The sequence below is a fragment of the Rutidosis leptorrhynchoides genome, chromosome 5 (genome assembly GCF_046630445.1).
Source record: "Rutidosis leptorrhynchoides isolate AG116_Rl617_1_P2 chromosome 5, CSIRO_AGI_Rlap_v1, whole genome shotgun sequence".
Taxonomy (NCBI): domain Eukaryota; kingdom Viridiplantae; phylum Streptophyta; class Magnoliopsida; order Asterales; family Asteraceae; genus Rutidosis; species Rutidosis leptorrhynchoides.
In genome coordinates this window covers 374207470-374279558 of record NC_092337.1, presented here as the reverse complement: position 1 = coordinate 374279558, position 72089 = coordinate 374207470, and the positions used below count along the sequence as shown (strand labels likewise).

At 35.9% G+C, this 72089-nt stretch overlaps 4 protein-coding genes across 4 annotated transcripts; 3 read left to right on the top strand and 1 right to left on the bottom strand.

The window, feature by feature from the left end:
* Window positions 1-27781: 27781 nt before the first annotated feature.
* Window positions 27782-29283, bottom strand: LOC139849749 (F-box/FBD/LRR-repeat protein At1g13570-like). Its single transcript, XM_071839375.1, has 4 exons — window positions 28684-29283; window positions 28500-28607; window positions 28241-28411; window positions 27782-28105 (listed from the first exon to the last, which is right to left on the bottom strand). The coding sequence occupies exons 1-4, from the start codon at window positions 29281-29283 to the stop codon at window positions 27782-27784; spliced, it is 1203 nt and encodes a 400-aa protein (XP_071695476.1).
* A 4594-nt stretch (window positions 29284-33877) lies between these two features.
* Window positions 33878-41914, top strand: LOC139849748 (uncharacterized). Its single transcript, XM_071839374.1, has 2 exons — window positions 33878-33937; window positions 41357-41914. Exons 1-2 carry the CDS (start codon window positions 33878-33880, stop codon window positions 41912-41914), a joined length of 618 nt encoding a protein of 205 aa, XP_071695475.1.
* Window positions 41915-42001: 87 nt separating this feature from the next.
* LOC139849747 (uncharacterized) lies at window positions 42002-44187 on the top strand. The gene is made up of 2 exons (XM_071839373.1): window positions 42002-42985; window positions 44089-44187. The coding sequence occupies exons 1-2, from the start codon at window positions 42002-42004 to the stop codon at window positions 44185-44187; spliced, it is 1083 nt and encodes a 360-aa protein (XP_071695474.1).
* A 5893-nt stretch (window positions 44188-50080) lies between these two features.
* Window positions 50081-50890, top strand: LOC139849746 (uncharacterized mitochondrial protein AtMg00810-like). Its single transcript, XM_071839372.1, has one exon. The coding sequence runs from the start codon at window positions 50081-50083 to the stop codon at window positions 50888-50890; it is 810 nt and encodes a 269-aa protein (XP_071695473.1).
* The last annotated feature ends 21199 nt before the right edge of the window (window positions 50891-72089 follow it).

Here is a 72089-nt window from a genome sequence, read left to right as displayed (position 1 = left end):
TGAGTCTGGACTTCGACCGTGTTTTCTTTAAAAATGATTGCTTAACATTTTTGTTGGAAACTATATATTATCAACATGTATATATTATGTGATATATTAATCTCTTAACATGTTTGATATTGTGTGATAGATGTCTACCTCTAGCACAAATCCCATTGACTCACCTAATAATAACGAAGAGTCGAATATATATTGGACTGATTCACAAGTTCCCGAAGAAGAACCGGAAGAAGAATCAGAACCGGAAGAAGAATCAGAACCGGAAGAGGAGTAACCGGAGGAGGAAATAGAAACGGTGGGGGAAATAATAAAATGGTTAAGTAAAAGAATATCCTCAACCAACCGACCAAGGTTAATTATGGTCAATGGTGTTTCCGCCAAGGAAGCAAAATATTGGGAGGATTACCAATTCTCCGATGAATCGGATTCCGACGAGAATTCCGATGATGTTATAGAAATTACCTCAACTGAATTTAAAAAGGTAAAAGAAAATAATAAGGGAAAGGGCATAAAAATAGAGAAATCTAATTCCAACCCCGATAAACTTTATATGTATCGTCAACCCCCGAAGCCCTTAAGTTGTAACAATGACCCGGGAACCTCTAAACCACCAGGTTTTTCTAAACCGTTGTGGAAAACGACAGCTCGTATTAGGGGAACATCATATATCCCTAGAAACTTGGCAAAACGAACCAAAACCGAAGAAGAAGAAACGAGCGAGTCGGAATAAGATAGTTGTATTCGTGTGGTGTTATATATGTAATATAGTGTGCTTATGCTTTATGATATATGTAAAAATTGATTGTATTAATAAGTATTTTTTTTATGAATCTAACTCTTGTCTATTTTACAGTATGAAAACACAAAATGGATAGACAACCCGATATTTTAAGAGACCTACCCGGAGACATGATTGATGAAATCCTGTCTAGAGTCGGTCAGAATTCTTCGGCACAACTATTTACAGCGAAATCAGTTTGTAAGACATTCGAAGAACGTTCCAAGAATGTCTTGGTTTATAAGAGACTTTCGTTTGAAAGATGGGGGATATCACATTGGGAAACCCATAAGTTACGATGTGTTTACTTTGACGCATATATTGCGGGGAACCCAAATGCTATTTTTCGCAACGGGTTAAGAAATTATTTTGACTCAATGTATCCGAATATAGGACTTCATGATTTAGAAAAAGCGGCTAACATGCAACATAAAGAAGCATGCTATGCTTACGGGTTAGTAATGTTCGCTTCTCACCAAAGTGAGAAAAAGAACATCGGGCTACAACTATTAAACAAAACGTTCCCACAAGTGACGGAGTCGGTAATTGGGGTAAGAAATGAGGTTTTTAGGTTATTACGAGACTGTTGGTCATTACGTAACCCTCGTCCCTTTGACGACGTTACAACACGCTGTCTTATCAACGGCCATAACGGTTATGTTCCACAAGACCAAGGATGGGAAGTAGTCCTAGTAAAACCAGAATGCATGACTTGTTTCTGGACGTATGAATTACGTGTCTTTATTACCTTTGCTGAACGACTTGTGTACTAGCTAGAATTATCTTCACAACTATCTTGTATCAAAGTTATTGTGTGCTATATTTCATGCTTTATGTAAAATAAGCGGTATTGTAAGTTTGTAAAATATTGTATAAAAGTTTGAACGCGAAATATTATTATAATCAGTTTTTCATATAGAATTGTAGTAGTTGAATTGTATATTAGCTACTAAGTATGAACTTAACGGGTAGGTACTACCCGAATTTAAACTTATAAAATGCTAATATGAAGAAAAAGCTTTTATAAATGAGTTCATATTATGCTACGAAATACTATTAACTACTCTTAATATTCTGTATGATTAACTTGTTCCATTTGACTATTTTGAAGGAAATGGCACCGACTACTCGACACACCGTGAATATGAATGAAGAGGAATTCCGTACTTTTCTAGCTTCAAACATAGCCGCAGTACAGGCTGCGCTACATACCAACAATAACCTTGGATCTAGCAGTACAGAAAATCGTGTAGGATGCACCTACAAAGAATTCACTGCCTGCAAACCTTTGGAATTTGATGGAACCGAAGGACCGATCGGATTGAAACGGTGGACCGAGAAGGTCGAATCAGTGTTTGCCATAAGTAAGTGTACTGAAGAGGACAAAGTGAAGTATGCTACGTATACCTTCACAGGTTCTGCGTTAACATGGTGGAATACCTATCTAGAGCAAGTGGGACAAGATGATGCGTACGCACTACCGTGGTCAGCATTCAAGCACTTGATGAACGAGAAGTACCGTCCCAGAACCGAGGTCAATAAGCTCAAGACAGAACTTAGAGGGTTACGAACCCAAGGATTTGATATTACCACGTACGAAAGACGATTCACAGAATTGTGCCTATTGTGTCCGGGAGCATTCGAAGATGAGGAAGAGAAGATCGAAGCGTTTGTGAAAGGATTACCGGAAAGAATCCAAGAAGATATAAGTTCACACGAGCCCGCCACCATACAACAGGCATGTAGAATGGCTCACAAACTAGTGAACCAGATTGAAGAAAGAATTAAAGAACAGACTGCTGAAGAGGCCAATGTGAAGCAAGTCAAAAGAAAGAGGGAGGAAAACGGTGATAAGAATCACCAATACAACAACAACAACAATTACAACAATAATCGCAACAATTATCCCAACAATCGCAACATCAATCTCAACTACAACAAACGGTCCAACAACAACAACAACCACAACAACAACAACAACAACAACAACAACAGCAACTACAACAATCATCCCAACAATAATAACAACCGCAACAACAACAACAACAATCAGAAGCAGCTATGCCAAAGGTGTGAAAAGTATCACTCGGGGTTCTGCACCAAATTTTACAACAAGTGTAAAAGAAATGGTCATAGCGCGGTGAAGTATGAGGTCTACGGATCAGGGGTTAACAGAACGAAAGAAACAAATGGTGTCGGAATGAGTAATGGCGGAGTAAGTAGTGTCGGAGCAAGTTATGCCAATGTAGTTTGTTATAAATGTGGAAAACTGGGCCACATTATTAGAAATTGCCCGAACCAGGAGAACACGAATGGACAAGGCTGCGGAAGAGTTTTCAATATTAATGCGGCAGAGGCACGGGAAGACCGGAGCTTGTAACGGGTACGTTTCTTATTGACAATAAATCTGCTTACGTTTTATTTGATTCGGGTGCGGATAGAAGCTATATGAGTAGAGATTTTTGTGCTAAATTAAGTTGTCCATTGACGCCGTTGGATAGTAAATTTTTACTCTAATTAGCAAACGGTAAATTAATTTCAGCAGATAATATATGCCGGAATCGAGAAATTAAACTGGGTAGCGAAATATTTAAGATTGATTTGATACCAGTAGAGTTAGGGAGTTTTGATGTAATAGTTGGCATGGACTGGCTGAAGAAGGTGAAAGCAGAGATCGTATGTTATAAAAATACAATTCGCATTGTACGAGAAAAAGGAGAACCCTTAATGGTGTACAGAGAAAAGGGCAACACGAAGCTACATCTTATTAGTAGTTTGAAGGCATAAAAACTAATAAGAAAAGGTTGCTATGCTGTTCTAGCACACGTCGAGAAAGTACAAACTGAAGAAAAGAGCATCAATGATGTTCCCGTCGCAAAAGAATTTCCCGATGTATTTCCGAAAGAATTACCGGGATTACCCCCACATCGATCCGTTGAATTTCAAATAGATCTTGTACCAGGAGCTGCACCAATAGCTCGTGCTCCTTACAGACTCGCACCCAGCGAGATGAAAGAATTGCAAAGCCAATTACAAGAACTTTTAGAGCGTAGTTTCATTCGACCAAGCACATCACCGTGGGGAGCTCCTGTTTTGTTTGTCAAGAAGAAAGATGGTACATTCAGGTTGTGTATCGACTACCGAGAGTTGAACAAACTTACCATCAAGAACCGCTATCCACTACCAAGAATCGACGACTTATTTGATCAACTACAAGGCTCGTCTGTTTATTCAAAGATTGACTTACGTTCCGGGTATCATCAAATGCGGGTGAAAGAAGATGATATTCCAAAGACTGCTTTCAGAACATGTTACGGTCATTACGAGTTTACGGTCATGCCGTTTGGTTTAACTAATGCACCAGCTGTGTTCATGGACCTTATGAACCGAGTGTGTGGACCATACCTTGACAAGTTTGTCATTGTTTTCATTGATGACATACTTATTTACTCAAAGAATGCCCAAGAACACGGTGAACATTTGAGAAAGGTGTTAGAAGTATTGAGGAAGGAAGAATTGTACGCTAAATTTTCAAAGTGTGCATTTTGGTTGGAAGAAGTTCAATTCCTCGGTCACATAGTGAACAAAGAAGGTATTAAGGTGGATCCGACAAAGATAGAAACTGTTGAAAAGTGGGAAACCCCGAAAACTCCGAAACACATACGCCAGTTTTTAGGACTAGCTGGTTACTACAGAAGGTTCATCCAAGACTTTTCCAGAATAGCAAAACCCTTGACTGCTTTAACGCATAAAGGGAAGAAATTTGAATGGAAGGATGAACAAGAGAAAGCGTTTCAGTTATTAAAGAAAAAGCTAACTACGGCACCTATATTGTCATTGCCTGAAGGGAATGATGATTTTGTGATTTATTGTGATGCATCAAAGCAAGGTCTCGGTTGTGTATTAATGCAACGAACGAAGGTGATTGCTTATGCGTCTAGACAATTGAAGATTCACGAACAAAATTATACGACGCATGATTTGGAATTAGGCGCAGTTGTTTTTGCATTAAAGACTTGGAGGCACTACTTATATGGGGTCAAAAGTATTATATATACCGACCACAAAAGTCTTCAGCACATATTTAATCAGAAACAACTGAATATGAGGCAGCGTATGTGGATTGAATTATTGAATGATTATGACTTTGAGATTCATTACCACCCGGGGAAGGCAAATGTGGTAGCCGATGCCTTGAGCAGGAAGGACAGAGAACCCATTCGAGTAAAATCTATTAATATAATGATTCACAATAACCTTACTACTCAAATAAAGGAGGCGCAACAAGGAGTTTTAAAAGAGAGAAATTTAAAGGATGAAATACCCAAAGGATCGGAGAAGCATCTTAATATTCGGGAAGACGGAACCCGGTATAGGGCTGAAAGAATTTGGGTACCAAAATTTAGAGATATGAGAGAAATGGTACTTAGAGAAGCTCATAAAACCATATACTCAATACATCCTGGAACGGAGAAGATGTACAAGGATCTTAAGAAACATTTTTGGTGGCCAGGTATGAAAGCCGATATTGCTAAATATGTAGGAGAATGTTTGATGTGTTCTAAGGTCAAAGCTGAACATCAGAAACCATCAGGTCTACTACAACAACCTGAAATCTCGGAATGGAAATGGGAAAATATTACCATGGATTTCATTACTAAATTGCCAAGGACTGCAAGTGGTTATGATACTATTTGGGTAATAGTTGATCGTCTCACCAAGTCAGCACACTTCCTGCCAATAAGAGAAGATGACAAGATGGAGAAGTTAGCACGACTGTATTTGAAGGAAGTCGTCTCCAGACATGGAATACTAATCTCTATTATCTCTGATAGGGATGGCAGATTTATTTCAAGATTCTGGCAGACATTACAGCAAGCATTAGGAACTCGTCTAGACATGAGTACTGCCTATCATTCACAAACTAATGGGCAGAGCGAAAGGACGATACAAATGCTTGAAGACATGCTACGAGCATGTGTTATTGATTTTGGAAACAGTTGGGATCGACATATACCGTTAGCAGAATTTTCCTACAACAACAGCTACCATTCAAGCATTGAGATGGCGCCGTTTGAAGCACTTTATGGTAGAAAGTGCAGGTCTCCGATTTGTTGGAGTGAAGTGGGGGATAGACAGATTACGGGTCCGGAGATAATACAAGAAACTACCGACAAGATCATCCAAATTCAACAAAGATTGAAAACCGCCCAGAGTCGACAAAAGAGCTACGCGGACAGTAAAAGAAAAGATATAGAGTTTGAAATTGGAGAAATGGTCATGCTTAAGGTTTCACCTTGGAAAGGCGTTGTTCGATTTGGTAAACTGGGGAAACTAAATCCAAGGTACATTGGACCATTCAAGATTATAGATTGTGTCGGACCAGTAGCTTACCAACTGGAGCTACCTCAACAACTCGCGGCTGTACATAACACTTTCCACGTCTCAAATTTGAAGAAATGTTTTACTAAAGAAGATCTCACTATTCCATTGGACGAAATCCAAATTAATGAAAAACTTCAATTCATTGAAGAACCCGTCGAAATAATGGATCGTGAGGTTAAGAGACTTAAACAAAACAAGATACCGATTGTTAAGGTTCGATGGAATGCTCGCAGAGGACCCGAGTTCACCTGGGAGTGTGAAGATCAGATGAAGAAGAAATACCCGCATTTATTTCCAGAAGATACGTCAACACCTCCAACTGCTTAAAATTTCGGGACGAAATTTATTTAACGGGTAAGTACTGTAGTGACCCGAACTTTTCCATGTTTATATATATATTAAATGAAATTGTTATTTACATGATTAAGTGTTTCCAACATGTTAAGCAATCAAACTTGTTAAGACTTGATTAATTGAAATAGGTTTCATATAGACAATTGACCACCCAAGTTGACCGGTGATTCATGAACGTTAAAACTTGTAAAAACTATACGATGACATATATATGGTTATATATATAGTTAAAATGATTTTATTATAAGTATGTATGATTTTATTATAAGTATGTATCTCATTAGGTATTTTAACAATGAGTTATATACATAAAAATGAGACTATTAATTTAAGAAACTCGAAAACGATATATATAACGATTATCGTTATAACAACGTCTTACTAGGTACATATGAATCATATTAAGATATTGATACACTTGGTTAATTATGTTAAATGATAATTAAATATATTATTAAGTGTATTAACAATGAAATACATATGTAAAAATAAGACTACTAACTTAATGATTTCGAAACGAGACATATATGTAACGATTATCGTTGTAACGACATTTAACTGTATATATATCATACTAAGATATATTATATATCATAATATCATGATAATATAACAATTTAACATCTCATTTGTTATAATAAACAATGGGTTAACAACATTCAACAAGATCGTTAACCTAAAGGTTTCAAAACAACATTTACATGTAACGACTAACGATGACTTAACGACTCAGTTAAAATGTATATACATGTAGTGTTTTAATATGTATTCATACACTTTTGAAAGACTTCAAGACACTTATCAAAATACTTCTACTTAACAAAAATGCTTACAATTACATCCTCGTTCAGTTTCATCAACAATTCTACTCGTATGCACCCGTATTCGTACTCGTACAATACACAGCTTTTAGATGTATGTACTATTGGTATATACACTCCAATGATCAGCTCTTAGCAGCCCATGTGAGTCACCTAACACATGTGGGAACCATCATTTGGCAACTAGCATGAAATATCTCATAAAATTACAAAAATATGAGTAATCATTCATGACTTATTTACATGAAAACAAAATTACATATCCTTTATATCTAATCCATACACCAACGACCAAAAACACATACAAACACTTTCATTCTTCAATTTTCTTCATCTAATTGATCTCTCTCAAGTTCTATCTTCAAGTTCTAAGTGTTCTTCATAAATTCCAAAAGTTCTAGTTTCATAAAATCAAGAATACTTTCAAGATTGCAAGTTTACTTCCAAGTTTTCTAGATCCATTCCAAGTACTCATCCAAGATCAAGAAACCTTTGTTACTTACAGTAGGTTATCTTTCTAATACAAGAACTTTCAAGCCATCCAAGGATCCTTTGAAGCTAGATCTATTTTTCTCATTTCCAGTAGGTTTATCCAAGGAACTTGAGGTAGTAATGATGTTCATAACATCATTCGATTCATACATATAAAGCTATCTTATTCGAAGGTTTAAACTTGTAATCACTAGAACATAGTTTAGTTAATTCTAAACTTGTTCGCAAATAAAAGTTAATCCTTCTAACTTGACTTTTAAAATCAACTAAAAACACGTTCTATATCTATATGATATGCTAACTTAATGATTTAAAACCTGGAAACACGAAAAACACCGTAAAACCGGATTTACGCCGTCGTAGTAACACCGCGGGCTGTTTTCGGTTAGTTAATTAAAAACTATGATAAACCTTGATTTAAAAGTTGTTATTCTAGGAAAATGATTTTTATTATGAACATGAAACTATATCCAAAAATTATGGTTAAACTCAAAGTGGAAGTATGTTTTCTAAAATGGTCATCTAGACGTCGTTCTTTCGACTGAAATGACTACCTTTACAAAAATGACTTGTAACTTATTTTTCCGACTATAAACCTATACTTTTTCTGTTTAGATTCATAAAATATAGTTCAATATGAAACCATAGCAATTTTATTCACTCAAAACGGATTTAAAATGAAGAAGTTATGGGTAAAACAAGATTGGATAATTTTTCTCATTTTAGCTACGTGAAAATTGGTAACAAATCTATTCCAACCATAACTTAATCAACTTGTATTGTATATTATGTAATCTTGAGATACCATAGACATGTATACAATGTTTCGACCTATCATGTCGACACATCTATATATATTTCGGAACAACCATAGACACTCTATATGTGAATGTTGGAGTTAGCTATACAGGGTTGAGGTTGATTCCAAAATATATATAGTTTGAGTTGTGATCAATACTGAGATACGTATACACTGGGTCGTGGATTGATTCAAGATAATATTTATTGATTTATTTCTGTACATCTAACTGTGGACAACTAGTTGTAGGTTACTAACGAGGACAGCTGACTTAATAAACTTAAAACATCAAAATATATTAAAAGTATTGTAAATATATTTTGAACATACTTTGATATATATGTATATATTGTTATAGGTTCGTGAATCAACCAGTGGCCAAGTCTTACTTCCCGACGAAGTAAAAATATGTGAAAGTTAGTTATAGTCCCACTTTTAAAATCTAATATTTTTGGGATGAGAATACATGCAGGTTTTATAAATGATTTACAAAATAGACACAAGTACGTGAAACTACATTCTATGGTTGAATTATCAAAATCGAATATGCCCCTTTTTATTAAGTCTGGTAATCTAAGAATTTGGGAACAGACACCCTAATTGACGCGAATCCTAAAGATAGATCTATTGGGCCTAACAAACTCCATCCAAAGTACCGGATGCTTTAGTACTTCGAAATTTATATCATATCCGAAGGGTGTCCCGGAATGATGGGGATATTCTGATATATGCATCTTGTTAATGTCGGTTACCAGGTGTTCACCATATGAATGATTTTTATCTCTATGTATGGGATGTGTATTGAAATTATGAAATCTTGTGGTCTATTATTATGATTTGATATATATAGGTTAAACCTATAACTCACCAACATTTTTGTTGACGTTTTAAGCATGTTTATTCTCAGGTGATTATTAAGAGCTTCCGCTGTCGCATACTTAAATAAGGACGAGATTTGGAGTCCATGCTTGTATGATATTGTGTAAAAACTGCATTCAAGAAACTTATTTTGTTGTAACATATTTGTATTGTAAACCATTATGTAATGGTCGTGTGTAAACAGGATATTTTAGATTATCATTATTTGATAATCTACGTAAAGCTTTTTAAACCTTTATTGATGAAATAAAGGTTATGGTTTGTTTTAAAATGAATGCAGTCTTTGAAAAACGTCTCATATAGAGGTCAAAACCTCGCAACGAAATCAATTAATATGGAACGTTTTGAATCAATAAGAACGGGACATTTCAGTTGGTATCCGAGCGTTGGTCTTAGAGAACCAGAATTTTGCATTAGTGTGTCTTATCTAGTTTGTTAGGATGCATTAGTGAGTCTGGACTTCGACCGTGTTTACTTGAAAAATGATTGCTTAACAAATTTTGTTGGAAACTATATATTTTTAACATGTGAATATTATGTGATATATTAATCTCTTAACGCGTTTGATATTATGTGATAGATGTCTACCTCTAGAACAAGTCCCATTAACTCACCTAATAATAATGAAGAGTCAAATGTAAATTGGAATGATTCGTGGACTGATTCACAAGTTCCCGAAGAGGAACCGGAAGAAGAGTCGGAACCGGAAGAAGAATCGGAACCGGATGAAGAAATAGAACCGGTGGGGGAAATAATAAAACGGTTAAGTAAAAGAAAATCCTCAACCAACCGACCAAGGTTAATTATGGTCAATGGTGTTTCCGCCAAGGAAGCAAAATATTGGGAGGATTACCAATTCTCCGATGAATCGGATTCCGACGAGAATTCCGATGATGTTATAGAAATTACCCCAACTGAATTTAAAAAGGCAAAAGAAAATAATAAGGGAAAGGGCATAAAAATAGAGAAATCTAATTCCAACCCCGATGAACTTTATATGTATCGTCAACCCCCGAAGTCCTTAAGTTGTAACAATGACCCGGGAACCTCTAAACCACCAGGTTTTTCTAAACCAATGTGGATAACGACGGCTCGTATTAGGGGAACATTGTAGTGACCCGAACTTTTCCATGTTTATATATATTAATTGAGATTGATATTTACATGATTAAATGTTTCCAACATGTTAAGCAATTAAACTTGTTAAGACTTGATTAATTGAAATAGGTTTCATATAGACAATTGACCACCCAAGTTGACCGGTGATTCACGAACGTTAAAACTTGTAAAAACTATATGATGACATATATATGGCTATATATATAGTTAACATTATATTATGATAATTAAACATATCATTAAGTATATTAACAATGAACTACATATGTAAAAACAAGACTACTAACTTAATGATTTTGAAACGAGACATATATGTAACGATTATCGTTGTAACGACATTTAATGTATATATATCATATTAAGAGATATTCGTACATCATAATATCATGATAATATAATAATTTAAAATCTCTTTTGATATTATAAACATTGGGTTAACAACATTTAAACAAGATCGTTAACCTAAAGGTTTCAAAACAACATTTACATGTAACAACTAACGATGACTTAACGACTCAGTTAAAATGTATATACATGTAGTGTTTTAATATGTATTTATACACTTTTTAAAGACTTCAATACACTTATCAAAATACTTCTACTTAACAAAAATGCTTACAATTACATCCTCGTTCAGTTTCATCAACAATTCTACTCGTATGCACCCGTATTCATACTCGTACAATACACAGCTTTTAGATGTATGTACTATTGGTATATACACTCCAATGATCAGCTCTTAGCAGCCCATTTGAGTCACCTAACACATGTGGGAACCATCATTTGGCAACTAGCATGAAATATCTCATAAAATTACAAAAATATGAGTAATCATTCATGACTTATTTACATGAAAACAAAATTACATATCCTTTATATCTAATCCATACACCAACGACCAAAAACACCTAAAAACACTTTCATTCTTCAATTTTATTCATCTAATTGATCTCTCTCAAGTTCTATCTTCAAGTTCTAAGTGTTCTTCATAAATTCCAAAAGTTCTAGTTTCATAAAATCAAGAATACTTTCAAGTTTGCTAGCTCACTTCCAATCTTGTAAGGTGATCATCCAACCTCAAGAAATCTTTGTTTCTTACAGTAGGTTATCATTCTAATACAAGGTAATAATCATATTCAAACTTTGGTTCAATTTCTATAACTATAACAATCTTATTTCAAGTGATGATCTTACTTGAACTTGTTTTCGTGTCATGATTCTGCTTCAAGAATTTCGAGCCATCCAAGGATCCATTGAAGCTAGATCCATTTTTATCTCTTCCAGTAGGTTTATCCAAGGAAATTAAGGTAGTAATGATGTTCATAACATCATTCGATTCATACATATAAAGCTATCTTATTCGAAGGTTTAAACTTGTAATCACTAGAACATAGTTTAGTTAATTCTAAACTTGTTCGCAAACAAAAGTTAATCCTTCTAACTTGACTTTTAAAATCAACTAAACAGATGTTCTATATATATATGATATGCTAACTTAATGATTTAAAACCTGGAAACACGAAAAACACCGTAAAACCGGATTTAAGCCGTCGTAGTAACACCGCGGGCTGTTTTGGGTTAGTTAATTAAAAACTATGATAAAATTTGATTTAAAAGTTGTTATTCTGAGAAAATAATTTTTATTATAAACATGAAACTATATCCAAAAATTATGGTTAAACTCAAAGTGGAAGTATGTTTTCTAAAATGGTCATCTAGACGTCGTTCTTTCGACTGAAATGACTACCTTTACAAAAACGACTTGTAACTTATTTTTCCAACTATAAACCTATACTTTTTCTGTTTAGATTCATAAAATATAGTTCAATATGAAACCATAGCAATTTGATTCACTCAAAACGGATTTAAAATGAAGAAGTTATGGGTAAAACAAGATTGGATAATTTTTCTCATTTTAGCTACGTGAAAATTGGTAACAAATCTATTCCAACCATAACTTAATCAACTTGTATTGTATATTATGTAATCTTGAGATACCATAGACACGTATACAATGTTTCGACCTATCATGTCGACACATCTATATATATTTCGGAACAACCATAGACACTCTATATGTGAATGTTGGAGTTAGCTATACAGGGTTGAGGTTGATTCCAAAATATATATAGTTTGAGTTGTGATCAATACTGAGATACGTATACACTGGGTCGTGGATTGATTCAAGATAATATTTATCGATTTATTTCTGTACATCTAACTGTGGATAACTAGTTGTAGGTTACTAACGAGGACAGCTGACTTAATAAACTTAATAAATCAAAATATATTAAAAGTGTTGTAAATATATTTTGAACATACTTTGATATATATGTATATATTGTTATAGGTTCGTGAATCAACCAGTGGCCAAGTCTTACTTCCCGACGAAGTAAAAATCTGTGAAAGTGAGTTATAGTCCCACTTTTTAAAATCTAATATTTTTGGGATGAGAATACATGCAGGTTTTATAAATGATTTACAAAATAGACACGAGTACGTGAAACTACATTCTATGGTTGAATTATCGAAATCGAATATGCCCCTTCTTATTAAGTCTGGTAATCTAAGAATTAGGGAACAGACACCCTAATTGACTCGAATCCTAAAGATAGATCTATTGGGCCTAACAAACCCCATCCAAAGTACCGGATGCTTTAGTACTTCGAAATTTATATCATATCCGAAGGGTGTCCCGGAATGATGGGGATATTCTTATTTATGCATCTTGTTAATGTCGGTTACCAGGTGTTCACCATATGAATGATTTTTATCTCTATGTATGGGATGTGTATTGAAATAAGAAATCTTGTGGTCTATTATTATGATTTGATATATATAGGTTAAACCTATAACTCACCAACATTTTTGTTGACGTTTTAAGCATGTTTATTCTCAGGTGATTATTAAGAGCTTCCGCTGTCGCATACTTAAATAAGGACGAGATTTGGAGTCCATGCTTGTATGATATTGTGTAAAAACTGCATTCAAGAAACTTATTTTGTTGTAACATATTTGTATTGTAAACCATTATGTAATGGTCGTGTGTAAACAGGATATTTTAGATTATCATTATTTGATAATCTACGTAAAGCTTTTTAAAACCTTTATCTATGAAATAAAGGTTATGGTTTGTTTTAAAAATGAATGCAGTCTTTGAAAAACGTCTCATATAGAGGTCAAAACCTCGCAACGAAATCAATTAATATGGAACGTTTTTAATCAATAAGAACGGGACATTTCAGTTGGTATCCGAGCGTTGGTCTTAGGGAACCAGAATTTTGCATTAGTGTGTCTTATCGAGTTTGTTAGGATGCATTAGTGAGTCTGGACTTCGACCGTGTTTACTTGAAAAATGATTGCTTAACAAATTTTGTTGGAAACTACATATTTTTAACATGTGAATATTATGTGATATATTAATCTCTTAACGCGTTTGATATTATGTGATAGATGTCTACCTCTAGAACAAGTCCCATTGACTCACCTAATAATAATGAAGAGTCAAATGTAAATTGGAATGATTCGTGGACTGATTCACAAGTTCCCGAAGAGGAACCGGAAGAAGAGTCGGAACCGGAAGAAGAATCGGAACCGGAAGAAGAATCGGAACCGGATGAAGAAATAGAACCGGTGGGGGAAATAATAAAACGGTTAAGTAAAAGAAAATCCTCAACCAACCGACCAAGGTTAATTATGGTCAATGGTGTTTCCGCCAAGGAAGCAAAATATTGGGAGGATTACCAATTCTCCGATGAATCGGATTCCGACGAGAATTCCGATGATGTTATAGAAATTACCCCAACTGAATTTAAAAAGGCAAAAGAAAATAATAAGGGAAAGGGCATAAAAATAGAGAAATCTAATTCCAACCCCGATGAACCCCCGAAGTCCTTAAGTTCGTCAACCCCCGAAGTCCTTAAGTTGTAACAATGACCCGGGAACCTCTAAACCACCAGGTTTTTCTAAACCAATGTGGACAACGACGGCTCGTATTAGGGGAACATCATATATCCCTAGAAACTTGGTAAAACGAACCAAAACTGAAGAAGAAGAAACGAGCGAGTCGGAATAAGATAGTTGTATTCGTGTGGTGTAATATATGTAATATAGTGTGCTTATGCTTTATGATATATGTAAAAATTGCTTGTATTAATAAGTATTTTTTTTTTGAATCTAACTCTTGTCTATTTTACAGTTTAAAAACACAAAATGGATAGACAACCCAATATTTTAAGAGACCTACCCGGAGACATGATTGATGAAATCTTGTCTAGAGTCGGCCAGAATTCCTCGGCATAACTATTTAAGGCGAGATCAGTTTGTAAGACATTCGAAGAACGTTCCAAGAATGTCTTGGTTTATAAGAGACTTTCGTTTGAAAGATGGGGGATATCACATTGGGAAACCCATAAGTTACGATGTGTTTACTTTGACACATATATTGCGGGGAACCCAAATGCTATTTTACGCAACGGGTTAAGAAATTATTTTGACTCAATGTATCCGAATATAGGACTTCGTGATTTAGAAAAAGCGGCTAACATGCAACATAAAGAAGCATGCTATGCTTACGGGTTAGTAATGTTCGCTTCTCACCAAAGTGAGAAAAAGAACATCGGGCTACAACTATTAAACAAAATGTTCCCACAAGTGACGGAGTCGGTAATTGGGGTAAGAAATGAGATTTTTAGGTTATTACGGGACTGTTGGACATTACGTAACCCTCATCCCTTTGACGACGTTACAACACGCTGTCTTATCAACGGCCATAACGGTTATGTTCCACAAGACCAAAGATGGGAAGTAATCCTAGTAAAACCAGAATGCATGACTTGTTTCTGGACGTATGAATTACGTGTCTTTATTGCCTTTGCTGAACGACTTGTGTACTAGCTAGAATTATCTTCACAAATATCTTGTATCAAAGTTATTGTGTGCTATATTTCATGCTTTATGTAAAATAAGCGGTATTGTAAGTTTGTAAAATATTGTATAAAAGCTTGAACGCGAAATATTATTACAATCAGTTTTTCATATAGAATTGTAGTAGTTGAATTGTATATTAGCTACTAAGTATGAACTTAACGGGTAGGTACTACCCGAATTTAAACTTATAAAACGCTAATATGAAGAAAAAGCTTTTATAAATGAGTTCATATTATGCTACGAAATACTATTAACTACTCTTAACATTCTGTATGATTAACTTGTTCCATTTGACTATTTTGAAGGAAATGGCACCGACTACTCGACACACCGTGAATATGAATGAAGAGGAATTCCGTACTTTTCTAGCTTCAAACATAGCCGCAGTACAGGCTGCGCTACATACCAACAATAACCTTGGATCTAGCAGTACAGGAAATTGTGTAGGATGCACCTACAAAGAATTCACTGCCTGCAAACCTTTGGAATTTGATGGAACCGAAGGACCGATCGGATTGAAACGGTGGACCGAGAAGGTCGAATCGGTGTTTGCCATAAGTAAGTGTACTGAAGAGGACAAAGTGAAGTACGCTACGCATACCTTCACAGGTTCTGCGTTAACATGGTGGAATACCTATCTAGAGCAAGTGGGACAAGATGATGCGTACGCACTACCTTGGTCAGCATTCAAGCACTTGATGAACGAGAAGTACCGTCCCAGAACCGAGGTCAATAAGCTCAAGACAGAACTTAGAGGGTTACGAACCCAAGGATTTGATATTACCACATACGAAAGACGATTCACAGAATTGTGCTTATTGTGTCCGGGAGCATTCGAAGATGAGGAAGAGAAGATTGACGCGTTTGTGAAAGGATTACCGGAAAGAATCCAAGAAGATATAAGTTCACACGAGCCCGCCTCCATACAACAGGCATGTAGAATGGCTCACAAACTAGTGAACCAGATTGAAGAAAGAATTAAAGAACAGACTGCTGAAGAGGCCAATGTGAAGCAAGTCAAAAGAAAGTGGGAGGAAAACGGTGATAAGAATCACCAATACAACAACAACAGCAATTACAACAATAATCGCAACAATTATCCCAACAATCGCAACATCAATCGCAACTACAATAAACGGCCCAACAACAACAACAACAACAACAGCAACTACAACAATAATCCCAACAACAATAATAACCGCAACAACAACAACAATCAGAAGCAGCTATGCCAAAGGTGTGACAAGTATCACTCGGGGTTCTGCACCAAATTTTGCAATAAGTGTAAAAGAAATGGTCATAGCGCGGTGAAGTGTGAGGTCTACGGACCAGGGGTTAATAGAACAAAAGGAACAAATGGTGTCGGAACGAGTAATGGCGGAGCAAGTAGTGTCGGAGCAAGTTATGCCAATGTAGTTTGTTATAAATGTGGAAAACCGGGCCACATTATTAGAAATTGCCCGAACCAGGAGAACACGAATGGACAAGGCCGCGGAAGAGTTTTCAATATTAATGCGGCAGAGGCACAAGAAGACCCGGAGCTTGTTACGGGTACGTTTCTTATTGACAATAAATCTGCTTACGTTTTATTTAATTCGGGTGCGGATAGAAGCTATATGAGTAGAGATTTTTGTGCTAAATTAAGTTGTCCATTGACGCCTTTGGATAGTAAATTTTTACTCGAATTAGCAAATGGTAAATTAATTTTAGCAGTTAACATATGTCGGAATCGAGAAATTAAACTGGTTAGCGAAACATTTAAGATTGATTTGATACCAGTAGAGTTAGGGAGTTTTGATGTGATAATCGGTATGGACTGGTTGAAAGAAGTGAAAGCAGAGATCGTTTGTTACAAAAATGCAATTCGCATTATACGAGAAAAAGGAAAACCCTTAATGGTGTACGGAGAAAAGGGCAACACGAAGCTACATCTTATTAGTAATTTGAAGGCACAAAAACTAATAAGAAAAGGTTGCTATGCTGTTCTAGCACACGTCGAGAAAGTACAAACTGAAGAAAAGAGCATTAATGATGTTCCCATTGCAAAAGAATTTCCCGATGTATTTCCGAAAGAATTACCGGGATTACCCCCACATCGATCCGTTGAATTTCAAATAGATCTTGTACCAGGAGCTGCACCAATAGCTCGTGCTCCTTACAGACTCGCACCCAGCGAGATGAAAGAACTGCAAAGCCAATTACAAGAACTTTTAGAGCGTGGTTTCATTCGACCAAGCACATCACCGTGGGGAGCTCCTGTTTTGTTTGTCAAGAAGAAAGATGGTACATTCAGGTTGTGTATCGACTACCGAGAGTTGAACAAACTTACCATCAAGAACCGCTACCCACTACCGAGAATCGACGACTTATTTGATCAACTACAAGGCTCATCTGTTTATTCAAAGATTGACTTACGTTCCGGGTATCATCAAATGCGGGTGAAAGAAGATGATATTCCAAAAACTGCTTTCAGAACACGTTACGGTCATTACGAGTTTATGGTCATGCCGTTTGGTTAACTAATGCACCAGCTGTGTTCATGGACCTTATGAACCGAGTGTGTGGACCATACCTTGACAAGTTTGTCATTGTTTTCATTGATGACATACTTATTTACTCAAAGAATGACCAAGAACACGGTGAACATTTGAGAAAGGTGTTAGAAGTATTGAGGAAGGAAGAATTGTACGCTAAGTTTTCAAAGTGTGCATTTTGGTTGGAAGAAGTTCAATTCCTCGGTCACATAGTGAACAAAGAAGGTATTAAGGTGGATCCGGCAAAGATAGAAACTGTTGAAAAGTGGGAAACCCCGAAAACTCCGAAACACATACGCCAGTTTTTAGGACTAGCTGGTTACTACAGAAGGTTCATCCAAGACTTTTCCAGAATAGCAAAACCCTTGACTGCATTAACGCATAAAGGGAAGAAATTTGAATGGAATGATGAACAAGAGAAAGCGTTTCAGTTATTGAAGAAAAAGCTAACTACGGCACCTATATTGTCATTGCCTGAAGGGAATGATGATTTTGTGATTTATTGTGATGCATCAAAGCAAGGTCTTGGTTGTGTATTAATGCAACGAACGAAGGTGATTGCTTATGCGTCTAGACAATTGAAGATTCACGAACAAAATTATACGACGCATGATTTGGAATTAGGCGCGGTTGTTTTTGCATTAAAGACTTGGAGGCACTACTTATATGGGGTCAAAAGTATTATATATACCGACCACAAAAGTCTTCAACACATATTTAATCAGAAACAACTGAATATGAGGCAGCGTAGGTGGATTGAATTATTGAATGATTACGACTTTGAGATTCGTTACCACCCGGGGAAGGCAAATGTGGTAGCCGATGCCTTGAGCAGGAAGGACAGAGAACCCATTCGAGTAAAATCTATGAATATAATGATTCATAATAACCTTACTACTCAAATAAAGGAGGCGCAACAAGGAGTTTTAAAAGAGGTAAATTTAAAGGATGAAATACCCAAAGGATCGGAGAAGCATCTTAATATTCGAGAAGACGGAACCCGGTATAGGGCTGAAAGGATTTGGGTACCAAAATTTGGAGATATGAGAGAAATGGTACTTAGAGAAGCTCATAAAACCAGATACTCAATACATCCTGGAACGGGGAAGATGTACAAGGATCTCAAGAAATATTTTTGGTGGCCGGGTATGAAAGCTGATGTTGCTAAATACGTGGGAGAATGTTTGACGTGTTCTAAGGTCAAAGCTGAGCATCAGAAACCATCAGGTCTACTTCAACAACCCAAAATCCCGGAATGGAAATGGGAAAACATTACCATGGATTTCATCACTAAATTGCCAAGGACTGCAAGTGGTTTTGATACTATTTGGATAATAGTTTATCGTCTCACCAAATCAGCACACTTCCTGCCAATAAGAGAAGATGACAAGATGGAGAAGTTAGCACGACTGTATTTGAAGGAAGTCGTCTCCAGACATGGAATACCAATCTCTATTATCTCTGATAGGGATGGCAGATTTATTTCAAGATTCTGGCAGACATTACAGCAAGCATTAGGAACTCGTCTAGACATGAGTACTGCCTATCATCCACAAACTGATGGGCAGAGTGAAAGGACGATACAAACGCTTGAAGACATGCTACGAGCATGTGTTATTGATTTCGGAAACAGTTGGGATCGACATCTACCGTTAGCAGAATTTTCCTACAACAACAGCTACCATTCAAGCATTGAGATGGCGCCGTTTGAAGCACTTTATGGTAGAAAGTGCAGGTCTCCGATTTGTTGGAGTGAAGTGGGGGATAGACAGATTACGGGTCCGGAGATTATACAAGAAACTACCGAGAAGATCATCCAAATTCAACAACGGTTGAAAACCGCCCAAAGTCGACAAAAGAGCTACGCTGACATTAAAAGAAAAGATATAGAATTTGAAATTGGAGAGATGGTCATGCTTAAAGTTGCACCTTGGAAAGGCGTTGTTCGATTTGGTAAACGAGGGAAATTAAATCCAAGGTATATTGGACCATTCAAGATTATTGATCGTGTCGGACCAGTAGCTTACCGACTTGAGTTACCTCAACAACTCGCGGCTGTACATAACACTTTCCACATCTCGAATTTGAAGAAATGTTTTGCTAAAGAAGATCTCACTATTCCGTTAGATGAAATCCAAATCAACGAAAAACTTCAATTCATCGAAGAACCCGTCGAAATAATGGATCGTGAGGTTAAAAGACTTAAGCAAAACAAGATACCAATTGTTAAGGTTCGATGGAATGCTCGTAGAGGACCCGAGTTCACCTGGGAGCGTGAAGATCAGATGAAGAAGAAATACCCGCATCTATTTCCAGAAGATTCGTCAACACCTTCAACAGCTTAAAATTTCGGGACGAAATTTATTTAACGGGTAGGTACTGTAGTGACCCGAACTTTTCCATGTTTATATATATTAATTGAGATTGATATTTACATGATTAAATGTTTCCAACATGTTAAGCAATTAAACTTGTTAAGACTTGATTAATTGAAATAGGTTTCATATAGACAATTGACCACCCAAGTTGACCGGTGATTCACGAACGTTAAAACTTGTAAAAACTATATGATGACATATATATGGTTATATATATAGTTAACATTATATATGGATATATATATAGTTAACATGATACTATGATAAGTAAACATATCATTAAGTATATTAACAATGAACTACATATGTAAAAACAAGACTACTAACTTAATGATTTTTAAACGAGACATATATGTAACGATTATCGTTGTAAAGACATTTAATGTATATATATCATATTAAGAGATATTCATACATGATAATATCATGATAATATAATAATTTAAAATCTCATTTGATATTATAAACATTGGGTTAACAACATTTAACAAGATCGTTAACCTAAAGGTTTCAAAACAACACTTACATGTAACGACTAACGATGACTTAACGACTCAGTTAAAATGTATATACATGTAGTGTTTTAATATGTATTTATACACTTTTGAAAGACTTCAATACATTTATCAAAATACTTCTACTTAACAAAAATGCTTACAATTACATCCTCGTTCAGTTTCATCAACAATTCTACTCGTATGCACCCGTATTCGTACTCGTACAATACACAGCTTTTAGATGTATGTACTATTGGTATATACACTCCAATGATCAGCTCTTAGCAGCCCATGTGAGTCACCTAACACATGTGGGAACCATCATTTGGCAACTAGCATGAAATATCTCATAAAATTACAAAAATATGAGTAATCATTCATGACTTATTTACATGAAAACAAAATTACATATCCTTTATATCTAATCCATACACCAACGACCAAAAACACCTACAAACACTTTCATTCTTCAATTTTATTCATCTAATTGATCTCTCTCAAGTTCTATCTTCAAGTTCTAAGTGTTCTTCATAAATTCCAAAAGTTCTAGTTTCATAAAATCAAGAATACTTCCAAGATTGCAAGTTTACTTCCAAGTTTTCTAGATCCATTCCAAGTACTCATCCAAGATCAAGAAACCTTTGTTACTTACAGTAGGTTATCTTTCTAATACAAGAACTTTCAAGCCATCCAAGGATCCTTTGAAGCTAGATCTATTTTTCTCATTTCCAGTAGGTTTATCCAAGGAACTTGAGGTAGTAATGATGTTCATAACATCATTCGATTCATACATATAAAGCTATCTTATTCGAAGGTTTAAACTTGTAATCACTAGAACATAGTTTAGTTAATTCTAAACTTGTTCGCAAATAAAAGTTAATCCTTCTAACTTGACTTTTAAAATCAACTAAAAACACGTTCTATATCTATATGATATGCTAACTTAATGATTTAAAACCTGGAAACACGAAAAACACCGTAAAACCGGATTTACGCCGTCGTAGTAACACCGCGGGCTGTTTTGGGTTAGTTAATTAAAAACTATGATAAACCTTGATTTAAAAGTTGTTATTCTAGGAAAATGATTTTTATTATGAACATGAAACTATATCCAAAAATTATGGTTAAACTCAAAGTGGAAGTATGTTTTCTAAAATGGTCATCTAGACGTCGTTCTTTCGACTGAAATGACTACCTTTACAAAAATGACTTGTAACTTATTTTTCCGACTATAAACCTATACTTTTTCTGTTTAGATTCATAAAATAGAGTTCAATATGAAACCATAGCAATTTGATTCACTCAAAACGGATTTAAAATGAAGAAGTTATGGGTAAAACAAGATTGGATAATTTTTCTCATTTTAGCTACGTGAAAATTGGTAACAAATCTATTCCAACCATAACTTAATCAACTTGTATTGTATATTATGTAATCTTGAGATACCATAGACACGTATACAATGTTTCGACCTATCATGTCGACACATCTATATATATTTCGGAACAACCATAGACACTCTATATGTGAATGTTGGAGTTAGCTATACAGGGTTGAGGTTGATTCCAAAATATATATAGTTTGAGTTGTGATCAATACTGAGATACGTATACACTGGGTCGTGGATTGATTCAAGATAATATTTATTGATTTATTTCTGTACATCTAACTGTGGACAACTAGTTGTAGGTTACTAACGAGGACAGCTGACTTAATAAACTTAAAACATCAAAATATATTAAAAGTATTGTAAATATATTTTGAACATACTTTGATATATATGTATATATTGTTATAGGTTCGTGAATCAACCAGTGGCCAAGTCTTACTTCCCGACGAAGTAAAAATCTGTGAAAGTGAGTTATAGTCTCACTTTTAAAATCTAATATTTTTGGGATGAGAATACATGCAGGTTTTATAAATGATTTACAAAATAGACACAAGTACGTGAAACTACATTCTATGGTTGAATTATCAAAATCGAATATGCCCCTTTTTATTAAGTCTGGTAATCTAAGAATTTGGGAACAGACACCCTAATTGACGCGAATCCTAAAGATAGATCTATTGGGCCTAACAAACCCCATCCAAAGTACCGGATGCTTTAGTACTTCGAAATTTATATCATATCCGAAGGGTGTCCCGGAATGATGGGGATATTCTTATATATGCATCTTGTTAATGTCGGTTACCAGGTGTTCACCATATGAATGATTTTTATCTCTATGTATGGGATGTGTATTGAAATATGAAATCTTGTGGTCTATTATTATGATTTGATATATATAGGTTAAACCTATAACTCACCAACATTTTTGTTGACGTTTTAAGCATGTTTATTCTCAGGTGATTATTAAGAGCTTCCGCTGTCGCATACTTAAATAAGGACGAGATTTGGAGTCCATGCTTGTATGATATTGTGTAAAAACTGCATTCAAGAAACTTATTTTGTTGTAACATATTTGTATTGTAAACCATTATGTAATGGTCGTGTGTAAACAGGATATTTTAGATTATCATTATTTGATAATCTACGTAAAGCTTTTTAAACCTTTATTGATGAAATAAAGGTTATGGTTTGTTTTAAAATGAATGCAGTCTTTGAAAAACGTCTCATATAGAGGTCAAAACCTCGCAACGAAATCAATTAATATGGAACGTTTTTAATCAATAAGAACGGGACATTTCAACACTTATGCATTTTCAAAATTTACATCAGAATCGGAGTTAGGCAAGTTCAGTCCCTGAAATCCAGAGTCAGAATCAGATTGTGCAGAAGGTCGCGGCGCGACAGAGTGTCAAGGCAACCACCAGACCACGTTATATGTCGCGGCGCGACGGTTGAGGGCCGCGGCGCGGCAATACTGACGAACTGGTTCCTGTTTTTGCAATATTAAAGGAAATATGAGGGCGTTTTGGTCATTTCACGTATGGGGCAGATTTAAGCCCCTATTCTGGTCCACTCATTCATTTATCCTTTTTCCTTTTCCTTTTTTCTTCTCCATTTTCTCTCAAAACTTCAAAACCCCATTTGATTCAAAGTGAGATTTGGGAAGGAAGATTCGTGATTCGATCTTTGTCATAAGAGGCAACCTTGTTCTCCTCGTTCTTGGCTTCAAGGTGATACTAGCAGTAAGCTCTAACTCCGAATTTCGTTTTTGTGTTCATCATTCAAATTTGGGGCTTTTGATTGTATGATTCATAGATGGAACCCATTTAGTTGTTAATTGAAGATTAACACCAAGATTCGGGTTTATAAGTGTTGAAGGCGGGTTTTGGGTTGGTTAATGATTTAACCATGTTTAAGGCTAGTAAATGGTGTATAATCACTAGTGTTAGTGATTATGGAAGTATTGGAAATTATTTGAGGTGTTTTGGTTGACTAATTTTGAAATGGGTCAAAATTAGGGTTTAAGTGTCATTTTGGGCAAAATAGGTGTTTAACACCTATGATTGGGTTTAATTGGTGTAATAGGACCATTCTCGTGTAGTTCGGCCAACCTTGATGTGTTGTGTTATTGAAGATAGTAGTCTCGTGTGGATGCGGATTTACTAAGGCTCGTGTAGTTCGGCCAATCTTCGTTTTGGTAATTGGTAGTCGGTTTTGGTATTGGGTTAAGGGGTTAACCCTGGATGTTTATATATTGTTTTATATTATCGTATTGTTGTGATGTAGCTAACCCTCTGGGTGTAGCTTATTGGCGTTGTTCACATCGTCGTTGGTGAACTTATATTTGTTGTTATTTTAGCTTGTTGCTTAGTGATCGTCGCTTAGCTTGCCTTTATGCTTGGATGCTCCGGTATGCGTTATTTGATTACTTGTGTGGCGTGTCCATTTTATGCATATATATGTATGTAGTATATTCTGACTCACTAAGCGTTAGCTTACCCTTTCGTTGTTTACATTTTTATAGATTTGCATGGAGGCGATGGCTCGGGTAAGCGTGGGGACTAGTGGACTTGCGTAGTTTGCTTTAGAAGATGTGCTTTTGGATCGATTAGGATTGGGTAGCGTATCCCCAATCACCATGCTCGGTTTTGTTGGACATTAAAATAGTCGGGTCGTGTTTGCCCGTTCGGATATTTAAACTATATATTAAATGTTTTAAAAGTTTATTGAACTTATTACTTGTGTTAATGATGTTTTGGAAACATAATTGGGACCTAAATATTAATTTATTAAAGAAAAAAAATTTACGGGCCGATTTAAATATGGGTTGGGTTGTTTCATTTTCGTAATTGCCTGTATGCCCCCTAACAAGTTACAACACACCACGCACGCTGCGTGCATATCCCTGTGTGGTACGTGTCACTTGGTCCAAGGCACGTTTCACCGGATATAGTATTTTTTTTACACGCACCATGCAACAAGCAATACGCACGGTGTATGGTGTGTAGTATGGTATATCGAGAGATTAAGGTTTGTTGGATTTTGTATGTTGAAAATTTTATGTTGTGATGATTGAAGTCAAGGAATTCCTTTTTATGATAAAAAAAAATGTCATTTATGATATGTTTTTTAACAAATATGTCAATATAAATTGATCAATATACAATAATGGTGGGAAAAATGCATAATAGAATGACAACTACATACATTAATTATATTAATTATAGTTACATGTACATAATGTATAAAAGTACCACTACTGGCTATAGCCCTAAGTACCACTACTGAGCGGGCTTCTTGTCTTCTTTGACTCCAGCAGAGGCTTCTTGACATTATCGGGCTCTGAAAAATACATGCAACATCCGATGTCTGTACGCTAAAGCAACCTTGCGAATATCAGGTAGGTGCGGCTACACGTTTTATTAAAATAAGCTCTAGCTATCATCTCCAGGTATAAAGGTATAAGCTCCAGCTCCAGCTCGTTTCACCACAGCTCGTTTCACCAAACTAACCCTTAGATTTTTTAAGTGAAGAAGAGACATTTGTTTTTTTTTTTTTTTTTTTTTATTAAAACTGCCAAAAGGAGTGGATTTTCTATTCGTAAAGGTTGGTTCGTCAACAAAAATGAAGAGAAATCAAGGCGAGACTTCTTTTGTCACCGTGAAGGAAAGTCGAAAATTAAAATGGTAAATCACTCAAAACAAAGGAATCGTGGTTCTATAGTTTGTATGTGAATGCAAGGCCCACATGCATATATCATTGAGGAAAATTAATGAAATTTTCCCAAAATAGTGGTAAGTCACTAAATTACCATATTAACTATTAGACAAAACTTCCGAATAGTACCAGGGGTATTTTCGTCTTTTCACTTTTTTTTCCCCTTTTCCCTTCTTTCTTTCAAGTAACACCACAAAAGCTCCCAACACTTTGTTCAAAAATTAAAATCGACCCCCAACACAGGGGGTTAAAGCGTCAAATCAAAATTTTTATAAAATATCTTATATAAAATCCACTCAAATATTCAACAGGTCATATCTTCTCGCTCGCAACGATTTAAATTTTTCCGACACCATCCTTAAACTCGAAATAATTTTATGAACACAATGTCACTAACTATACGCAAAATGGCCACTTTCAAAAAAACGCTAAATATTTAGGGTACTATTCATATATGTTGATTTTTCACTCGCAGGCTCCGTAACTAAACATAATAAAATACATTAAAAATCGAACCCCCGGCGCGAAGCGAGGGTTCGAAAACTAGTTTATTTCAAAGCATAATCATGAAATCATGAATTGTTATCTCCTCAAGAGTCAAGAGGTTCGGTTTCTTCCTTCATATCATAATATAGTAATATTACAAAAGATGATGAAAATTGTATACTCTTGTTCAAAAAAGGAGGGTTATTTGGTTAGACAAATTATACGCGTAATGGAACGAAGAAAAATATAAGGCACAATGAACTTCATTTTCTTAGGAAAGAAGTACATCACAAACGTTTGGATCACATTCTTGCAGGTGCTATTCAGTACCTTGTGTGGCATGATATATCTTACGATGTCCAATAGATCTATCTTTTTATGCAAGACCCTTACGAGTCACATATTTGGGCTCTTAAACGTATTTGGCTATGCTCGGGTACTCTTATTTAGGACCCAAGTAGTTTTATTCATCAACCTCATCTGTAGTTGGGTAATTTCATGCTGATTTGGCTTATGTGGTGAACATCAAAGGTATAATACATAGACTTGAATATGTTGGTAGGAAGGCTGTTTCTTTGATTTTGCATCTCATGGAATTGAGCCACAAATAACACGACTCAAAAAAGTGTGTCAAGAAAATGATGACCTGGAGCAACTCTGACCATTATGAATTATAGACAAATTATTGGTATCGTAATTATTTAGCCGAAACAGACTTTACTTATAGCAGTTGCCAAATCATAGTTTTGTGATGGTATTCATTCTCGACAGGTATTATTTGATCAACATCAACACAAGTTTTGCATGCCCATAACGGAAGCATGAGCTCAAAAAACAGACCTTTATGTAGTAACAACTTGGTATACAACAAATAAATATATAGTCCCATCCCAACCAGGGTATGCTGGGATTCGCGAAGAGCAGCACCTTACGATGTTCTAGACCAATCGGATCCTGACGTACCAGTAGGTATTTCTCATCAGTTGATATTTAAAAGAGTATTCTCATCACCCACAACTTTATAACTGTTTCTTTAAACAAAATGCCCCTTAATAAATACTAGTTAATTTGGAACATTCAAAAAACATGTCTGTTAATGCTTTGAAACAGAAAGCCCAAATTTGTAACAAAAACGGCCACCATGAGCCAAAATAGAAGACAAGTAGCAGTCAACACTTTTGTGTAAAATTATACCAAACCAATTGCATCTGCACGTCCTGCATTCAAACATCACGATGTAAAGTGATAATCACCACCGGAGATGCATGAGGACAGCTAAGAAAAAAGTTTAACATCTCCAATTCTTTATCCTGTGCAACTTCTTTGTTAAGAAATATCTTTAATGTCTTCAACACAGGTGACATCAACAACATAAGCTTCACAAACTCCAACTCAACCTTCTTGCTACCAAGATCTTCAATCTCTAACTCAGTCAGATTTTTCAACTTAATATCTGAATAATCTTCACCTACATCCCATTCTTCATCTTCATCTGAGTCTATATCTAACATCATAGGATACATTCTAAGCCCTTTCAAAGTAAATGTCTGCAAGAAAGGGGTATTTCAAGTTTCAGTGCATTTTGACATGAAAATAATAATAATAATAATAATAATAATAATAATAATAATAATAATAATAATAATAATAATAATAATACAAGATATATTTGTTGTCCTTACCTGTAGCTTAATTTTCTCCACGTTTGGAGAAGCTCTGAACACAAGAGCGAGAAAAGACATCCCATAGTCATAGTGAGAGTTTTCACCCAAAAGAACATCATATAAGCACATGTATTTGAGGTTATATAATGAGGTTGGAAGCTTTCGTGGTTGCTCGCCTTCACTGAAACACTTGTAACATAAGCCAAAACAAAGATCAATCATATCATAAAGAATATAATAATTCAAAGTTATTTAGCCAAATGATGAATCATATTACCTGAATACCCCAAAGGCAGATAGTCAAATTTTCAATAACATGTAAACACTCAAATAGCTCAATAAGGCCGCAGTGGTCGTCACTAGGAATATGATGAGGTCCTTGAAGCTACATAAACTTATAATATTTAGATAAGTGGTCAAATCCCATATTAGAATGAATATTCTAGTAATTAAGAACTTACCAGATTAAGGGTTTTCAGTAACGGACACTTGGATATAAGATGTAAAAGCGTTGGCTTATGGGTTATTACATCATCTATCGTTAAAGTAGTAACGCTACACAAACTATTGAATGTCTCTGGTAGGCATAAATTATAACACTCATGAAGATATAGGTCAGTCAATTGTTGCATCGAGAAGACATCTAAGGGTATTCTAGAAAAATTACTCAAACGAAGTTTCTTAACAGTATTCATTCTCGAGAGATAAAGCATTACTTGGTCCACTTCAACATAGGTGTCATCCTCACGTATGCAAATTGAAAACTCCATTATGGGACCTTGGTGCTGTAGCAGAATTTGGTATACAACACAAAAAAGATTATTCCCATCAGCCGACTCTTGAAGATTATCCTCATTAAAATTATTATCATCAGTTGCTGGCTCTGGAAGAGTATCCAAATCAAACACAACTTTGGGAATTTTAGTCCAATTGTACCTCCATTCTTTAGAGAGAACACATGTCCTGACAGCCTCTCGAAAAGGTATAAGACATAGGATTTGTTCTATTATATTTGGAAGAAGAGTGCCGAGTCTATCGATAGACAAACGTTGAATTCTCATCGCAGAAAATTCTTGTTGCGACGTATTTTAATTAACACTGCAAAAATCAATTCAACATTACTGCATGCGTTTCAGTCCTAGGGTTTATAAAGAAAATTCAATTGGGCCCTGTTTGGCTCACGGAATCCAATGGGATCCATGCGGAATTGGAATTGAATTTACTAAATTCAATTCCAATTCCTCCGGAATCTCATTGGATTCCGTGAGCCAAACGGGGCCAGTTAAACACAGAAATGCATTTCAGTCCAGGTTTCATATTAATGCAAAATCAAATTCGCGTAACCAGCAATTAGATTCAACAAATAAATGCATTTCAGTCTAGGTTTACAGTTGTTAAGCACATCAACTCTAATACTTGTTATAATGTATCAAAAATACTGTATTTTATAACAGCTGCAATAAATAAAATTGATAATCAACAGATAAACAAAGTTATATATATAACCTCGTTTTAAATCAGTCATTTTTAAAACCCTAATCTTGTACAAATATCAGACAATCAGTATCGATTTTACCTTTGAAATCACATCCAGCGTCCTAAACCCTTGCGATTAATGGTTGAAACGCAATGGCAATTTTGAATATGATTCGGCAGAAATGAGTGAAAATGAGTTTGGAGGTGTAATTGTACTCGTGAATGTTCAGTTCTAAAATAAAATTGTACTCGTGACTGAATAGCTAAGTACAATCTTAGCTATGTTGACGTCCAAGCCCTTTAACTTCTAAACTTTACATTCCTTTTACTTTTACATTTACTATTAGACCATTTGTATTGGTGTAGACCGATGACGTCTATCACTTGTCAACATGGCAATCAAGAAACGTCATTTTGGTTGTATCCATGTGTCTTATGTTGTGTCACTTTTCCATCCGTTCGATTCCAACGGGAGAAGAAACACACGTTTCTTGTTTTTTTTTTGTTTTTTATTAATTTAAAAATATTATTTTTATCCCTTTAATACTTAACCCAATTATATTTTAACACATCATCACAATACTCTTAACCAACATAAAAAAGAAACACCACCACTACTCCACTCAAAAAAGAAACACGTCATAGTAATCAAAAAAGTGCAAAAAACAAGAAACACCACAAAGAAACGCCACCCACCGTTACAAATGATCTTATCGTTTTGGAAATTTGTATTTTGTACATTAATGGTACGTCCTCCGACACACATTCAAAATACTCAATCTTTAGTGTGTTCCGGAAACCGAATCTTAGCAGCAAAGAAATGCATTCCGGCAGGAAATCAAAAACTCAAAACCCCTTCAAGGAACTCGAGACCAAAGAGAATGTAGTCTTTTTGTTCCGAGTACCTTAATCATAGCCTTCTTTGAGTTCGTTTATTTCAGGTTCATGTTTCGTAGCATTCTTTTGGTTTCGTAGCTCACTCGGAGATGAAAAAATCGGCATGTTCATTAGGGATATTTGAGTTCATTTATTTCAGGTTCATGTTTCGTAGCATTCTTTTTCTTTTAGTTTCGTGGCTCACTTGTTTTTGCTAGTAATTTATTTTGGTTTTATTTTGGTTTATGTTAGATGAGACTCACTACAGATAATAAACAACGATCGGATATATCACTCAATCGAGGTATTATTTTATAAAGATAATTATTCAACCTTTATTGTCAAATTACACGAATATCACTTTGAATAAGACATTGACAATATATTTGTGGGGGGCACAAAGCAAAAACCCGCTTGTAAAATATATGTTTTGTTGTGTTTCTTTCTCATGACATTTCCTCCTTCTATAGGCATCCAAAAACATTAAAGATTTTAATAGGTCAATCAAACACTCACAAAGATTATTAATAATTAATTGAAGCGGTTACTAGACATGTATTGATGTCTTATTGAACCATAAGAATGGTTACAAGGCTATGTCTTAAGTGATTACAAGGCTATGTTTAGGGATGACAATAGATCGGATATGAATCGGGTGACGTTGTATCCACCTTCATATCCATTTAGTTTTTGTACATTCATATCCATTCCATATCTATTTAATTTCAGTTTATCCATCCATATCCATATCAACTGGATTAAGCGGCTTAATAGATATTCATTGGATTTTAATAAAATGTTATAATATTTCCTAATATGCGATGAAAGAAACAACGTCGTATAGCAAAAAAAAATATAACACGACATAATTAAAATCTATCCATAAGAATGTGTAATCTTCGTCGTAGATAGAACACAATTTGTTGAATTTATTTTTAAACTTAGATTATGAAAAATTAAATATGTAATGTGTATGTTTATTTTGTTAGATATACGTGTTTTATTTTACTTTATTATAATTATTTTATTATAAGGTTGAAAAAAAATGTAAAATTAATGGTAAATGCATTTGTAATACTAAATATGTAAACATATATTTATATCTATGTATTTGTATATGTATTTCGGGTGTAAATAGATATGTCCATAGATGAAACTTTTCATTCATGTCCATATTCATATCCCTTAAGGTTCATCCATTACCATATCCATATCCATTTAGGTTCATCCATATCCATCACGAATCGAGTGGATCGGATGGATATCCACTGGATCGGGTGGCCATTGCCATCCCTAGCTATGTCTTGATAACATTAAACCATAAGATGGCTACAAGACCGATATTAATAACATTAAACTACAAAGGTGGTTAGAAGACTAATTTTAAATCATTAAACCATTACAAGACTAATCTTAATAACATTCGACCATAAAGATAGTTATAAGACTAGTCTTAATTTCATTAAACCACAAATGGTTACAAGACTAACCTCAGTGTCACTAAACTTCAATATGTAAATGTCAATTACAGTAATAAAATTAAGACAATTACTACCTGATCGTTTTTTAGTCCGAGAAGTCTTTTACTTTTACTAGATGGGTGTGCACTTCATACCTCCTAACCCATTTCCAAGTGTAAAGACCAAATTTCTCAATTACACAATTTTTTTGAAAGGCAACAATCGGCATCGAATACTCTCATTTGTCAAGCGAAAACCCGAATCACATTGCAGGAACCCGATCCTTAAACCATCCCGAGGGGCATGCGGACCTGGTTTGAATCCTGAATGGATCCGAGAGAAAACCCTCTGAGGTCAATCTGAAGCTCCATATTTCAGACAGATTGATTAATAGGATGGGCCGAGCGAGGCTTGAACCCATGACCTAACTCACGCCAACGCTGGTGTTTGGGATATCGTTGAAGCGAAGCTTCGTTGGTTCAATTACACTAATTTACCGACACGGGTGACATCATTCTTATAGCTGACATGAGAAACACTCATGACGTAAGAGCACCTGGGTCAGTCGGCATTCGATGACTAGGCACGAAAGAACATGACGTACATGCAGTTGTGCACAATAAGCTTGCAAGTGTCACGTAAGTCCTACACGTCAGCCTTGGAGGCTCAAGCCTCAAGCTTAACCTGAAAATCAGTTTGACTATTTTCTTAACGCGCTATACATTTATAGTTCATTAGTATGTTGTCTGAGGACTCAACCAACCTGAAAAACTCAAAAACATACTCCGTATGTTAACTCGGGGCTGCTTTTCCAATATACAGTAACACTCGACACTGATTGCCTAATGATGTATTTCCGGTTTTAACATAGTTCATCCGCCAATCGAGTCTCAACATAATCGGACCTGGAGATAAATCAAGGAAGATTAAAAACAAAGTCTTTGAGTAAATATGACTAATAGTTACAGAGCAATCAAAGATATCCTATTATAAAATCTACTTTTAGTGTGTGCATGAATAAAGCTTTTATCCATTTATCCCTTCGTATACAAAGCTCTAGAAACTTTTCTATAACATCTGTCAAATATAAACTCGACTTATACCTATTCGTTAGCTAGATTTCAAGAACTTATCCTCAAATAATCATCTATATGATGGATTGATGGGACCCATTACATCTTAACCACATTGCCTTTTGCTGAAAACGCTATAGTCTAGACAATGCCCCTCGAGCCTATATTTAGCAATTTAAAGGTCTTATTTATGTTGATGCTTCTCCTGTGTCTAATCACAAGCTTTATCACATTCTTGGCGAGTGTTATTCAGTACCTTGCGTGACCCGATATATCTTACTATGTTCAATAGATTTGTCTTTGCAAGACATTCACGAGTAACATCTTTGGGCTCTTAAACGTATTTTGCAATATGTTCGGGCATTCTTATTAATGGACGATTGCTGCCATTCTAGAACAAATTAGAAGCTGAGACCTACACCATTCAACTCGCGCAATTTTCCCGGACCCAACCGTACCTTTTTTTCCGGCGATTGTTGTGCCACCCGCCGCCACTCGCCGCACGCGCCGCCGAGAGAACTAACCCATAAACGTTATCTTTTTCTAAATTTTGCAGGGCTCCATCACCAAGAGGGTGCTGACTGCTAGCCGTGTACCGCCGAGGACTGCTGCCGGTTAACGCCGCTAATTGTGGACGTGTACCGCCGCTGACCAGGGCCGCTTCAGCTGCCTATTGAATTAGAAGCCGTAACCTACATCATTAAACTTGCGGCATTTTTCTGATTCTGTGAGTTCGATTTTCGCCGGCAAGCGTTTCGAAACGCGCCGTCATGCGCCGTCGCTCAGTTCGCCGGAATTTTTTCCGGGCACTTTCTCTGTTCTTTTCACAGGTATTAAAACGAAGCTTCGCTAATTCCGCCGCTGTAACATCCCGCGTTTTTCCGTTAAATTTATTTTTAACACCGTCTTTTTCTTTTAAATAATACCTTTCGTTATTTAAATTCGTAGTTTCCGTTGACTAACGTTCATAAAAATTCCGTCATTTAATTATAACATCTCTCGTTAACTTGCGTTTTAAAAATATTCGTTTGGTTAATTCCCGCACCCGCTTTGAAACTTGAGGGACTAAACTTGCCAAGAGGGCAAAGAGATGACTAGGTCAACTAGTCAACCTTCACCCTCCTCCATTCAATCACCTCCACCTCTCTCTCTTTCTCTCTATCAAGAACACACACACAAACACCCAATTCAATCATTCATCATCTAAATTCAATCTTGGAAGCTCACAACAAATCCGATTACATTTTCGTGATCCTCTCTTCATCCTCTACATTTTGATACAAACTTCATCTCGTTTGGGTAACATTTCTAAAACTCTAGATTTCTTTAAATTCGTGTTTTTGACTTGAAATTGTGTTAGTTAGTGTCTATGGCTCGTGTATAACATGAATATATGTTTTGTTTGCTCGATTCGTTGTTTTGAGTAACTCGTTTGAACATTTGAAATGGGTTAGCTTAATCCTTGATTTTGGATGAGTTAATGTTGTTAGATTGTTAAAGTGCATGTTTTAATTGTGTTACTAGTATCACTAGCTTCGTTTTGATGCGTAGGTTGATTAAGGAAACTTCAAAAACATGAATATTGATTTTTGCGGATTTTGGTTAGGGTTTGATAGACTTAAAACGAGCTTTTGATGTTTCGAATGCCATGAAATGTTATTAGTAAGTGTTTAGTTGTAATGTATGCTTCATTACCTTCAAAACGGCATATCGTATGTGTAAATTGGATTCCCGAATCATAAAATACGTTTTACGAACTTGAAACTTTGAAAATTAACCTTTCTTGATCAATTGACGAGTTTTCGGTTATTGTAATTGATGTTTTTGCTTGTGAAAGGTAGTTAATTGTATTCCTTGTCAAAAGAGCTTTCCAACGATATAAAATGCGAGTTCTAAGTGTTTGCGGTTTGTGTTTTATGCATAAAAAGGTTTTGGGTTGAGACTTAGAAAACTGAAACTGGCCAGGTATCAGCTCGCGTGTAATGCCGCGGCGCGGCCAGCTTTGTCGCGGCGCGGCATATGCCGTGGTCAGATTCTGACCTACTTTGTCAAATTTCGAAAAATGTTTGCTATGCTACGCACCTCCGATTAACATGTAACTTGGCCAACATGCTCATATATGATTTCTAAGATTAGAAAAATAGTTCGGGACCCGACCCGAACGTGTTGACTTTTTCGTTGACTTTGACCAAGTTTGACTTTTAGTCAAACTTAACCAAACTTTTATACAATCGTTCTAACATGCTTTTATACTTGATTCTTGCATGAAACTTGACAACGTGATTCACATGCTATACTATTCGAGTCGTAACGAGCCATAGGACTAATTGAACACATTTCGCCCGACCTTGTGTCGTAACGGTTAATTGATATAACTTAATTGTTTAGGTCAAGGCTAAGCAACTTTCATGCACACGTTTACTTTGCGAAGTACTTTTATACTCGTGCACTCGAGGTGAGATCATAGTCCCACTTTTTACTCTTTTGAACTTACTTTTGGGATGAGAAAACATAAACGATTCTTTTGAACTAAGTGAACACAAGAACGGGAAAACAAACATTCTACATACGAGTTTAGAACGAAAATCCTCAATCCGATTATCATTAGTTACATCAGATGGTGTAAGCGAGAACTTATGTTATATGGCCATATGGGTTTGACAAACCCTCATTCAAACGGTTCGCTACCGTTTACGAATGAAATATATTTTCGGGAACAGTGTTGTTCTAGCACTAATTGATGGGGTATTCAACGGACGGAACGTTAAGCTTTGATAATTGGGTGCTCGTGAATATTAACTTTTAGAATGTACTACTATTATTTCAACTTTGCAAATCTTGTGGTTCGACTTACTTTACTTTTACTCACTTACTTAAACCTATGATTTCACCAACGTTTTTGCGTTGACAGATTCTCCTATGTTTTCTCAGGTTTATACATGGCTACTTGATACATGCTTCCGCACTCTTTGATTACTTGATTGGAGTCTACCATGCATGCATACACTAGGGATAGCATTTTTGGATTCAAACTTTTGTCTACTTACTTACGCTATTTATAGCAACTGTGGTTTCAAACTAATTATGTCGCAAGTTATTTCATTCATACTTTATAACTTTGTAAACTTAAACTTACTGTCGATCCGTTTGTTAAACTAAACTTTGTACCTTTCAAATGAACGCGACATACTTTTGGTCAAACGAGTCTCATATAGGGACTGCGACCACGTAACGGGACCTAAGTTAACGACGCCGTCAATAACGGTTTTGGTCGGGTCGTTACAAGTGGTATCAGAGCGTTGGTTGTAGGGAACTAGGACGTGCATTAGTGTGTCTAACAGAGTCGTTAGGACGCATTAGTGAGTCTAGACTACAACCGGATAGTTAGCATTTGCATTCTGACATACATTGCTATAGATAGCACTTACTTGACTACTTGTGCATTATACTCGAATCATTCTTAGGCAAACTTTTTAATGGTACCCAACCTTCATCATACGAACTCGTATTCCGCCACTTTTTGGTAACACGCGTAAATTCATGATTCATACACGTATGGATGACGACGACTTCATTAGTCACACTTGTTCGGGGACTCTGTCTCCCGGATTGTTATTTGCCACCGTTTCAACTTACTATCGGTTTCCCACTGGTGTTTCTTACTATCTACTTTTGGTGTTACTACCATCACTACTCTAGGTGAGTATCGTCATCAACAATTACCACTACGGTTGCGTGCTACTCGTTACTCTTGTCATACCTGAATACCTTATTGTCTGACTCGAACCACATTGACGTGAACAATCATTTATACACTTCCCTCGGGGAACGCTTGTTTATAGTTGCACTAATTCTTTCGATTTAATACGAGTCACGTTTGAGACGTCGTTACATTTTGTTCATTTTAGATTTTCGCGATGACACGAACTTGAATCTATAGAGTGATGTGGGGATGGAGGTATGAGTTAGCGTAATATAACGACACTCGATCAACGTGGTTATATTACGGTAAGACATACCAAAGTTCTAGTGACACGTGATGGTGGTTAGACTCGATCAACCTAAACACCACCATGTGCCATGTACATGACTTCATCCTTTCATGTTTGGACATCCGAAAACCCCGAGAAAATTGATAACAACCATACCGGGGACACCCCTTCGACTTTTGTCGAACTATACTTATGCTTCCGAATGAATTACCGATTCCTCTCGACTTCAATCGTATGTTACACGTGTATACTATCTCGTCCTCGCACAGTCTTATTGACTAATTACGATTTACTCGTTATGCTCGCACCGAGGCGGAAACTTCTCTCTCATCACACTCGTACTTCCGGTTCAGGAAATCTTTACTCTAAACTCTCAATGGGGGAAGAGACTCTCCACGTTATACTAGTATTCACCTCGAGGGTGAATAGTTCCGACGAACGTTTTTGGAAACCGATAGATCTTCCGCGACGCGAATTTTTCTTGAGAAACTTGTCCTAGCTAACGTTTTCAATTCCTAGCAAACTTGTTCAATACGCCTTAGGGAAATGTACCCCGTTTCGGATCGAGATCCTCGTTTCACTTCTAGATTTTGGAGTACCTTACAAAAAGCCTCGGGACCACGTTTAGGCATGGGTACCGCGTACCATCCGCAACCCGACGGACCGAACAAACATGCGATTTAAACCTTGGAAACCATAATACAAGTTTGTATTACTAACTTCAAATTTACTTGAGAAAAGTATTTTCCTTTAACCGAATCCTCGTACTACAATGATTTTCATTCGAGTTTTAACGTCACTCCTTTTGGAACCACATGTGACCTGAAACGTCATTCTCCTTTTGTCGAACCAAGTAAACGATGACCAATTCACCGGGACCGGGATTATGCATGAGCGACCGAGAAAACTTATCCATATCCAAGAAAGACCCAACACGACTCGTTGTCGCCAAATGAGCTACGCCGATTTAGACGTAAACATTTCAAATTCCACGTGAGAAACCGCGTCACGTTAAGAGTCGCACCTTGGAAAGGTGCAATCCGTTTCGGGAAAACGTAGGAAGCTAAATCCGCGATATTTTGACCCTTTAAATTCTTGGGGTGTTTTGGACCCGTCGCTAGCCGTTTAGACCTTTCCGACTCATTTTGGGGTCTCCGTTATCCTACATTCGATGTATCAACTCAAAGACGTGTTTTGCGAAACGAGAACTTGTTATCTTCTTTGATGAACTCACTATCGACGATGAACCTCACTTCCTAGGAGGACCGGAAACCATAAAATCATGGAACCAAACCTTAAAACGACATACGACCCCGACCTTCAGGTTCGTTGAAATACCCTAGAACGTACTTCTCCTTCATTCGTAGAATTGGCAACACAAAATCTCGAGGAAGATTCAACAACTACTACTTCCAACTAAATTTCGGGACGAAATTTCTTTTGAGTTGTGGATAATGTAACATCCCGCGTTTTTCCGTTAAATTTATTTTTAACACCGTCTTTTTCTTTTAAATAATACCTTTCGTTATTTAAATTCGTAGTTTCCGTTGACTAACGTTCATAAAAATTCCGCCATTTAATTATAACATCTCTCGTTAACTTGCGTTTTAAAAATATTCGTTTGGTTAATTCCCGCACCCGCTTTGAAACTTGAGGGACTAAACTTGCCAAGAGGGCAAAGAGATGACTAGGTCAACTAGTCAACCTTCACCCTCCTCCATTCAATCACCTCCACCTCTCTCTCTTTCTCTCTATCAAGAACACACACACAAACACCCAATTCAATCATTCATCATCTAAATTCAATCTTGGAAGCTCACAACAAATCCGATTACATTTTCGTGATCCTCTCTTCATCCTCTACATTTTGATACAAACTTCATCTCGTTTGGGTAACATTTCTAAAACTCTAGATTTCTTTAAATTCGTGTTTTTGACTTGAAATTGTGTTAGTTAGTGTCTATGGCTCGTGTATAACATGAATATATGTTTTGTTTGCTCGATTCGTTGTTTTGAGTAACTCGTTTGAACATTTGAAATGGGTTAGCTTAATCCTTGATTTTGGATGAGTTAATGTTGTTAGATTGTTAAAGTGCATGTTTTAATTGTGTTACTAGTATCACTAGCTTCGTTTTGATGCGTAGGTTGATTAAGGAAACTTCAAAAACATGAATATTGATTTTTGCGGATTTTGGTTAGGGTTTGATAGACTTAAAACGAGCTTTTGATGTTTCGAATGCCATGAAATGTTATTAGTAAGTGTTTAGTTGTAATGTATGCTTCATTACCTTCAAAACGGCATATCGTATGTGTAAATTGGATTCCCGAATCATAAAATACGTTTTACGAACTTGAAACTTTGAAAATTAACCTTTCTTGATCAATTGACGAGTTTTCGGTTATTGTAATTGATGTGTTTGCTTGTGAAAGGTAGTTAATTGTATTCCTTGTCAAAAGAGCTTTCCAACGATATAAGATGCGAGTTCTAAGTGTTTGCGGTTTGTGTTTTATGCATAAAAAGGTTTTGGGTTGAGACTTAGAAAACTGAAACTGGCCAGGTATCAGCTCGCGTGTAATGCCGCGGCGCGGCCAGCTTTGTCGCGGCGCGGCATATGCCGTGGTCAGATTCTGACCTACTTTGTCAAATTTCGAAAAATGTTTGCTATGCTACGCACCTCCGATTAACATGTAACTTGGCCAACATGCTCATATATGATTTCTAAGATTAGAAAAATAGTTCGGGACCCGACCCGAACGTGTTGACTTTTTCGTTGACTTTGACCAAGTTTGACTTTTAGTCAAACTTAACCAAACTTTTATACAATCGTTCTAACATGCTTTTATACTTGATTCTTGCATGAAACTTGACAACGTGATTCACATGCTATACTATTCGAGTCGTAACGAGCCATAGGACTAATTGAACACATTTCGCCCGACCTTGTGTCGTAACGGTTAATTGATATAACTTAATTGTTTAGGTCAAGGCTAAGCAACTTTCATGCACACGTTTACTTTGCGAAGTACTTTTATACTCGTGCACTCGAGGTGAGATCATAGTCCCACTTTTTACTCTTTTGAACTTACTTTTGGGATGAGAAAACATAAACGATTCTTTTGAACTAAGTGAACACAAGAACGGGAAAACAAACATTCTACATACGAGTTTAGAAAGAAAATCCTCAATCCGATTATCATTAGTTACATCAGATGGTGTAAGCGAGAACTTATGTTATATGGCCATATGGGTTTGACAAACCCTCATTCAAACGGTTCGCTACCGTTTACGAATGAAATATATTTTCGGGAACAGTGTTGTTCTAGCACTAATTGATGGGGTATTCAACGGACGGAACGTTAAGCTTTGATAATTGGGTGCTCGTGAATATTAACTTTTAGAATGTACTACTATTATTTCAACTTTGCAAATCTTGTGGTTCGACTTACTTTACTTTTACTCACTTACTTAAACCTATGATTTCACCAACGTTTTTGCGTTGACAGATTCTCCTATGTTTTCTCAGGTTTATACATGGCTACTTGATACATGCTTCCGCACTCTTTGATTACTTGATTGGAGTCTACCATGCATGCATACGCTAGGGATAGCATTTTTGGATTCAAACTTTTGTCTACTTACTTACGCTATTTATAGCAACTGTGGTTTCAAACTAATTATGTCGCAAGTTATTTCATTCATACTTTATAACTTTGTAAACTTAAACTTACTGTCGATCCGTTTGTTAAACTAAACTTTGTACCTTTCAAATGAACGCGACATACTTTTGGTCAAACGAGTCTCATATAGGGACTGCGACCACGTAACGGGACCTAAGTTAACGACGCCGTCAATAACGGTTTTGGTCGGGTCGTTACAGCCGCCTCCTGCTGCCCTTGTGCCGTCGCTAGCCACCGCTGCCGGAATTTCCTTGTTTACACAAGGCTGTGTTTGTTTCTTTCTACCCTTAAACTTCTTTTACCCTTAACCTTACTTTGACTGTATTATCCTAATCTTGTTAGCCTTACTTTTTTGTATACTAGCTACGTGATTGGTATTATTAGAATATACGGAGTATTTTTCTAACTTGCTGAACTTGTTTTTTTATTTATTTTCTTATCTCATCTATTTATTTCTTACTATTTGCTATCTTTTTCCTATCTTTTCCCTTACTTTGACTGTTTACTATTGTATAGCCCGGTCTTTATTGTATTTTACTTTTTTGTTTTGAATTCTCTCAATTTTTATTTTCTTTATAGGTTAATATAGACCCTACTAGCACCTATGATCACCTGAGGTCATGTCCTCCTAGATTAGGGGCGGATAGGACTAGAGGGGTTAGAGGGGGTAATAGGGTTGCTACCCCGGGTGGGATTAGAGTGGGTAGTTGGAATATAGGAACCTTGACGGGCAAGAGGATTGAGCTCGTTGATACATTTCTTAAGAGTAATATAGACATAGGGTGTGTTCAAGAGACTAGATGGAAGGGTGAAGGGGCGGTAGATATTAAAGACTATAGGTTGTGGTACTCGGGTTCTAGGAAAGCACGAAACGGGGTAGGTATCTTTTTGGGCAAACTACATAAGGATAACGTTATTGACGTGAGTAGGCTTAGCGATAGGATTATGTCGGTTAGTCTAATTATTAAGGAGGAGACTTTCACGGTCATAAGCGCTTACGCACCTCACACGGGCTTAAGTGATGCGGAGAAGAAGAGTTTTTGGGAATTGTTAGATGAGGTAGTGAGGGGGTGCCCAGCTGACCATCGACTGATTATAGGGGGTGATCTGAATGGACACATAGGAGTGGAGGCATAAGGTTACGAGGGAACCCATGGGGGCTTTGGGTTTGGCCCTAGAAACGAAGAAGGGCGCTCAATCCTGGAGTTTGCCATTGCCCACGAGATGGTCGTAGCAAACTCTTTCTTCAAGAAGAGGGATGCTCAGTTAGCTACTTTTCATAGCGGGGGTCGTAGCACCCAGATTGACTTTTTGCTCCTCCGTAAAGGGGAACTTAGGACTTGTAGGGACTGTAAGGTCCTTCCAGCATTGACTTGCTCCTCCCAGCATCGATTGTTGGTCATGGACCTAGTCACTCGGGGAAGAGTTGGTAGGAGGGCCAGGGTTGTGCAACCTAGAGTCCTTTGGAAGAACCTGCATGGAGCGAATGCAGAGACTTTTAGAGCGACTGTTGCTGATAGATTGAGGGTAGAAGGGGATTACGTAGCCCCTACTGATGTAGATCAGATTTGGAACCGCATGGCGTCCGCTATCAGAGATGTGGCAAAAGAGACTTTAGGGGTGGCAATAGGGACATCGAGAGCCCATAAGAGTAGTAGAGAATCGTGGTGGCTTAATGACGATGTCCAAACGAAAGTCGCGTTAAAACAGACGAGGTTTAGGGAGCTCATTACTTTTGGAGAAGGGACACCTGCAGAGAGAACTAGGATAGAAGAAAGATATAAAGAAGCTAAAAGAGAAGCAAAGAAGGCCGTAGCTATTGCTAAAGACAAAGCATATGAAGATTTATATAGGAAACTAAACTATAAAGAGGGAGCTAATGACATATATAGGATAGCTAAAGCTAGGGAGCGAAGAAGCAGGGACTTGGTTAACGTCAAATTTATCAAGAATGAAGCGGGTCAAACTATAGTGAAAGAAGACCTTATTAGGAATAGATGGGAGGAGTATTTTTCATCCCTATTCTGTAGGGAAAGACCCGAGCGGAACGGGGAACTCCATGAGGTTCGTGAGTATCAAAACAACTGTTTCTGTACGAGGATTAACCAGGAGGAAGTTAGATCGTCTCTACGAAAGATGGGGAGAAACAAAGCAGTAGGACCAGACCAAATTCCGATTGAGGCATGGAGGTGCCTAGGAGATGAAGGGGTTAGATGGCTGACAAACCTTTTCAACATGACGTTTAGAAGCGCAAAGATGCCTATGGAATGGAGACTTAGTGAGGTTATTCCCATTTACAAGAATAAGGGAGATGCGCAAATATGTAGTAATTATAGAGGCATAAAGTTACTTAGTCATACAATGAAGCTTTGGGAGAGAGTGATTGAGACGAGGCTCCGACGTGAGACAAAGGTTTCAGAGAACCAGTTCGGTTTCATGCCAGGACGTTCGTCGATAGAAGCGATCCACATCGTTAGAAGCCTTATGGAGAAGTATAGGGAAAAACAAAAGAACCTACACATGGCATTCGTAGACTTGGAAAAGGCTTATGACTGTGTCCCGCGTGAGCTGATTTGGAAGACCCTTAATGTTAGGGGTGTCCCAAGTAGATATATAAGGACTATTAGAGATATGTATGAGGGGGCGAAGACTCGCGTACGTACGACGGTAGGAAACACTGAGTTTTCCCCAGTAGAGGTAGGTTTACATCAGGGATCGGCCCTTAGCCCATACCTTTTCGCTTTGATTCTAGACGAACTGACTCAAAGGATACAAGATAACATCCCATGGTGCCTAATATTCGCGGACGATATTGTATTAGTTTCGGATTCCCAGGATGAGCTTAACAGAAGGATAGAGCAATGGAGGAGCGCCCTAGAATCAAATGGCCTACGGATTAGCAGACTTAAGTCGGAGTACCTTAGATGCGATTTCAGGACGAGCGAAGAGGAACAAGAGGATATTGTGGACGTCCGAATTGGGGGCCAAATTTTACCTCCACAAGAGTCCTTTAGATATTTAGGCTCGATGCTTCACAAATCGGGAAGGATAGATGAGGACGTGACACATCGTATACGAGTAGGATGGTTGAAGTGGAGGGCAGCGAAAGGGGTATTGTGCGACAAGAAGGTACCCCTTAAATTGAAAGGGAAATTCTTCAAGGTGGCAATCAGACCGGCCATGTTGTACGGATCGGAGTGTTGGCCAATGACGAAAGCCCAGGAGAGAAGGATGGAGGTGGCAGAAATGAGGATGCTTAGGTGGACGTGTGGTAAGACAATGCTAGATTTGATACCAAATGGAGTTTTTAGGGAGAACTTGAAAGTTGGGAACATAACCAACAAGCTGAGGGAAGGACGACTAAGATGGTTTGGACATGTTTTGAGGCGCCTACTTTTAGCCCCGGTTAGGAGAGTCGAGACCCTTGTTGTTGGGGGCGTAAGGAGAAGGGGTAGACCCAGACGTAGGTTGGAGGATAGATTGAAGCTTGACATGAAGGAGCTCTTATTGACTGAGGACATGACTTCTGATAGGAATTTGTGGAGGAGTAGAATTAGAATAGATGACTAGACTTTACATTTTTTTTTTTTTTTTTTTATATTTCCTGCCTACTTGCTTGTGTGCCTTATCGTATTGGCTGTACCTATTTTACGATTATATTATATATCTATACTTATTGTAGCATTTTCAGAGGATTTATTGCACTATATGGTTACATGTTTGTATTACATTATATAGCAATTAATTTATACATACTTGCATATCACATGCTTTTATGCTATCATTGTATGCTTATTTGTCTATGTTTACATTGTATACCATCTATTTTATACTGCATAGTATACCTACATGCTTCTTACCAACATGTTTTCGTATACTTATTGTACTTACATGACTGGTTATACTTGCATATTTGACACGCACATATTTTAATTATATGTTATATTACATTATTTTGTTACATGCTTTATTTACCTATACATATCGTATTGATATATACTTTATTCATGGTAAAGTTTCTTTTTTATCTACTTTACTTGTATACTTTTACTGCACATATTGGAATTCATGGTTCTTTATGGTCGGAGGTCCCTAGGAAGCAGCCTCTCTGCTCTACAGAATAGGGAGGGACGACTTCCTCTACCTGGGGACCGATAGGTATCCGTGGGTGGAGGAATGACTTCCCTTTTACTTTAGGGTAGAGGAAAGGACTGTCTACATCTAACCTCCCCCATACTCCACTCTAGTGGAATTGGGTATTGTTGTTGTTGTTGTTGTTGTTGTATTCTTATTAATGGACTTTAGTTGTACTATTCATCAACATCTGTAGTTTTGTACTCTTGTGCTGATTTGGCTTGATGCCTAATCACTCATCGGTGTACTTCTGGCTATTGTGTATTTATTGCACTACTAGAAAGTGAAATGTGTTTTTTAACTGCAGTACGAGATCACCCATGCGGACTTAACCACCTACGTGTTCATCTCCCACACAGTTGTATAACTCGCCCTCAACTGCTGCCCAGGAGGAAACCCGGCCCAATCCGAGGGCATGGGCGGTAAAACCCTCATCCCCCACTGCCTCCGCAACGCAATGTACGGAAGGCACCCTTGAGTGGAATTTAATGGTAAATGGACAAATTTGTGTGCAATGCTACACTACACGGAGTCGAACTCCTGACCTCACGATAAGAGAGATATGTCATTACCACATGAGCTACAACACAAGGTTGAAAGTAAAATATGTTGATCACTCGTGGCTTAAGTTTTTCTAACGGTGGGGGCGATGAGGCGATCTTCTAATAAATAAATAAATAGCACAAGGCATTCCCCAATCATCAATGAAACAACTCTAGTAAAGTCGTCTTGGACCGTAGGCCAATACATATCTATTTAACGTGGGTATCCTTATTATGAGTTAAATCAACCAATATACGTAAACAATGATAAACCTCATAGTCCAAAGAGCCAAATTCCCAAATGGCAAGAGACAGATGCTCAATGAAAGTTAAATACCCAAATAGCTTATAGTATGATGTTACAAAAAGTCGCCTAACACAACTAGGAACACTCAGTCGTAATACACTTGATATATGGACAATCTATTGGTATCCTATTATTTACCCGAAACAGACCGTTCACAAATCTATTTTTATAGCAGTTGCCAAATCATAGTTTTTTTATGGTATTTATTTTCGACAAGTATTATTTGGTCAACTTCAACACAGGTCTCGCCTGCCCACAATGAAAGAATGAGCTCAAAAAATGGGACCTTTATGAAGTAACAACGTGGTAATGTGGTATACAACATAATATATATATATATATATATATATATATATATATATATATATATATATATATATATATATATATATATATATATATATATATATATATATCTAATCAGTTGATATTTAAAAAGTATTCTCATCACCCAGAACTCTGACCGTTTCTTTAAACAAAACGCTATTAACCAATGTCTATAAAAGTGTCTAGGCAATATATTTACTGTCGATATAATACTGTACAAATATGCATTAGAGCAAGTCAATAGGCACATGTCAATTATAGAAAAGATTCTGTAAATATGGAAGATGATATGATATAAATCCCTTCCATAATAATAGGCAAGTTAGCTGCATTCTTGATGTATATATCGGCACCTCATGTAATCAACAGAATCAAGGAATTCACTTCTAATATGGTATCAGGCCAAAATTGATCCTCCTGCAAATCACAACTCTCATTCAATTCCCCCTTCAAATCACCTCGTCCAAAATCCCTTCTCTTCACCATGATAGAAAACAATCGTTATCATCCTGCACTAGCTATTTCTAATATTAAGAATCTCATCCCAATCACACTTGATATCAAGAACGGCTTCTACAGCTCGTGGGCACAACTTTTCAAGATTCATTGTCGTGCCTATGACGTTATCGATCACATTATTCCCTCTACTGACTCATCTTCTACAACAACTGATGCTACCTCGAACCCTCTCTGGTCTCGATTAGATGCCATCGTCCTGCAATGGATATATGGCACAATCTCTAATGATTTGATGAGCACAATCATGGCTGACGATCAGACGGCAGCTAAGGCCTGGACTCGAATCCAAAACGTGTTCCAGGACAACAAAAACACGCGTGCCGTATATCTTCAAAGACAGTTTACCAACATCAAATTGGATGACTTTGCAAATGTATCCGACTACTGCCAAGAAATCAAGGTTTTAGCCGATCAATTAAATAACGTTGGAGATAAAGTTAACGATACGCGTATGGTTCTCCAATTAATTGCCGGTCTCAATGATTCGTTTGATAGCGTTGGCACCTACTTCACTCAAAAGGATGACTTACCTACGTTTTATGAAGCGCGATCTAAACTCATCCTGGAAGAAACCAGAAAGCAAAAACAGGCACCCAACAACACAACTCAATCGGCGATGCTGGTGACCAACGCTCAACCAAAACAGAACACAAATCAGCCTCATCCTGAACCCAATGATCGAAGCCCAACAACGTACAGACCTTTCTCTTTTCGTGGATGTGGGCGCGGTTCAAATAATAGAGGTCGTGGCAACCGAGGGCGTGGCAGAAATCAATACGGGTCTTACCCGTCTTAGAATCACTACCCCCAATACCAACAGCCTGCTCCAATAGTTCATCTAAATCAGGCCCAATGGACTTATCCTCCATGCCCCTACCCCACGAATCAGTGGACCAGGCCCATGCCTCCTTCGAATTATACTGGCCTGCTTGGCCCACGACCAGCCCAAGCACATGTTTCATCTACAGGCTCGACTTCTAGCTACTGTCCAACAGACATTGAGAGTGCTATGCACACCATGACGCTCAATCCACCGGATGATACATGGTATATGGACACAGGGGCTACATCTCATATGACTACAAGTGCAGGTAATCTCAAGTCTTATTTTTCATTACGGCAACCTAAAAGTATAATTGTTGGAAATGGCCATGGCATTCCCATTCACGGTTTCGGCCAATCCTCTATACCAAATCTCTCTCGTCCTTTATATTTAAGCAATATTCTACATGCCCCACAACTTATTAAAAACCTTATCTCTGTTCGTAGACTTACAACTGACAATAATATCTCTCTTGAATTTGATCCTTTTGGTTTTACTGTGAAGGATTTTCAGCAGGGAACCCCGGTTCTGAGATGTAACAACACTGGAGATTTGTACCCTCTTCCATCTTCCTTGCTTCAACAACTTTCATCACCAACAGCCTTTACCGCTTCATCTTCGGATTTATGACATCATCGCCTTGGTCATCCAGGTATTGAAATTTTAAGTTCACTTAGAAATAAAAAGTTTATTTCATGTAATAAACCATCGTTTAATTCAGTTTATCAATCTTGTGTGTTTGGTAAACAAATAAAATTGTCGTTTGTTTCTTCATCATCTACTACATTATTACCGTTTGATATTATGCATAGTGACTTGTGGACATCTCCGGTCACTAGTACCCCGGACACCGATACTATGTTTTCTTCCTTGATAACTATTCAAATTTTTTATGGACCTATCCTATAAGTAATAAATCGGATGTCTACTCAATTTTTTCCCAACTAAACACACATATCCGAACTCAATTCGGCACACCCATTAAAAGTTTTCAATGCGACAACGGTACCGAATATAATAACAAACAATTTTATCAATTTTGTGCCAACAACGGCATGACATTTCATTTCTATTGTCCCTATTCGTCTTCACAAAATGGAAAATTCGAACGCAAAATCCGTGCAATCAATAACATCATTCGAACCATACTATCCCACGCATCTATGCCTCTCTCATTTTGGCACCATGCTCTTCAAATGGCTACTTACCTTCTAAATATAATGCCAAATAAAACATTAAACTATCAATCACCCACTCAAATTCTTTATGGACGATCTTCATCCTATTCTCATCTTCGTGTATTTGGTTGCTTATGTTACCCGCTCTTTCCTTCTCCCACTATCAACAAATTACAACCTCGCTCCACACCATGTGTTTTCCTTGGCTACCCACCAAATCATCGTGGATATAAATGTTATGACTTATCTTCAAGAAAAATTATTATTTCACGCCACGTTATTTTCGACGAACACAAATTTCCTTTTGCTCACACAAACTCATCTACTCCTCAAAATTATACCAAACTTACTGACTTCACTCATCCTTTCTTTACTGTACCTATTCAAACCTCACAACCTAACCATTCAACAAACTCAACATTAACCCCATCTCAGTCCACTATTCCTACTGACTTGTCATCGAGCCCACTTAACCAAACTCCACAATCCCCAACATCTCAGTCCACTACTCATTCAATACTACCTGGATCACCTACCAGCCCACACGATCCCTCATCCATGCAAACATGCCCAGTAGCTCAGCCCAACACTTCTGTTTACTCTCATGAATCTCCTTCCAGCCCACCATCGTCTACTACACACTCACCTTCTCAAGCCTGTTCAACTCACTCTGTTCCGTCTAATACTATCTCACATCAACCTCTAAACAATACAACACAATCTCAAATTAATCAACCCTCTTCTCCTCCACCTCGTACCATAATAACTCGAAGCATGACTGGCATTCATAAACCAAAAATCCCATTTAATCTATCCTCTAGCACAACTATTTCTCCCTTACCTCGCACCCCTAAGGATGCTCTCTCCGATCCTCATTGAAACATGGCCATGACCGACGAATATAAAGCCTTAATAGAAAATAAGACTTGGGTACTCGTACCGAGGTCACCTGAGATGAATGTTATACGTAGCATGTAGATTTTTAGACATAAATTAAAATCCGATGGGACACTTGAACGATATAAAGCTAGGTTGGTTGGTGATGGGCGTTCTCAAACGGTCGGTATTGATTGCAATGAGACGTTTAGTCCCGTTGTCAAGCCGGCTATGATACGGTTAGTTCTCTCAATCGCACTCTCAAAGAATTGGCATATAAATCAATTGGATGTTAAAAATGCGTTTCTTTATGGCTCCTTAAAAGAAACCGTTTACATGCATCAACCGTATGGTTTTCGTGATACTACAAAACCTGATCATGTATGCCTACTAAAGAAATCGTTATATGGTTTAAAGCAAGCACCTCGTGCATGGTACCAACGGTTTGCAACGTTTGCATCCAAAGTGGGATTTAATCACAGCAGCTCGGATCACTCACTATTCGTATATCATCATGGTCACAACACGGCATATCTTCTCCTCTATGTCGATGACATTATTTTGGTCACTTCGTCTATCAAACTATGAGATACGCTCATGTCAATGTTTGCAAACGAATTTGCAATGAAAGACCTCGGGTCTCTAAGTTACTTCTTGGGCGTGTCTGTTGTTAAAAATGCCCAGGGTCTGTTTTTAAGCCAAGAATCATATGCACAAGATATCTTAATTCGAGCAGGGATGGCAACATGTCACACGGTTAAAACACCAGTAGATACGAATGGCAAACTGAGCTCTTCAAATGTAGCTCCCTACTCGAATCCAACAGAATTTCGAAGTCTTGCCGGTGCACTCCAATACTTAACATTCACCCGACCCGATATTTCATACGCCGTTCAACAAATTTGTTTACATATGCACGATCCTAAAGACTCTCATATGCAGGCACTCAGAAGGATACTTAGATACATTCGTGGTACCCTTTCTCATGGACTACAGTTAACTCGTACTTCTGTCTCCACTCTTGTGTCCTATACCGATACCGATTGGGGAGGTTGCCCCGATACACGACGTTCTACATCCGGTTATTGTGTCTTCTTGCGTGAAAATTTGATTTCTTGGTCCGCAAAACGCCAACCAATTGTATCACGCTCTAGTGCCGAAGCTGAATATCGGGGAGTTGCCAATGTCATTTCTGAATCATGTTGGCTTCGAAATCTCTTACTAGAATTACGATGTCCAGTACCTAAAGCAACCATTGTTTTTTGTGACAATGTTAGCGCCATCTTCTTATCAGTTAATCCTGTACAACACCAACGGACTAAACACATTGAAATGGACATTCACTTCATTCGAGAAAAGGTAGTTCGTGGTCAGGTTCGCATAATTCATGTCCCGACACGGTTTTAAATTGCAGACATCTTCACTAAAGGATTACCTCGCATATTGTTTGAAGATTTTCGTGACAGTTTAAACGTTCGTCCACCCTCCCGTTCAAACTGAGGGGCTATATTAACCAATGTCTATAAAAGTGTCTAGGCAATATATTTACTGTCGATATAATACTGTACAAATATGCATTAGAGTAAGTCAATAGGCACATGTCAATTATAGAAAAGATTCTGTAAATATGGAAGAGGATATGATATAAATCCCTTCCATAATAATAGGCAAGTTAGCTGCATTCTTGATGTATATATCGGCACCTCATGTAATCGACAGAATCAAGGAATTCACTTCTAATAAACGCCCATAAAATAGTTAATTTGTGTGATGACCCGGCAATTTCCGATCAAATTTAAACTTGAATCTTATTGGATTTCGATACGATAAGCAAAGTCTGTAATGTTGATGTTTCAAAAACTTTGAACTGTGTTCATGTAATCAATTACCTTTCGACTATTCCCGACGATTCACGAAAAACTATATAAATAGATGAATATAGATATTATTGAAATAATATATGATTAAACTGTTAGAATTAAATATGTAAAATAATATGCGATGTAATGAAAACTATATTTATAAATATATAGATATATATAATTATGTATATAAATATTACTTGTAAATATAAAATAATATTAAATCAATTTGTTTAAAAATATATAATATATATTTATGTGATAAAACTTGTTATTTAAAATTGATTTTATTTAGAGAGAGAGTAAATGGAAAATGAATGATTTCGAGCTTAATTAGTAGACGTCAGTAACACTCGGTTGACGTTTTGTTAGTTTTAATATAGATATTGTACATGTTCATGAAGGATTGAAATAAAAGTTGGACTGTAAATTGATTACGAAGATTTTAGACTTGTCAAAAATATTTTTACCTTTTTAGGATTAAATATTAGTACTCCGTACCTATAAATTGGAACAGAAAATAAATATTTATTGAACCTTTTTTATCAGGTTTCAAACAGTTAATGAGTGAAATAATTAAATATATTTAATCTAAAAGTTTGGGATTTTTAGGAACACCTTTATTCGTTAACTGTTTAGCATTGGACACGATATGATATCCTATTAAAACTGTCGGTAGAAGAAACATTATTGGATGACAGCTTTCAATTGCAATTATACGTGTGATTCCTTTTCTTTCATATCACTTGATCAAGTTATTATTATTAAAATATAATAAGTTGTAGCACTGATTGAAGACTTCTCATTTACATGTTTCTTTTATTATTCTTATATTTGATAAACATTTGCATATCATTGAAACTTAGATACACAAAAAAAAAAAAAAAAACAAAGACCTTCTTCCTTCTTAAATTTTTTTGTGAACTCCGACCACTCCAACACCATCACATGACCACCACAACCGAAGCAAACATCCGCCATAAATCACCATACCACCACCGTATACACCATAATCCACCACCATCACTTTGATTAAACCCATATCGCCATTAGAACTACATCACCGGCCACCTCTACCCTCATCAAATTAAAACCCATCATCGAGCCACCCTTAGCCATTCCATGTTCATGTGTGTACCATCACCAACGAGGACATCTTTGAACTTCTTCCACCGCTGCAACCACTGGTCACCACCATACCACCATCAATCGCCACCTCAATCTCTTTCCTCTCTCACTTAAACTTAATCGTGAAACAAAACCATATTTCACCACCATAAAACCCTGCAACTCCTACAACACCACTGCTACACCTATTGTTTGTAGCTGCTAATGTCGTCGGACTAAACCACCATTCAAAACCACCATAATCCCGTCACCTTTCTCTCTCTCTACCACTATCTCTCTCTCTACCCTCTTCGTGAACTTCATCACTACCATAACATCATCAACACAATGAGTTTTCTTCTTCTCCTGGTTATCGAACTAAACAATTCCAGGATCCATAGCTTTATTCGAGTTAACTTGACCTACACCAAAATCTAATGGGTTACCATCACCATAACCCACCAAGAACCCCAAACCATTATCGTGTTTCTTGTATTCTTATTTTTTTTTTGTTACAAGCAACCGCACCACCATCGAGTTTATTTCCTGTTGTCTTTTATTCCTATTTGAAACACAAAACCCACTTCGTTTCCTGTTTTTCTGGTTCGGTTTGCAGCAAGAACTTTTGATTGGTTTTTGCTGTTGCACTTGCTTTACTTTTATTTGTTCCTAATTAACCGAAACCAAACACTCCTGTCTGCAACTACTGCCGTACGTTAATGTTTCCCTTAAGTGAAGATAATGATGATTTGATAATGGCAAGATAAGCTGTAAAGGTTTAGATAGGGACGAGTTCTAGTACCGGTTATAAATCAAAAAACTTATTAAATTTGGGCCACCAGTTCCTGATTCGTATTAGGTTTAACGATGTTGGGCTTGGGTTGTTGTTGGGCCGAAGGATTTGGCCAAGTTATGGAAGAAACGGGTTATATAGGTATGAGTCGATATATTAAACAGAAACACAGAATGGTGCAGATGGTTATGGGGTGTTGTGTATGTGCGAGAGGTCGCGGGTTCGAGTCCCGGCTTGGGCGGTTTGTTATTTTTTTTGAGACTTTAAAGGTAGTTTCATTATCAATTTATTATTATTATCATTAGTTTTATTATTATTATGATTGTAATTTTAATTATAATTATTATTGTTAATGTTAATGTATGTATTATTTTTTTTACATGATTAGAATTATTATTAGTATTATTTATTGGTTATTATTATTATTATTATTATTATTATTATTATTATTATTATTATTATTATTATTATTATTATTATTATTATTACTATCATTAATATAAATAATATTATTACCACTAAAATTAGTACCAGGTATGATCATTTTGTATTAATAGTATTAATATACAAATTATAATCATCATTAATCTTAACATCCTTAATCATAAGTATAGTTATTATTATAACTAAGGAGATTAAGTATCATTATCATTAAAATTAGAATATTTGGAATACCCTTTAGTATTATTAACTAAACGAACATTAAAAATTTCTATTAAAACAATAGTTATTACTTAAACTTACCATTACTATTAAAAATACTATTTTTGCCAAAACTATGATTTTTACTTTATCAAATTTTAGTAAAATTACCATTTTTATTAAAATTACTATTATCAGAATTATTATTATACTTAAACTAGTATTACCACAATTGATAATGTTACAAAACAAAAACAAAAATATATATATATATATATATATATATATATATATATATATATATATATATATATATATATATATATATATATATATATATATATATATATGTATATATATATATATATATATGTATATATATACTAATACTACATAAATTTTCGTTTTAACCAATAATCTTAATTAAATACAGAATTAAATATCATAATGCAAGGTAAGTATTAATAAAATTATAAATATAAAGATATTAATATTAAAACATAAAACAATATGTATACACTTGTTTGATTATGAGTATCTATTTTAATTTATATACAAATAATATAGGTTCGTGAATCTGAGGCCAACCCTACAATTGAACATTGTCGTTATATGTATTTTTACTACAAAATACATTAGGTGAGTTTCATTTGCCTTTTTACCCTTTATATTTTTGGGCTGAGAATACATGCGCTGCTTTTATAAATATTTTACGAAATAGACACAAGTAATCGAAACTACATTCTATGGCTGGATTATTAAACCGAATATGCCCCTTTTTAGTCTGGTAATCTAAGAATTAGGGAACAGACACCCTAATTGACGCGAACTCTAAAGATAGATCTATCGGGCCCAACAAGCCCCATCCAAAGTACCGGATGCTTTAGTACTTTGAAATTTATATCATGTCCGAAGGAGGATCCCGGAATGATGGGGATATTCTTATATACATATTGTGAATGTCGGTTACCAGGTGTTCAATCCATATGAATGATATTTTTGTCTCTATGCACGGGACGTATGTTTATGAAAAATAGAAATATGAAATCTTGTAGTCTATTAAAATGATGGAAATGATTATTTATGTTAAACTAATGAACTCACCAACCTTTTGGTTGACACTTTAAAGCATGTTTATTCTCAGGTATGATAGAAATCTTTCGCTGTGCAATTGCTCACTTTAAAGATATTACTTGGAGTCATTCATGACATATTTCAAAAGACGTTGCATTCGAGTCGTCGAGTTCATCAAGATTATTATTAAGATAATTATAATTAGATATAGTATGAAATGGTATGCATGTCTATCAACTTTAGATGTAATGAAAGATTGTCTTTTCAAAACGAATGCAATGTTTGTAAAATGTATTATATAGAGGTCAAGTACCTCGCGATGTAATTGAAATGTCCCGTTCTTATTGATTAAAAACGTTCCATATTAATTGATTTCGTTGCGAGGTTTTGACTTCTATATGAGACGTTTTTCAAAGACTGCATTCATTTTAAAACAAACCATAACCTTTATTTCATCAATAAAGGTTTAAAAAGCTTTACGTAGATTATCAAATAATGATAATCTAAAATATCCTGTTTACACACGACCATTACATAATGGTTACCAATACAAATATGTTACAACAAAATAAGTTTCTTGAATGCAGTTTTTACACAATATCATACAAGCATGGACTCCAAATCTCGTCCTTATTTAAGTATGCGACAGCGGAAGCTCTTAATAATCACCTGAGAATAAACATGCTTAAAACGTCAACAAAAATGTTGGTGAGTTATAGGTTTAACCTATATATATCAAATCATAATAATAGACCACAAGATTTCATATTTCAATACACATCCCATACATAGAGATAAAAATCATTCATATGGTGAACACCTGGTAACCGACATTAACAAGATGCATATATAAGAATATCCCCATCATTCCGGGACACCCTTCGGGTATGATATAAATTTCGAAGTACTAAAGCATCCGGTACTTTGGATGGGGTTTGTTAGGCCCAATAGATCTATCTTTAGGATTCGCGTCAATTAGGGTGTCTGTTCCCTAATTCTTAGATTACCAGACTTAATAAAAAAAGGGGCATATTCGATTTCGATAATTCAACCATAGAATGTAATTTCACGTACTTGTGTCTATTTTGTAAATCATTTATAAAACCTGCATGTATTCTCATCCCAAAAATATTAGATTTTAAAAGTGGGACTATAACTCACTTTCACAGATTTTTACTTCGTCGGGAAGTAAGACTTGGCCACTGGTTGATTCATGAACCTATAACAATATATACATATATATCAAAGTATGTTCAAAATATATTTACAACACTTTTAATATATTTTGATGTTTTAAGTTTATTAAGTCAGCTGTCCTCGTTAGTAACCTACAACTAGTTGTCCACAGTTAGATGTACAGAATTAAATGGATAAATATTATCTTGAATCAATCCACGACCCAGTGTATACGTATATCAATATTGATCACAACTCAAACTATATATATTTTGGAATCAACCTCAACCCTGTATAGCTAACTCCAACATTCACATATAGAGTGTCTATGGTTGTTCCGAAATATATATGGATGTGTCGACATGATATGTCGAAACATTGTATACGTGTCTATGGTATCTCAAGATTACATAATATACAATACAAGTTGATTAAGTTATGGTTGGAATAGATTTGTTACCAATTTTCACGTAGCTAAAATGAGAAAAATTATCCAATCTTGTTTTACCCATAACTTCTTCATTTTAAATCCGTTTTGAGTGAATCAAATTGCTATGGTTTCATATTGAACTCTATTTTATGAATATAAACAGAAAAAGTATAGGTTTATAGTCGAAAAAATAAGTTACAAGTCATTTTTGTAAAGGTAGTCATTTCAGTCGAAAGAACGACGTCTAGATGACCATTTTAGAAAACCTACTTCCACTTTGAGTTTAACCATAATTTTTGGATATAGTTTCATGTCCATAATAAAAATCATTTTCTCAGAATAACAACTTTTAAATCAAAGTTTATCATAGTTTTTAATTAACTAACCCAAAACAGCTCGCGGTGTTACTACGACGGCGTAAATCCGATTTTACGGTGTTTTTCGTGTTTCCAGGTTTTAAATCATTAAGTTAGCATATCATATAGATATAGAACATGTGTTTAGTTGATTTTAAAAGTCAAGTTAGAAGGATTAACTTTTGTTTGCGAACAAGTTTAGAATTAACTAAACTATGTTCTAGTGATTACAAGTTTAAACCTTCGAATAAGATAGCTTTATATGTATGAATCGAATGATGTTATGAACATCATTACTACCTTAAGTTCCTTGGATAAACCTACTGGAAAAGATAAAAATGGATCTAGCTTCAACGGATCCTTGGATGGCTCGAAGTTCTTGAAGCAGAATCATGACACGAAAACAAGTTCAAGTAAGATCATCACTTGAAATAAGATTGTTATAGTTATAGAAATTGAACCAAAGTTTGAATATGATTATTACCTTGTATTAGAATGATAACCTACTGTAATAAACAAAGATTTCTTGAGGTTGGATGATCACCTTACAAGATTGGAAGTGAGCTAGCAAACTTGAAAGTATTCTTGATTTTATGTAACTAGAACTTGTAGAATATATGAAGAACACTTAGAACTTGAAGATAGAACTTGAGAGAGATCAATTAGATGAAGAAAATTGAAGAATGAAAGTGTTTGTAGGTGTTTTTGGTCGTTGGTGTATGGATTAGATATAAAGGATATGTAATTTTGTTTTCATGTAAATAAGTCATGAATGATTACTCATATTTTTGTAATTTTATGAGATATTTCATGCTAGTTGCCAAATTATAGTTCCCACATGTGTTAGGTGACTCACATGGGCTGCTAAGAGCTGATCATTGGAGTGTATATACTAATAGTACATACATCTAAAAGCTGTGTATTGTACGAGTACGAATACGGGTGCATACGAGTAGAATTGTTGATGAAACTGAACGAGGATGTAATTGTAAGCATTTTTGTTAAGTAGAAGTATTTTGATAAGTGTATTGAAGTCTTTCAAAAGTGTATAAATACATATTAAAACACTACATGTATATACATTTTAACTGAGTCGTTAAGTCATCGTTAGTCGTTACATGTAAGTGTTGTTTTGAAACCTTTAAGTTAACGATCTTGTTAAATGTTGTTAACCCAATGTTTATAATATCAAATGAGATTTTAAATTATTATATTATCATAATATTATCATGTATGAATATCTCTTAATATGATATATATACATTAAATGTCTTTACAACGATAATCGTTATATATATGTCTCGTTTAAAAATCATTAAGTTAGTAGTCTTGTTTTTACATATGTAGTTCATTGTTAATATACTTTATGATATGTTTACTTATCATAGTATCATGTTAACTATATATATATCCATATATATGTCATCATATAGTTTTTACAAGTTTTAACGTTCGTGAATCACCGGTCAACTTGGGTGGTCAATTGTCTATATGAAACATATTTCAATTAATCAAGTCTTAACAAGTTTGATTGCTTAACATGTTGGAAACATTTAATCATGTAAATATCAATCTCAATTAATATATATAAACATGGAAAAGTTCGGGTCACTACAGTACCTACCCGTTAAATAAATTTCGTCCCGAAATTTTAAGCTGTTGAAGGTGTTGACGAATCTTCTGGAAATAGATGCGGGTATTTCTTCTTTATCTGATCTTCACGCTCCCAGGTGAACTCGGGTACTCTACGAGCATTCCATCGAACCTTAACAATTGGTATCTTGTTTTGCTTAAGTCTTTGAACCTCACGATCCATTATTTCGACGGGTTCTTCGATGAATTGAAGTTTTTCGTTGATTTGGATTTCATCTAACGGAATAGTGAGATCTTTTTTAGCAAAACATTTCTTCAAATTCGATACTTGGAAAGTGTTATGTACAGTCGCGAGTTGTTGAGGTAACTCAAGTCGGTAAGCTACTGGTCCGACACGATCAATAATCTTGAATGGTCCAATATACCTTGGATTTAATTTCCCTCGTTTACCAAATCGAACAACGCCTTTCCAAGGTGCAACTTTAAGCATGACCATCTCTCCAATTTCAAATTCTATATCTTTTCTTTTAATGTCAGCGTAGCTCTTTTGTCGACTTTGGGCGGTTTTCAACCGTTGTTGAATTTGGATGATCTTCTCGGTAGTTTCTTGTATAATCTCCGGACCCGTAATCTGTCTATCCCCCACTTCACTCCAACAAATCGGAGACCTGCACTTTCTACCATAAAGTGCTTCAAACGGCGCCATCTCAATTCTTGAATGGTAGCTGTTGTTGTAGGAAAATTCTGCTAACGGTAGATGTCGATCCCAACTGTTTCCGAAATCAATAACACATGCTCGTAGCATGTCTTCAAGCGTTTGTATCGTCCTTTCGCTCTGCCCATCAGTTTGTGGATGATAGGCAGTACTCATGTCTAGACGAGTTCCTAATGCTTGCTGTAATGTCTGCCAGAATCTTGAAATAAATCTGCCATCGCTATCAGAGATAATAGAGATTGGTATTCTATGTCTGGAGACGACTTCCTTCAAATACAGTCGTGCTAACTTCTCCATCTTGTCATCTTCTCTTATTGGCAGGAAGTGTGCTGATTTGGTGAGACGATCAACTATTACCCAAATAGTATCAAAACCACTTGCAGTCCTTGGCAATTTAGTGATGAAATCCATGGTAATGTTTTCCCATTTCTATTCCGGGATTTCGGGTTGTTGAAGTAGACCTGATGGTTTCTGATGCTCAGTTTTGACCTTAGAACACGTCAAACATTATCCTACGTATTTAGCAACATCGGCTTTCATACCCGGCCACCAAAAACGTTTCTTGAGATCCTTGTACATCTTCCCCGTTCCAGGATGTATTGAGTATCTGGTTTTATGAGCTTATCTAAGTACCATTTCTCTCATATCTCCAAATTTTGGTACCCAAATCCTTTCAGCCCTATACCGGGTTTCGTCTTCCCGAATATTAAGATGCTTCTCCGATCCTTTGGGTATTTCATCCTTTAAATTTCTCTCTTTTAAAACTCCTTGTTGTGCCTCCTTTATTTGAGTAGTAATGTTATTATGAATCATTATATTCATAGATTTTACTCGAATGGGTTCTCTGTCCTTCCTGCTCAAGGCATCGGCTACCACATTTGCCTTCCCCGGGTGGTAACGAATCTCAAAGTCGTAATCATTCAACAATTCAATCCACCTACGCTGCCTCATATTCAGTTGTTTCTGATTAAATATGTGTTGAAGACTTTTGTGGTCGGTATATATAATACTTTTGACCCCATATAAGTAGTGCCTCCAAGTCTTTAATGCAAAAACAACCGCGCCTAATTCCAAATCATGCGTCGTATAATTTTGCTCGTGAATCTTCATTTGTCTAGACGCATAAGCAATCACCTTCGTTCGTTGCATTAATACACAACCGAGACCTTGCTTTGATGCATCACAATAAATCACAAAATCATCATTCCCTTCAGGCAATGACAATATAGGTGCCGTAGTTAGCTTTTTCTTCAATAACTGAAACGCTTTCTCTTGTTCATCATTCCATTCAAATTTCTTCCCTTTATGCGTTAATGCAGTCAAAGGTTTTGCTATTCTGGAAAAGTCTTGGATGAACCTTCTGTAGTAACCAGCTAGTCCTAAAAACTGGCGTATGTGTTTCGGAGTTTTCGGGGTTTCCAACTTTTCAACAGTTTCTATCTTTGCCGGATCCACCTTAATACCTTCTTTGTTCACTATGTGACCGAGGAATTGAACTTCTTCCAACCAAAATGCACACTTTGAAAACTTAGCGTACAATTCTTCCTTCCTCAACACTTCTAACACCTTTCTCAAATGTTCACCGTGTTCTTGGTCATTCTTTGAGTAAATAAGTATGTCATCAATGAAAACAATGACAAACTTGTCAAGGTATGGTCCACACACTCGGTTCATAAGGTCCATGAACACAGCTGGTGCATTAGTTAAACCAAACGGCATGACCATAAACTCGTAATGACCGTAACGTGTTCTGAAAGCAGTCTTTGGAATATCATCTTCTTTCACCCGCATTTGATGATACCCGGAACGTAAGTCAATCTTTGAATAAACAGACGAGCCTTGTAGTTGATCAAATAAGTCATCAATTCTCGGTAGTGGGTAGCGGTTCTTGATGGTAAGTTTGTTCAACTCTCGGTAGTCGATACACAACCTGAATGTACCATCTTTCTTCTTGACAAACAAAACAGGAGCTCCCCACGGTGATGTGCTTGGTCGAATGAAACCACGCTCTAAAAGTTCTTGTAATTGGCTTTGCAATTCTTTCATCTCGCTGAGTGCGAGTCTGTAAGGAGCACGAGCTATTGGTGCAGCTCCTGGTACAAGATCTATTTGAAATTCAACGGATCGATGTGGGGGTAATCCCGGTAATTCTTTCGGAAATACATCGGGAAATTCTTTTGCAATGGGAACATCATTAATGCTCTTTTCTTCAGTTTGTACTTTCTCGACGTGTGCTAGAACAGCATAGCAACCTTTTCTTATTAGTTTTTGTGCCTTCAAATTACTAATAAGATGTAGCTTCGTGTTGCCCTTTTCTCCGTACACCATTAAGGGTTTTCCTTTTTCTCGTATAATGCGAATTGTATTTTTGTAACAAACGATCTCTGCTTTCACTTCTTTCAACCAGTCCATACCGATTATCACATCAAAACTCCCTAACTCTACTGGTATCAAATCAATCTTAAATGTTTCGCTAACCAGTTTAATTTCTCGATTCCGACATATATTATCTGCTGTAATTAATTTACCATTTGCTAATTCGAGTAAAAATTTACTATCCAAAGGCGTCAATGGACAACTTAATTTAGCACAAAAATCTCTACTCATATAGCTTCTATCCGCACCCGAATCAAATAAAACGTAAGCAGATTTATTGTCAATAAGAAACGTACCCGTAACAAGCTCCGGGTCTTCCTGTGCCTCTGCCGCATTAATATTGAAAACTCTTCCGCGGCCTTGTCCATTCGTGTTCTCCTGGTTCGGGCAATTTCTAATAATGTGGCCCGGTTTTCCACATTTATAACAAACTACATTGGCATAACTTGCTCCGACACTACTTGTTCCGACACCATTTGTTCCTTTCGTTCTATTAACCCCTGGTCCGTAGACCTCACACTTCGCCGCGCTATGACCATTTCTTTTACACTTGTTGCAAAATTTGGTGCAGAACCCCGAGTGATACTTTTCACACCTTGGGCATAGCTGCTTCTAATTGTTGTTGTTGTTGCGGTTATTATTGTTGTTGGGATGATTGTTGTAGTTGATGTTTTTGTTGTTGTTGTTGTTGTTGTTGGGCCGTTTGTTGTAGTTGCGATTGATGTTGCGATTGTTGGGATAATTGTTGCGATTATTGTTGTAATTGCTGTTGTTGTTGTATTGGTGATTCTTATCACCGTTTTCCTCCCACTTTCTTTTGACTTGCTTCACATTGGCCTCTTCAGCAGTCTGTTCTTTAATTCTTTCTTCAATCTGGTTCACTAGTTTGTGAGCCATTCTACATGCCTGTTGTATGGAGGCGGGCTCGTGTGAACTTATATCTTCTTGGATTCTTTCCGGTAATCCTTTCACAAACGCGTCGATCTTCTCTTCCTCATCTTCGAATGCTCCCGGACACAATAGGCACAATTCTGTGAATCGTCTTTCGTACGTGGTAATATCAAATCCTTGGGTTCGTAACCCTCTAAGTTCTGTCTTGAGCTTATTGACCTCGGTTCTGGGACGGTACTTCTCGTTCATCAAGTGCTTGAATGCTGACCACGGTAGTGCGTACGCATCGTCTTGTCCCACTTGCTCTAGATAGGTATTCCACCATGTTAACGCAGAACCTGTGAAGGTATGTGTAGCGTACTTCACTTTGTCCTCTTCAGTACACTTACTTATGGCAAACACCGATTCGACCTTCTCGGTCCACCGTTTCAATCCGATCGGTCCTTCGGTTCCATCAAATTCCAAAGGTTTGCAGGCAGTGAATTCTTTGTAGGTGCATCCTACACGATTTCCTGTACTACTAGATCCAAGGTTATTGTTGGTATGTAGCGCAGCCTGTACTGCGGCTATGTTTGAAGCTAGAAAAGTACGGAATTCCTCTTCATTCATATTCACGGTGTGTCGAGTAGTCGGTGCCATTTCCTTCAAAATAGTCAAATGGAACAAGTTAATCATACAGAATATTAAGAGTAGTTAATAGTATTTCGTAGCATAATATGAACTCGTTTATAAAAGATTTTTCTTCATATTAGCGTTTTATAAGTTTAAATTCGGGTAGTACCTACCCGTTAAGTTCATACTTAGTAGCTAATATACAATTCAACTACTACAATTCTATATGAAAAACTGATTATAATAATATTTCGCGTTCAAACTTTTACACAATATTTTACAAACTTACAATACCGCTTATTTTACATATAGCATGAAATATAGCACACAATAAATTTGATACAAGATGGTTGTGAAGATAATTCTAGCTAGTACACAAGTCGTTCAGCAAAGGCAATAAAGACACGTAATTCATACGTCCAGAAACAAGTCATGCATTCTGGTTTTACTAGGATTACTTCCCATCCTTGGTCTTGTGGAACATAAGCGTTATGGTTGTTGATAAGACAGCGTGTTGTAACGTCGTCAAAGGGACGAGGGTTACGTAATGTCCAACAGTCCCGTAACAATCTAAAAACCTCATTTCTTACCCCAATTACCGACTCCGTCACTTGTGGGAACGTTTTGTTTAATAGTTGTAGCCCGATGTTCTTGTTCTCACTTTGGTGAGAAGCGAACATTACTAATCCGTAAGCATAACATGCTTCTTTATGTTGCATGTTAGCCGCTTTTTCTAAATCACGAAGTCCAATATTCGGATATATTGAGTCAAAATAATTTCTTAACCCATTGCGTAAAATAGCATTTGGGTTCCCCGCAATATATGCGTCAAAGTAAACACATCGTAACTTATGGATTTCCCAATGTGATATCCCCCATCTTTCGAACGAAAGCCTTTTATAAACCAAGGCATTCTTGGAACGTTCTTCGAATGTCTTACAAACTGATCTCGCCTTAAATAGTTGTGCCGAAGAATTCTGACCGACTCTAGACAAGATTTCATCAATCATGTCTCCGGGTAGGTCTCTTAAAATATTAGGTTGTCTATCCATTTTGTGTTTTTATACTGTAAAATAGACAAGAGTTAGATTCATAAAAAAAAATACTTATTAATACAAGCAATTTTTACATATATCATAAAGCATAAGCACACTATATTACTTATATTACACCACACGAATACAACTATCTTATTCCGACTCGCTTGTTTCTTCTTCTTCGGTTTTGGTTCGTTTTGCCAAGTTTCTAGGGATATATGATGTTCCCCTAATACGAGCCGTCGTTATCCACAATGGTTTAGAAAAACCTGGTGGTTTAGAGGTTCCCGGGTCATTGTTACAACTTAAGGGCTTCGGGGGTTGACGATACATATAAAGTTCATCGGGGTTGGAATTAGATTTCTCTATTTTTATGCCCTTTCTCTTATTATTTTCTTTTGCCTTTTTAAATTCAATTGGGGTAATTTCTATAACATCATCGGAATTCTCGTCGGAATCCGATTCATCGGAGAATTGGTAATCCTCCCAATATTTTGCTTCCTTGGCGGAAACACCATTGACCATAATTAACCTTGGTCGGTTGGTTGAGGATTTTCTTTTACTTAACCGTTTTATTATTTCCCCCACCTGTTCTATTTCTTCATCCGGTTCCGATTCTTCTTCCGGTTCCGCTTCTTCTTCCGGTTCCGACTCTTCTTCCGGTTCCTCTTCGGGAACTTGTGAATCAGTCCACGAATCATTCCAATTTACATCTGACTCTTCATTATTATTAGGTGAGTCAATGGGACTTGTTCTAGAGGTAGACATCTATCACATAATATCAAACGCGTTAAGAGATTAATATATCACATAATATTCACATGTTAAAAATATATAGTTTCCAACAAAATTTGTTAAGCAATCATTTTTCAAGTAAACACGGTCGAAGTCCAGACTCACTAATGCATCCTAAAAAACTCGATAAGACACACTAATGCAAAATTCTGGTTCTCTAAGACCAACGCTCGGATACCAACTGAAATGTCCCGTTCTTATTGATTAAAAACGTTCCATATTAATTGATTTCGTTGCGAGGTTTTGACCACTATATGAGACGCTTTTCAAAGACTGCATTCATTTTAAAACAAACCATAACCTTTATTTCATCAATAAAGGTTTAAAAAGCTTTACGTAGATTATCAAATAATGATAATCTAAAATATCCTGTTTACACACGACCATTACATAATGGTTACCAATACAAATATGTTACAACAAATATGTATAGCTAACTCCAACATTCACATATAGAGTGTCTATGGTTGTTCCGAAATATATATATATGTGTCGACATGATAGGTCGAAACATTGTATACGTGTCTATGGTATCTCAAGATTACATAATATATAATACAAGTTGATTAAGTTATGGTTGGAATAGATTTGTTACCAATTTTCACGTAGCTAAAATGAGAAAAATTATCCAATCTTGTTTTACCCATAACTTCTTCATTTTAAATCCATTTTGAGTGAATCAAATTGCTATGGTTTCATATTGAACTCTATTTTATGAATCTAAACAGAAAAAGTATAGGTTTATAGTCGGAAAAATAAGTTACAAGTCGTTTTTGTAAAGGTAGTCATTTCAGTCGAAAGAACGACGTCTAGATGACCATTTTAGAAAACCTACTTCCACTTTGAGTTTAACCATAATTTTTGGATATAGTTTCATGTTCATAATAAAAATCATTTTCTCAGAATAACAACTTTTAAATCAAAGTTTATCATAGTTTTTAATTAACTAACCCAAAACAGCCCGCGGTGTTACTACGACGGCGTAAATCCGGTTTTACGGTGTTTTTCGTGTTTCCAGGTTTTAAATCATTAAGTTAGCATATCATATAGATATAGAACATGTGTTTAGTTGATTTTAAAAGTCAAGTTAGAAGGATTAACTTTTGTTTGCGAACAAGTTTAGAATTAACTAAACTATGTTCTAGTGATTACAAGTTTAAACCTTCGAATAAGATAGCTTTATATGTATGAATCGAATGATGTTATGAACATCATTACTACCTTAAGTTCCTTGGATAAACCTACTGGAAAAGAGAAAAATGGATCTAGCTTCAACGAATCCTTAGATGGCTCGAAGTTCTTGAAGCAGAATCATGACACGAAAACAAGTTCAAGTAAGATCATCACTTGAAATAAGATTGTTATAGTTATAGAAATTGAACCAAAGTTTGAATATGATTATTACCTTATATTAGAATGATAACCTACTATAAGAAACAAAGATTTCTTGAGGTTGGATGATCACCTTACAAGATTGGAAGTGAGCTAGCAAACTTGAAAGTATTCTTGATTTTATGTAACTAGAACTTGTAGAATATATGAAGAACACTTAGAACTTGAAGATAGAACTTGAGAGAGATCAATTAGATGAAGAAAATTGAAGAATGAAAGTATTTGTAGGTGTTTTTGGTCGTTGGTGTATGATTAGATATAAAGGATATGTAATTTTGTTTTCATGTAAATAAGTCATGAATGATTACTCATATTTTTGTAATTTTATGAGATATTTCATGCTAGTTGCCAAATGATGGTTCCCACATGTGTTAGGTGACTCACATGGGCTGCTAAGAGCTGATAATTGGAGTGTATATACCAATAGTACATACATCTAAAAGCTGTGTATTGTACGAGTACGAATACGGGTGCATACGAGTAGAATTGTTGATGAAACTGAATGAGGATGTAATTGTAAGCATTTTTGTTAAGTAGAAGTATTTTTATAAGTGTATTGAAGTCTTTCAAAAGTGTATAAATACATATTAAAACACTACATGTATATACATTTTAACTGAGTCGTTAAGTCATCGTTAGTCGTTACATGTAAGTGTTGTTTTGAAACCTTTAGGTTAACGATCTTGTTAAATGTTGTTAACCCAATGTTTATAATATCAAATGAGATTTTAAATTATTATATTATCATGATATTATCATGTATGAATATCTCTTAATATGATATATATACATTAAATGTCTTTACAACGATAATCGTTACATATATGTCTCGTTTAAAAATCATTAAGTTAGTAGTCTTGTTTTTACATATGTAGTTCATTGTTAATATACTTTATGATATGTTTACTTATCATAGTATCATGTTAACTATATATATATATCCATATATATGTCATCATATAGCTTTTACAAGTTTTAACGTTCGTGAATCACCGGTCAACTTGGGTGGTCAATTGTCTATATGAAACATATTTCAATTAATCAAGTCTTAACAAGTTTGATTGCTTAACATGTTGGAAACATTTAATCATGTAAATATCAATCTCAATTAATATATATAAACATGGAAAAGTTCGGGTCACTACAGTAATCAACTGTTGTGAATCGTTTATAATCGATATGGACTTCGTCCGGATGGATTAGGACGGGTCCTTTCAGTTGGTATCAGAGCGGTGGTCTTAGCGAACCAGGTCTGCATTAGTTTGTCTAACTGATAAGTCGTTAGAATGCATTAGTGAGTCTGGACTTCGACCGTGTCTGTATGTCAAAAGTTTTGCTTATCATTTCGTGTCGAAAATTACCTGATTATCCTTCTTAGGGAATTATTTGTTTATCATTCTTAGTCTGGACACATTTTAATGCATTGACTGCATGAATAGTGTATAGACAAAATTCATATCTTAGCGTATCTGTTATTGTTACCTTTGCCTGACAGCTTCCGTAGATTCCTCTGTAACTTATGGGATTTTAGTAATATATATGCATATGTAAATTATGTATTGCAGGGTACTAATCTACAACCTATAATCTATTTCTTATCGAAAATCCTTCATCTGATCGTACGAGATGAATCTCTTAACCAGTTCGAGTCCCTTAGACTTCGATAGCTATTCGGATAGTTATTCTGATAACTATTCCGACATAGATATTCACCTAAGCTCTGAAGCGGTGTCACCAGAATGAATCAATCAATCATCCATCCCCAATTCATCTGATGGGTTCGTAGTCAACATAATTAATAGAAACGCGCAGAAGACAATCCCTTCCACCAACCAAATTCACCTCTTGACAATGAACCTGAAGTGTTTACCGGCGAACCTGTTTGAGACACCATTTTTAGTCTCATTTCCAGGGTAACTCGACAAGACTATATTATATCGACAATTCTGAACCTTATTCATCAGCTCATCCGAACCGACAATCATCCGGAATAATAGAAGAAGTCAACGAACTTCGCGCTCGTGTAATTAATTTGGAAAATATGGTGCAAAACGTACCAGCTTCAGCAACATCACCGACACCAATAGTACCATTAATAACAGCACCAGTACCATCAACAATCCATGCCTCAACATCTCATTATGTACCTCGAGTATAATCATCGTTCTACATGACGTTCTACATCATTTATCTTCGTTCGACATGATGGTTATGTAACCTCTAATGTTTTAGAGATTATGTACTCTAGTTCTAATTGTAACCCAAATGAGTTTAATATCATATTGACTTATTAAATCCATGAATACATCTGAAGAAAATATATATGTATATATGTTTTCATAAAGATTGTAATTAAAAATTCTCTTGTACAAACTGTTAATGGTGAAAATATTTTAACGGGTAGGTAATACCCGAGGAATATTTAAATTTCACATTAACAAGTTATATTGTACGTTCTTCGAATCTGTTTCAACAGTCATATACTATCCTACTTACATCCACCGATATATAAATCCGTTCACCACAGAATAAGCATTTCCATTCAAATTTCATATTTGGATTTTGACCTATCAGAATCCAACAAGTGGCATAATGAAGAAAACATTTGACGGAATAAAATTTGTTAGAAACAAACAAATTAACTATGAAAAATTTTGTTAAGAATCCACGCTAACTGTTTCCAGCTAACTGTTCCTAGCTAACTGATTACATTTTATTTATCGTAATTTAATTATCACAATTTACATTCTCGCAATTTTATTTATCGTCATTTAGTTTCTGTTATTTACTTTACGCACTTTATTTATCTTTATTTAATTTTCTGTTATTTATTTTACGCACTTTAAATATCGGGACACGTATACAAGGTTTTGACATATCATATCTATATATATTATTTGGAATCACCATAGACACTCTATATGCAGTAATGATCGAGTTCTCTATACAGAGTTGAGGTTGATTCTACAATAATATATATAGTTTGAGTTGTGATCGAGTCTGAGACGTATACGGGTCACGACACGTATTAATTAATTCGAATATTATATATTAAAATATATATGAATTATTGGACTGTCAACTGTGGACTATCGACTGTGGACTAATAACATTGGACAATTAAAATAAATTAAAATATTGATTATAACATATGAAACTAAACAATTCTTCAAGTTGCCACTTGATTTTGTCTTAAACATCATTTGTATCTTCACGATTACATTCTGCGTTCAAACCTTTCATGATTCTTGAAAACACCTCAATCGAGAGGATGAACCAACCGCACTTCATTTACGGGAGAAAAGATTGATGCATATAGTTATGCACCTTAAAACACTCAGAACCTGAGTAAACGTTTAACATGTAGCTGTGCTAATTCCTTTAGCGTTATTATTACCGAAAATAATTTTGCATCTGCTGTTCGTGATAGCCAGTTTTGTCACAGCTCCAGCAAGTCAACTTCGACTTTTCGTTCGAAACAACCTTATTATAACCTTGATATAAATGCGTGCTCTTTTATTATTATCAGGGAACCTTTTATATTCCTCCATATTACCAGCAAACATACCAGCAAACTCGTTGCTTCTTGGCTTAAATCTCTCTGATAAATCATTATATTTATTCATAGAAACCCTATCATATACTCATCCGCATATTGTAACGAGAACTGCCATCCCAATTACCGGGAATCAGTAATCAGTACTTTGAAAACTCACAGCATATCTACATCAACAGTTATATGTATAACATTTATCTCTTAGAATTATGATCTTTCATTCTGAAATTCTGAAAAGCACTCAGTCTACAAATTAATACTCTGAATGTTGAAAAAGCTGAATGAAGCAGCAGAAACCGTAGACAACCGTAAACGACCTTGATCATCGGAAGTTGATGATAAAGAATAGTATGTTGGTAAAGCTCAGAAAAGTTGGAACTGAAAAACGGATTGAGCTAACTACGAAGGAGACCAAGGATAAATACAAGGACCATACCCTATATTCAAAGAATCCAGGTAATTCTGGATCCGATGAAACCTTCAAAGAATATCTTACTCCGATGTCATGTTAAAAATCTTGCGGAAAATCTTTCTCCATCAACCATCGAACTTAGAAATTTCAAAATATCATCATCAATATCTTCGATATTTCTGAGGATATTTTCATAAATATTCTCGTCCGAAATTATATACCTCTTCGTGCTTCCTGTGTATCATTATATTGGAAACATTTAATAGAAAATTTAGTACCGAAAAGCGAATTATGCGAAACTATGAAGGAAACCGTGGACAAATCACAAAGAATAAGTTTGACTTCAAAGAATCCAAAAGATTTAATGCCTGCTGAAGTCTTTAGAGAATATTTTGCTCCTTACTCTAAACCCTTACGGATAAATCTTCTTCATCATCCATTGATATTAGAAATTCCAAGATATCATCGTAGCTTTCATTATAAATATCCTCCATATTTCTGAAGATATTTTCATAACTATTCTTATCTGAAATTATTAATCTCTTCCTGATATCAGTGTTACATCATATAGAAACTGTTAGTTTCTATATTCTGTAAACTTTCAAGCTTAAAAATATGAATGTTATTGAAGTAATGTTGGGAACTGATGCATGAGTTAGTATAATATAATGACACTTGATCAACGTGATTATATTACAGTAAGTCATGCTGAGTTTCTAAATGGAACATGGTGATTCACAGATTATAACGTCACCATGTGACATGTTACATAACTCTTTCATTCTGAATAACTTATGAACATATCAAGAAAATATATTCTTGATAGTTCTATTCTCAGTGACTCTGGTAATTTGACAAATCAAATCGTGTTATTATGTTCTTTCTTGTTTAGAACATTACATTCATTCGAAACTCCATACTTACGAATTCTGGACCATTACAAGAGGTGTCCAATCGTAAAAAGAAGAAACGAAGGGACAAAACTCCAAAAGAAATAGAAATTGGAGTATAAATCGCAGCAAAGAGGAAGGAGTATTAACTGTGGATGACAATAATTATAGAAAACAGATTTAGGGACATTGAAATATAAGGAAAGATATAAAGCCCGATAACAACACCTAAATTACAAACTGTGTATATCAATGTTTATCGTAACATAAAGACACGGGAGAATTATAAGTACTATAACCCCAAGGGCAAAGTAGAAGTAAGCAGATTCCTCTGGTGGAAGTTGGAAAAGAAGAATAATTGTTGCGATAATAAGGATGAGGACAAGGATCAAAACCGGATTAAGCATTATTATAATCTTTTGGATATATGAACTGAGAAAGAAAGTATAGGAATGGTGAGAATAATGGAACGGAAGAGCTTAATTTATAGTGAAAATATCAGACAGAGTAATCAAGGCAGATCACTGTATTTAGTTATAGAGATCTTAATTTCCTTACTCGCCGAAGAATCAAATCTTTTAGATTTCGAAGATTTTCTCTAAATCCCTTGAATTCCGGAATTCAACCAAGGCAACGTCAAAAGTTAAGATGCACCTCATTTTCTAAATTCAACCATGACTAGTCAAAAGTTATGATGAAACTTGTCTTTCTCATTTCACTCTTTTGCGATAACTTCACTCGTACGCTTTACAATAATCGGATCGTTTTATTTAATATTAATCAATAATGATAAAACTCTATTTATCAGCTCATATTCGTCCGAAAAACATATTTATTGTTAGCCATGATGACCTCACTCAAATTTCGGGACGAAATTTCTTTAACGGGTAGGTACTG

Bases quoted from the DNA above. Each gene is read 5' to 3' on its own strand.
- LOC139849746 (XM_071839372.1), top strand. From the start codon at position 50,081: ATGTCAATGTTTGCAAACGAATTTGCAATGAAAGACCTCGGGTCTCTA.
- LOC139849748 (XM_071839374.1), top strand. From the start codon at position 33,878: ATGCGCCGTCGCTCAGTTCGCCGGAATTTTTTCCGGGCACTTTCTCTG. The intron at 33,938-41,356 runs GTATTAAAACGA...TTTTCTTTATAG, and splicing joins TTTCTCTGTTCTTTTCACAG to GTTAATATAGACCCTACTAG.
- LOC139849749 (XM_071839375.1), bottom strand. From the start codon at position 29,283: ATGAGAATTCAACGTTTGTCTATCGATAGACTCGGCACTCTTCTTCCA. The intron at 28,608-28,683 runs GTAAGTTCTTAA...AAGTTTATGTAG, and splicing joins TACTGAAAACCCTTAATCTG to CTTCAAGGACCTCATCATAT. The intron at 28,106-28,240 runs GTAAGGACAACA...CCTTTCTTGCAG, and splicing joins TGGAGAAAATTAAGCTACAG to ACATTTACTTTGAAAGGGCT.
- LOC139849747 (XM_071839373.1), top strand. From the start codon at position 42,002: ATGGTCGTAGCAAACTCTTTCTTCAAGAAGAGGGATGCTCAGTTAGCT. The intron at 42,986-44,088 runs GTTAGATGGCTG...TGGAGTTTTTAG, and splicing joins GGTGCCTAGGAGATGAAGGG to GGAGAACTTGAAAGTTGGGA.